Genomic DNA, 52997 nt, shown 5'->3' with positions numbered 1-52997 from the left:
GAGTACCCTGTCACTGGAGTATTCAAGCCCAGGCTAAAAGGTTACTTGTCACACTAAGTGGTTTTGCTTATGGTTTTGAAAACTCTGCTTACACTGGGCCCAACAACTCTGAAGTACACAGGCACACTATTGTCACAGCTTAGATCCCCAAGATTCTGGACTCTTCCAATTCTAGGCCCTTCCAAGATTCTTCTGTTCTCAGGGCTTCCGGTTCTAAGACTCCATCCTCCAAGATTCCAGACCCCCATGAGACTGCAGCCCGCCCACTTCCAGAGTTCTAGATCACAGCATGTAGATCCTAAAAGTACAGCACCGAGGATTCTAGGCTGATGGTCCAGATTAATTACACAGGCCTTTTTATTCCATCTGGAAAATACAAATATTCACAGGAGTCTATACAACCTTAGGGACACCAGCCCTGGCCATGACCTCATCACATGCTGCCCTAACACCCGCCCCCAGCCCCAGCCTCTTGCCCCAGGAACCCCAGCTCCTTGCTGTGCTCCAAGTGTCTTCTCCCAGGCAGGAAAGAGTCCTTGGTCAGTCGTAGCTGGGAAGAGAAAAACAAATCATGAAGAAGATACAATTCCCCACACAATGAAAGTAACAGCCCATATGCTTGGGCAATTTATTTAGTTTTTTTGTTTGTTTTGTTTGTTTTGTTTTTCCAAGGTAAGGTTTCCCTCTAGTCCGGGCTGACCTGGAATTCACTATGTAGTCTCAGAGTGGCCTTGAACTCAACAGTGATCCTCCTAAACTCATGTACCACCACGCCTGGCCCTGCCTTGGCAATTTAGATGGAACACTCAATGCCCAGCCCTTCCCTCCCCCAGCCCTCTATGGGCAACTGCGGTGCCAGCCTGCTGTGGGAGGACTCACCATCTCTTACAAGTGGATGTCAAACACTCCGTCCTCCACCGCCTGCACCTCTTCCTCTCGGATCTCTGTGGGGAGGGGAGAGGAGGGACAGTTGTCAGCAATACCCACTCCTGGGCCCTTAGGACCTCCACTGTCACTGTCACTGGAGGTTCCCATTCTTCTCTCCAACCCAGAAGCAGACCCATCCTCCAAAAAAATCAATTCTCCAAATGACCAAATGACCCCATTTTTTGAGGCTTTCTCTAAGTTTCTTTTTGCCGCAGCTTTTGCTGCAGCCACAGATTTGTCAGTGCAGTTTGCTTAAATGTCAATTTTGTGTATATTTCACATTTTAGACCCCAGCACTTCTGGAAGGCTCAATGAAAACGTTTTATCTTTTCTATTTCTGAGGACTTTATGTCCTGTGCCTGCCTCTATTTTTGAGGACTTGTGCCAACCCAAATGGTTGTGGTCAAATTGCCTTAGACCCCAGTTTAACTTAGCTGCTCAGACTGTTCTCAGCAAAGAATTATTTGAAGGATCGTCACTCAGCAAACTGATCAAAAGCCATCAGAGGCAGGGCATACTGGCACATGCCTTTAATCCTAGCACTTGGGAGGCAGAGGTAGGATGATCACCGTGAGCTTGAGGCCATCCTGAGACCAAGTCCTGAATTACAGGTCAGCCTGGACTACAGTGAGACCCTACCTTGAAAAGACAAAAACAAACAAAAAGAAAAAAAGCCATCAGAGAGATGGAGAGATGGCTTAGTGGTTAAGGTGTTTGCCTGCAAAGCCAAAGGATCCTGGTTCAATTCTCCAGGTCCCACGTAAGCCAAATGCACAATGGGGCTCATGCACCTGGAGTTAGTTTGCAGTGGCTAGAGGCCCTGGTGTGCCCATTCTCTCTCGCTCTCAAATAAATAAAATATATTTTTAAAAAGCCACCAGAGACCCTATGACAGCCCAAAGGTTATCAAGCCAAAAAGCAGAATGTAGGCAAATGGCTCAGATAACTCTTCTAGTCCCCATAATAAAATAAGAGTGCAACTGGGCCGGGTGTGGCGGTGCACACCTTTAATCCCAGCACTTGGGAGACAGAGATAGAGGATCACTGTGAGTTCAAGGCCACCCTGAGACTACATAGTGAATTACAGGTCAGCCTGGACTACAATGAGACCCTCCCTCAAAAAACAAAATAATGGGCTGGAGAAATTGCTTAGTGGTTAAGGTGCTTGCCTGCAAAGCCTAAGGACCCAGGTTCAATTTTCCAGAACCCATGTAAGCCAGATATACAACGTGGTGCGTGTGTCTGGAGTTTGTTTGCAGTGGCCAGAGGCCCTGGTACACCCAATCTCTCTTTCTCTCTCTCTCTCCCCCTCCCCTCGCTCAAATAAATAATTTTTTAAGCCAGAAGGAAAATAAGAGTGCAATTGGGATCTTGAAGCCTCTGTCACCATAAACTTTCTTTAAAAAAATTAGAGTCTGGGGGGAGGCTGGAGAGATGGCCACTTGCCTGCAAAGCCTAAGGACCCAGGTTCAATTCCCTAGAACCCACATAAACCAGATGCACACGGTGGCTCATGTGTCTGGAGTTTGTTTGTGGTGGCCAGAGGCCCTGGTGCACCCATTCTCTCTCTATCTATCTGCCTCTTTCTTTCTCTTTCTCTCTCTAATAAATAAGTAAATAAGAAAAAATATTGGAGTCTGCGGCTGGAGAGATGGCTCAGCAGTTACGGTGCTTGCCTGTAAACCCTAAGGACCCAGGCTCAATTCCCCAGAACCCACATAAGCCAGATGCACAAAGTGGCACATGAATATGAAATTCGTTTGCAGTGGCTAAAGGACCTGACATGCCCATATTCTCATTCTCTCTCTCTCTTTCTCCCTCTCTCTCTCTCTCCTCTCCCTTCTCTCTCTATATATCTCTCTGCTTGCAATAAATAAATAAAACATTTTTAAAAATAAGAGTCTGTGTCCTCGCATCCTCAGAAACACAAGGGCTCCCTGGCTACGTTCAGGCACCCTTACCAGTCCAACCCTTCTTGTGTGTGTGTGCCCAAGTGTATATATGTGTGTGTTCATTTGTGTTCAGGTATGCCTATGCGTGTATACAAGTGTGTGGGATGGGTGTGTGTAGGCCAGAGAACAACCTCTACTGTCATCTTCAGGAATGTCATCCACCTCTTTCTAAGACAGTGTCTCATTGGCCAGGAGCTCACCAATTAGACTGGACTGGCTGGCCAACAAGTCCCAGGATCCTCCTGTCTCTACTTCCCCAGCACTGGGATTACATGCCTTGCATTTTACATGGGACCTGGGGGTTAAACTCAGGTCTTTATGCTTGTACCATAGCACTTGACTGAGCCATCTTCCCTGGCTCCCAACCCTCCTTTATACGCCCATCAAAGAGAATCTAGTCGAGCATGGTAGCACACGCCTTTAATCCCAGCACTGGGGAGGCAGAGGTAGGAAGATCACCACGAGTTCAAGGCCAGCTTGAGACTACATAGTGAATTCCAGGGCGGCCTGAGCTAGAGTGAGACCCTACCTCGAAAAACCAAAAAGATAAAATAAGAGAATCTAGCTACCATCCTGGATAAGTTAACAGGCTGTCACGTGGCCCCGCCTTCCTCTTGCTACACAGTAAAGTTCCTCTTACCTGGGGGCCGGGAGCTGCGCCTGCCTGGGCGAGGCAGGGAGAAGCTGAAGGCCCGGTGGTGGGAGTGGGTAGGTGAAGGTGATGGAGCCGAGCCGTCCAGACTCACACTCTGGGCCCTGCGGCGACACTCCACAGACAGGCGGTCCTTGCACTGCTTGTGGCAGTTCACACCACAGGCTGGGGAGGCAAGAAGGATAGCCCACCTTGCGTCATGGATAAGAAAACCTTCCACCCCATCCTGCACACCTGTACTTCTTCCCAGGATCCTTTGCTCCTCAGAAGCCACCTCACCAAAATAAGAACTTCTTTCCTAAGTGCTCACTTCATCCTAATTTCCAGTCTATGTCCCCTCCAAAGTTATCTTTTCCTGGGCAGCTGCCTCCCCAAAATAAACACCCTCTTAGAGGATACTCCCAGGCTAGAGAGATGGCTTAGAGGTTAAGGTGCTTGCCTATGAAGCCTAAGGACCCAGGTTCCACTCCCCAAAACCCACATAAGCCAGATGCACACAGTGCCAATATATCAGGAGTTCATTTTCAGTGGCTAGAGGCCCTGATGTGTCCATTCTCTCTCTCTAATAAATAAATAAAATTAAATTTATAAAAAAGGATAATCCCTTCACTTCAATCAGCATGCCTCCCTGCTTCTAATACACTTCATTTTCTGGCAATTGCTCCATCAAAATAAAGATTCCTGGCCTGGAGAGATGGCTTAGCAGTTAAGGCATTTGCCTGAAAAGCCAAAGGACCCTGGTTTGATTCCCCAGGACCCACATAAGCCAGATGCACAGGGGATGTATGCACCTGGAATTCGTTTGCAGTGGCTGAAGGCCCTGGCACACCCATTCTCTCTCTGCCCCTCTCTTTCTCTCTCTGCCTTTTTCTTCTCTCTCTCAAATAAATAAATCAATTAAAATTTAAAAGATAAAAATTTAAAAAATAAAGATTCCCAACCAAAATAGTAACTTCCAAAAAGCTTCAGCCCAGCAGCTCTGCCATTCATTCCATCTTACCTCGGCATTTGAGGCCCTGCTTATAGATGCCCAGAATCTGCAAGAGAGGAGAGGGCCATGCGAGGGGTTAGGGTTTTAGAGGTGATGGGTAATTCTTCCTACCCGAGAACAGGGCTTGGGGCCTTTCAGCCCACTTCGGGTCTAGTAGCAGAAGAGCAGCAGAAGAGGCAGGTGGAGGGCTGGGAGATGGCTCAAAAGGTTACAGGTGCTTACTTACAAAGCCTGCTGACCTCTGTAAAACCAGGTGCACAAAGCGGCATGTGCATCTGGAGTTTGTTTGCAACGGCAAGGGGCCCTGGTGTGCCTATTCTCCCTCTCCCTCCCTCTCTTTCTCTCCACTCTCTCTGCTCGCAAATAAATAAATAAGTAATAAAATATTTTTAAAAAGCGATGTGTGGTGGTGCACACCTTTAATCCCAGCACTTGGGTGGCAGAGTTAGGAGGATCGCTGTGAGATCAAGGCCTGGCTGAGACTACACAGGCGATTCTAGATCGACCTGGGCTGGAGTGAAACCCTACCTCAAAAAACCAGTGGGTGGGGCTAGAGAAATGGCTTAGCGGTTAAGTGCTTGCCTATGAATCCTAAGGACTCCGGTTCGAGGCTCCATTCTCCAGGACCCACATAAACCAGATGCACAAGGTGGCACATGCATCTGAAGTTTGTTTGCAGTGGCTGGAGGCCACTTAGGTTTGCCTGGGTGGATAGGGGCTGGGCCCGCAGAAGAGTAGGGAATAGGTGAGCAGGTCAGAGCTTGAGGAGGTTTTTGAAGTTGGGGGAGCTCACCAGGGCTTTGCAGTGGCGGCATGCGACTGGGCGTAAGGAATTGCTCTCCTGGAAGTTGTGAAGGAACCCCATTCGGCCACCGAGCACCGAGCTGGAGCGTAGGAAGTAGGAGATCATCTCCTCCCGGCTGATGCAGCCATCCCTGTTGGGTGTGGGGGGGGGGGTGCCTCAGCTCAGGCCATCCCTCCCACAGCTATTGCTGACCTTCCCCTCCATAGTGCCCAGCCCCCACCCCACTGAGAAAAAGGTTTTCACTGAGCTCATGACTTTGAACATTCTGAGCAGCAAAGAGGGAAGAGCTAGGCTCAAAGCCAGAGCCATGTAGCACCACCTGCCACTAACTCGTGGGATCTATGCCCAAGTCAATTTCCTAGGATTCCCTACTTAGGGGTGTCAGCTGCAGAGGCTGGGTGCTTCTCCTTGGGGTCTTTAGTGTCGGGAGCCATACCTCCACCTCTGTCAGGGGTGCCCTGAGGATTGAGTCAGGATAAACTCTGGGGCCAGGTGAGATTGGGGGTGGCTACACCTGTGACCTGTGACCCTGAGTTTGCTCTGGAGCCAGGGCTTCCCTAGGGCCTCTGTGCATGTCAGGATGTATCTTAGAGCCGAAGGAACATGTGTTCTGGGCAAAGACCTCAATTCAAATCTACTTCCCAGCCATGTGACCTGGGGCTGGTTAATCTCTCTGTGCCTGTTTCCTTATCTCCATATATAATACTTCCTATGCCTTATATATTGTCATGAAGATTTACATCCAAGTGTCCATGTGGCTAGATAGATTCTCAACCACTTTTTCTTTCTTTCTTCCTTCCTTCCTTTTTTTTTTTTTTTCAAGGTCACACTCTAGCCCAGGCTGACTTAGAACTCTCTCTCTGTAGTCCTAGGCTGGCCTTGAACTCACTGCAATCCTCCTGCCTCTACCTCCCAAATGCTAGTAGAGACATGTGCCACCACACCCTCTCTTTCTTTCTTTTTATTTTAATTAATTTATTTATGTTATTTGAGAGAGGCAGAGAAAGAGAGAACAAGCCAGGTCCTCCAGCCACTACAAAGACACTCCAGCCAATGTGCCATGTTATGCATCTGGTTTACATGGGTAATGGGGAATTAAACCTGGGTCCTTAGATTTCACAGGCAATCGTCTTAACTGCGAAGCCACCTCTCCAGCCCTCTTTCTTTTTAAGACAGGGTTACATGCATATATCCCAGGCCACCAGGCTGATCCTAAACTTACTCAAGCCTTGGCCTCCTGATCTGCTTGCCTCCACCTTCCAAATGTTGGAATTACAGGAATGCACCTCCACACTCCCATTTTTGCAGCCATTTTTTCTTTCTTTCTTTCTTTTCTTTCTTTTTCTTTCTTCCTTTTTTTTTTTTTTTTTTGTTGCTGTTTGTTTGTTTGATACAGGGTCTCATGTATCAGGCTAGACTTCAACTCACTATGTAGCCAAGTCTGGCCTTGAACTGCTAATCCTCCTGCCTCCACCTCCCAATGGTGAGTATTTCCATCAGAGTTAGCCCTTGTTTGAAACCCCTACCTACTGTACTTGGAGTTCTATAATCTCACCTCAGTGAAACATGGGAACAACCGACTGTTTAAGGGGAAAAAAATAAAATAAAATATCTTAACTTTATACTGTGCATGAAAACTACATGGAATGGAATCAAGAACATTGATGAAAAATAAAATTGTAAAAATGTCTGCAAAAGTATGAGAATATTTTTAAATTCTTTTTAAAATTTTTTTGTCTTGTTTTGTTTTTCAAGGTAAGGTCTCACTCTGGTCCAGGCTGACCTGGAATTAACTATGTAGTCTCAGGGTGCCCTCAAGCTCTCGGCGATCCTCCTACCCCTGCCTCCCAAGTGCTGGGATTAAAGGCGTGTGCCATCACACCCAGCAAATTCTTTTTTTTTTTAATTTTTTTAACATTTATTTTTATTTATGTATGAGAGGGAGAGAGATATGAGTGAGAATGGGTGTGCCAGGGCCTCTAGCCACAGCAAACGAATTCCAGACACATGTACCACCATGTGCATCTGGCTTAGGTAGGACCTGGAGAATCAAACCTGGGTCCTTAGGCTTTGTAAGCAAGCACCTTAACTGTTAGGCTATCTCTCCAGCCCTATTTTTTTTTTTTTTTTTTTTGTAATTCTGAGGGGGCTAAGGATCTTTCTACACATTAACAAATACCCAAGAAGCCATAAAGGAAAAGACTGACATTGAACACACAAAACTTTTCAAAGATTTTATGTGAAAAAAATGACAACATGAATGACAGACAAGGAAAAAATATTTGCAAACACATTTCACAGTAAAGGGTTAATATCCATTAATGCAGATTCTGAAATTCAATGAGAAAAAGTCTAACAGCACCAGCAGAATAACAGGCAAAGAATAGGAGCCTTCACAGCAGAAATCCGTGGCCAATAAACATATGAATAGATAGTCTCGTTCTATTAAAGAACTGCACGCTGAACCAAGACACCACTTGCCAAGGAGACCGGCAGAACTGTCGAGCTTATTATAGCCTCCACTCTCGGCAAGGAGGATGAGACACAGGCACTTGGGTACTGCTGGCGGGGTGTGTAACCTGGCGCAACCTTGTCTGAGGTCAGTTTGGCAATCTCTCTCCTGCTATCCAATGTGCCTATCTTTTGATCCAGTCATTCCACTTCTAGGAATTTCTCCTCCAGAAATACTGGCCCGAGTGCAAAGATACAAAGATGTTCACAGCAGCAAGTTGGATAATTATAGTGCAACGCTGGACCAGTCCACACGTGCATGCACAAGAGGGTGTTAGGTAAATGGTGGTGGCCAGCCACAAAGGGCGGTCCTCTGCAGCTGCTCTAAGGAATGAAGTAGGGCAGGGATGCAGCTCAGAGGTAGGGTGTTTCCCTAACCCTGGGTTCAAGCCCCAACACAAAGTACATAAACAACCTGAATCCACATGGAAATACACATGATAACGGTTTAGTGAAAACAAAACTACAGGCAGACTCAATGGCAGGAAGCATGCACAAGACTCTGGGTTCAATCTCCAGCACCACAAGTGGGGGTACAGTAGGGGAAAGGTGAGTCGGGCGTGGTGGTAAACAGCTGTAAGCACTCCAGAGGCTGAGGCAGTGAGGCCAGAGGATTGCTGTTAGATTCAGACCAGCCTGAGATACAGAGTGAGACAGGAAAGAGGGCTAGAGAGATGGCTTAGTGGTTAAGGGGTTTGCCTGTACAGCCAAAGACCCAGGTTTGATCCCTCAGTACCCACCCACATAAGCCAGATGCACAAGGTGGCACATGCATCTGGAGTTTGTTTGCAGTGGCTAAAGGCTCTGGCACACTCATTCTCTCTCCCTCTCTCATAAATAAATAAATTAATTAATTTAAAAAAAGAGGGGCTGGAGAGATGGCTTAGTAGTTAAGGCACATGCCTACGAAGGCTAAGGACCCAGGTTTGATTCTCCAGGTCCCAGGTAAGCCAGATGCACATGGTGGCACATGCATCTGGAGTTCATTTGCAGTGGCTAGAGGCCCTGGCATGCCCATTCTCACTCACTCTCTCTGTCTCTGATAAATTACTAAATATAAAATCTTTAAAAAAAAATTTAAAAAGAGCCTAGAACAGCAGGCAGATCACCATGAGTTTAAGGCTCATGTCTGATCTACCTAGTGAGTTCAAGACAGCATGGGTTACACAGTGGGAACCTGTCTCAAAAAAAAAAAAAAAAAAAAAAAAAGGCCAGGCATGGTGGTGCACACCTTTAATCCCAGCATTCGGGAGGTAGAGGTAGGAAGATTGCTGTGAGTTTGAGGCCACCCTGAGACTCCATAGCGAATTCCAGGTCAGCCTGGGTTGGAGTGAGACCCTACCTCGAAAAAAAAAAAAAAAATGAAAAGAAAAAAAGGGGGCTGGAGAGATGGCTCAGCAGCTGAAATCACTTGCTTACAAAGCCTGATGGTACCATGTTTGATTCCCCAATATCCACAAGTGGCCCATATGTCTGGAGTTGATTTGTAGTGGCAAGAAGCCCTGGTGCACCCATACACACACAACTACCTCAACTACCCCCCCATCACAAATAAATTTTAAAAGTTATAAAGCAGAAAATAATTCCAGCACTGGGGAGCCTGAGGTAGGATCACTGTGAGTTCAAGGCCAGCCAGGGCTACAGAGTGAATGCCAAGTCAGCCTGGGCTAAAATAAAAAAAAAAAGGGCTGGAGAGATGGCTTAGCAGTTAAGATGCTTGCCTGCAAAGCCTAAGGGCCTAGGCTTGATTGCCCAGGACCCATGTAAGCCAGATGCACAAGGTGGCGCATGCATCTGGAGTTCATTTGCAGAGGTTAGAGGCCCTGATGTACTTATTCTCTCTACCTGCCTCTCTCTTTCTTTCTCTCTCTCAAATAAAATATTTTTAAATAAATAAATAAATTTAATTTTAAAAAATGGAAGGGCTGGGGCTGGAGAGATGGCTTAGTGGTGAAGGCACATGCCTGCGAAGCCTAAGGACCCTGGTTCAATTCTCCAGGTCTCACGTTAGCCAGATGCACAAGGGGGCTCATGTGTTCTGGAGTTCGATTGCAGTGGCTAGAGGCCCTGGAGCGCCCATTCTCACACTCTCTCTCTCTCCCTCTCTCTGTCTCTAATTAATAAATAAGATATTTTTAAGTAAAAAAAAAAAAAATGGAAGGGCTGGAGAGATTGCTTAGTAGTTAAGGTGCCTGCCTGCTAAAGCATAAAAACCCAGGTTCCATTCCCCAGATCCCATGTAAGCCAGATGCATAAAGTGGAACTTGCAATGGCTAGAGGCCCTGGAGCACCCCCTCTTTCTCTCTATCTGCCTTTTTCTCTCTCAAATAAATATTTATTAAAAAATAAATAAAAAGAAGAGAGAATAAGCAAGAGAGAAGAAGAGAGGCAAAGAAAGAAAAAAAGAAAAAAGACTGGAAGGATATATGCATTGCCCAACCATTAACATTGGTCAGAGAAGAAAATGAGAAAGTTCATTTCTTTTTTTTTTTTTTTTGGTTTTCTAAGGTAGGGTCTCACTCTAGCTCAGGCTGACCTGGAATTCACTATGTATTCTCAGGGTAGCCTCGAACTCTCGGCGATCCTCCTACCTCTGCCTCCCGAGTGCTGGGATTAAAGGCGTGCACCACCACGACTGGCTGAGAAAGTTCATTTCTTAAACATTTTGTTCACTAAGGATTTATTTTACTAACTGAATTTTGTTAGTTACAATATATTTTTGTAATTTGTAAATTTGTTTATATATAGATAAAGAGAAAGAGAGAGAGGAGGCTCCAGACTGGCCTCAAACTCCCTAGGTAGTCAAGGATGATCTTAAACTTCTGATCCTCCTACCCCTACTTCCCAAGCGCTGGAATTTCAGGGGCATGCCCACATGGTTTATGTGGTACTAGGAATTGAAACTAGGGCTTTGCGCATGCCAGGCAAGTACTGAGCCACGTCTCAACTTAAAGACAACAGAGTTTTGAAATACGGGTCACATTTTTAAAATAAATCAACCTGGGAAAGACTGGAAATTTTGATTGGGGTTTTGTCTGCTCAGCAAAAATGGGGCATAAACATGGCTGCAGGGGGCACATTTAACCTACTTCAGAGAGCCAGCTGCTTTTCCAAAGTGTCAGCATATGAATTGTGGATAAGCAAGTGGGTGCTGCTAATTACAGCCCTTTCTTATCTATTCATTAAAACTGGCTACCCAGGGGCTCCACTTGCCCACACTTTTGCCAGCTGTGAGCTCTACAAATAAAGTACCATTCCTGAAGCAATGGTTCCCAGGCCACAGCCTTTGCAAAGCTCCATGGAGGAGGCCCCCCATCTGTCAGAGCTAGTGAGGTAACACTGTGCCTCTACAGCTGGCAGCCTTCTCTCAACCCCGACACATGGCAGCCCCGTTCCGCGGGCAGCTTCCCTGGCAAGGCCTTGCCCCCTGCACACACAGGAACTGCAGCCCAGGGGCAAGTGGGTCGGTGCGTTGGCCCCTCTCCCCAAATCCCCATAACTCCTCACTGGTTCTGGTCCAGGTCCCCAAAGGCGCTGAGATAAGGGAAGTTGCCCCGTATGATCTGGAACTCTTCCTGTGAGATGTGGCCGTCCCCATCAACATCAAAGTTCCGGAACACAGACTGGGATGCACAGAGGAACATGAGGGGCAAGAAGAGAGGACAATTAAGGGAAACGTGGGGGCCTATCCCTTCTCCACAGGCCCAGTCTATGTTATGAAGGATGTCAGAGGTATTTCAGCCACCACACCCACTCCCCTGACCATAGCAATGCAGAGCCAGTCTGCTGTACCCTGTGCCTCCTGGAGACAGAGCGCTGGGCCGTGGATACGATGCCTGTGACGGCTGGCTCTCAGGGCAGTGCTCTGGCAAAACCAGCTTTACAGACCTCAAATTCTACCCGTGGGCACTTCCTCCACAGCCCAGCCTCCAGGGCGCTCACCTCCACCATCTTCTCGATGTGCTCTGCCACAATGGCCTGGTCCAGCTTGGGCTTGGCGGCTGAGGTCCACTCCTCCAGCACCAGGGGTCGGGGAGGTGGGGTACAGCTGGTTGGACTGGTTGGCTGTGGGAAGGGTCAGACCTGAGCTGGGGCCCGAGTTGGAAGGAGCACATGGTCCTAGAGAAAGAGGGGACCCTGCCCAAGGTCATTGTCTCCCCTCAGGCCTCTGTTGGACCAGCAGGTGGGGGTGGCAGTTTGGGAGATCTCTCGCTGTCCTGGCACTGATGTTCTCAGGCAAACAGAATGGGAGCATAGGGTCGCTCTCTCACCGAGGACTTGGAGCGTGGCTCCCGCTGCAGGGATAGCTGGTACAGTTCATCTTCCGTCTGATACTGATCCAGGGACACCTGGGACACACATGTCTGGTCATATCCTCTGACCCCTGACCCCTGACGCTCTTTCTCACAGAAGCCTCAAGCCCAGAACCTCAGGGCCACCTGAAGGCCACCATTCAACCCAGAGCCTGGTAAAGAAGCTGGGCTCAGGATAAAGGCCACCTTAGAAAACAAGCCAACAACTAGCACACAGAGCAGACCACAGCTCGGCCCCATCCAAACCTTAAACACAATGCACTCTGAAGATCTCAGACAAGATGCCATCGGAACCCAGACTCCAGCTCTGCAGCTCACCTGGAATCCAGCTCCCCTTTCAATCCCACCCCATCTAGAGCCGAGAGGCCACTGCATGTCCATGTCCAAGCACTCTACCTAAAGCCCAGCCCAGGGTTAAAACCAGGTCTAGCTCTAGCCTAGAACCCACTGCCTGTTCTAAACCTCCAGACCAAGTGTAAGGCCAAGGTCAGAACTCTGCTCAAAGCCAGTCATAGTGGCTCATGCTTGTAATCCCAGCACTCAGGTTCAGGCAATAAGACTGCCACGAGTTCAAGGCCAGCCTATGCTCCACAGTGAATTCAGGTCAGCCTGGGGGGAGGGGGCAGAGTAACACTGTATCTAAAGAAATAGCAAAATAAAAGAATATATTATATGTTAGATATTCCCAATGCCCACAGGATCTGGAGCTTAGTCCCAAACCCTAAAATACAACCCACTGGAATGGAGAGATGGCTTAGCAGTTAAGATGCTTGCCTGTAAAGTCAAAGGACCCAGGTTCAACTCCCCAGGACCCACGTAAACCAGATGCACAAGTGGGCACATGCGTCTGGAGTTTGTTTGCAGTGGCTGGAGGCCCTGGTGCACCCATTCTCTCCCTCTCTCTCTCTCTCTCCTCCCCCCTGCCTATTTCTGTATCTCTCAAATAATATATATAGAGAGAGATTTTAAAATACAACCCACTGCCAAGATCCAGGATCTAGGCTCAGCCTCAAACACACGGCAGTGTTGAGATCAAACCTAAGGCCACTGTCCTAGCCTGAACTTGGAACCATTACAGGGTTCTGGCCAAGCCCCAGAGCCTAGGCTGGACCTCAGTGCCTTGGTCAGACCCCAGGAAACCCACAGCTACAGCAGATGCAGCTGCCAACACGTGGTGGCCCGCTCCTTACCGTGAGCAGGCTCAGCAGGTCGGGGTTGGCCTGCACAGGTGGCCGCAGGCTGGTCACCATAGCCAGCTCCTCCAGGATACTGAAGAGCTGCTTCATCTTGGCCCCGTTGAGCCGAGTCCGGGCAGGGTCCAGCCAGTCAGGCAGGGCCAGCTGCAAGGCCACGAGGTCCTTGAGGTGCACACCCAGGATAGGGAAACGGAAGCCCACACAGGCTGCCAGCCGGCGCCGGTAGTTGCTGTAGTTGCCTGTGGCTGTCACTAGTTCTGTGAGACCTTCCCAGAGCTGAGGGACAAAGGACACAGCATCATACACACCACCCAGCCACCCTCCTTCCCTTCGCCCTGGGACTGTGGGAATGAAGAGACAAGGTCAGGAATGGGCAAGAAGGTAAAATCCTCCCCTAAACACTGACTCACTCAACTCTGGAGGGTCAGAGTCCAAGGAAACAGCTACTGCCTAGGATCACACCAGGCCTAGGCACAGGTTGTCAACATGGAACAGGAGAGGCCAGGAGACAGCTCAGTCAGTAAAGTGCTTGCCTCACAAACATGAGGACCCGAGTTTGATCTCTAAGAAGAAGCTGGGCATGGCAGCCAACACCTTTAATCCCAGCACTTGGTTGGCAGAGGTAGAAGGATCACCATGAGTCCAAGGCCAGCCTGAGACTGTATAATGAATTCCTGGTCAGCCTAGAGTGAGACCTTACCTGGAATTTTTTTAAAAAATTTAAAAAGGGCTGGACAGGTGGCTTAGCGGTTAAGTGTTTGCCTGTGAAGCCTAAAGACCCAGTTTGAGGCTCATTCCCCAGGATCCATGTTAGCCAGATGCACAAGAGGGCGCACGCATCTGGAGTTCGTTTGCAGTGGCTGGTGGCCCTGGTGTGCTCATTCCCCCCGCCCCTTTCTCTATGTCTGTCGCTCTCAAATAAATAAATAAATAAGTAATAAACAACAAAAACTAAATAAATAAATAAAGCCTGGCATGGTGGTATGAGTTTATAATCCCAGTGCTGAGAAGGTGGAGACAGAAAGATCTCTGGGGCTCAGAAAGAAGGCCCTCTGTGGCTCACTGGCTAGTAAGTCTAGCTGGCAAGAGACCCTATCTCAATAAAGATGGGCAGGGGCTGGGGAGATGCCACGGTGGTTAAAGGTGTTTCCTTGCAAAGAAGGCCTGCCTGGGCTCAATTCCCCAGCCACCCAAGTAAAGCTGGATGCGAAAACTGTATGGCATTCATTGGCAGTGGCAAGAGACCCTAGCACATGCAAGTGTGCGCACACGCACACACACACACATGCACGCACAAACAAATAAGTAAATATTTATGGACAGTACCTGAAGAGTGATACCTAAGGTTGTCCTCTGGCCTATGCCTGCGCATGCACACGTGTCCATGAACACCACATACCTGCGCACCCACAAACAAACATACGTGTACACACATACAAAAAAAAATAAGAAAAGGGCTAGAGAGATGGCTTAGCAGTCCAGGCATTTGCCTCTGAAGCCAAAGGTCCCAAGTTCGATACCCCAGGACCCACATAAGCCAGATGCACAAGGAGGCGCATGCATCTGGAGTTTGTTTGCAGTGGCTGGAAGCCCTGGTGCACCCATTCTCTCTCTGTCTCCTCTCTATCCCTCTCTCTCTCTCTCTCTCTGCTTGCAAATAACTTTTTAAAAAATAAGAAAAGACTGAGGCTTAGAGAGGCAATAATACAAGCCTAGTGACCTAGAATGATATTCTTAGCTGAGGTGTTGGCAGCATCAGGAACTGGGGGTGGGGGGAACAAGTGGTGACACACACCTGTAGTCCCAGCACTAGGGAGGCCTCCTGTACAGTCAAGGCCAGCGTGATCTGCATCATGAGTGTGAGTCGAGCCTGGGCTACAAAAAGACCACGAAGGGAGAAAGAAGCTCAACAATACAACAGATGCATAAATCCACATGGGCTTACACTACCATACAACAAGGACAGTGGGGGCTGGAGAGATGGCTTAGCTGTTAAGCACTTGCTTGCAAAGCCTAAGGATCCTGGTTCGAGGCTCAATTCCCCAGTACCCACATAAGCCAGATACACAAGGTGGTACACATGTGTCTGGAATTCGTTTGCAGCCGTTGAAGGCCCTGGTGCACCCATTCTCTCCCTCCCTCCCGACCCCCTCTCTGTCGCTCTCAAATAAATAAATAAATAAATAAATAAATAAATAGGGCTGAGGAAATGTTTTAACAGTTAAGGCATTTGCCTGCAAAGCCTAAGGACCCCAGTTCGATTCCCCAGGACCCATGTAAGTCAGATGCACAAGGGGGCGCTTGTGTCTGGAGTTCATTTGCAGCGCATCCATTCTCTCTTTCTCTCTGCCTCTTCCTCTCTCTTTCTCTCTCTCTCAAATAAATAAATAAATATTTAAAAGTAAATAAATAAACAATAACAAGGACAATGAAGGAGCTCTGTACAAAAGAAGAAAGGCTCTCCCAATCGGGCAGAATGGAAGGAGCCAGACATACAGTGACATGCGTATGAGTGCACTCAAGGGAAGCCCAAGCACAGGCAACAATCACAACAACAAAAATCCCAGCATTGTTTGGGGATGCACACCTACGGTAAAGCCATGGAGAAGAGCAAGTCACTGTCACAGAAGTGACCATGCTGACTAGTGCCGCAGGGAGTCGTCTGTAATCCTCAAAGGTGTTGGGGACAGCAGTGTTCTTTTTGCCTCTTGCTGTAGGGGTTGGAGCCCAAGGCCTTTCCACATGCTAAGCAATTGACCTGCTTCTGAGCCACACCCCTACCAATGGCAAAGGTTTTCTTTCTTGGCCTGGGATGTGGTTACACCGCCTTTGTTTTCTTTTTTGTTGTTATTGTTTTGTTGGTTTCGGGTCTTTTGGGGTTTTGGCTTTGGTTTTGGGTTTGTTCCTCTTTTTTTTTTTTTTTTTTTTTTTTTTTTTTGAGTTAGGATCTCACTCTAGCTCTCAGACTGACCTGGAGTTCACTATGTAGTCTCAGGGTGGCCTCAAACTCACGGTGATCCTCCTACTTCTGCCTCCTAAATGCTGGGATTAAAGTCATACACCACCACACTGGACCTGTTTTTGTTTTGAGCAAGAGGCTCACTATGTAGCCCAGGCTGGTCTCAAACTCAGGGTTCTTTTGTCTCGGTCTCCTTAGTATAGGAGCATAATTGTGAACCACTATGCCCACCTTACACTGATGTTTTCATAATTTTCCTTTAAACTATCTGAACATTTTACATACTTTTCTGTATTGCCCAATATGATAACTTTTGCACATGTGTATGGTGTGCATGTGTCTGCACGTGCATAAGTGTGGAGGTACAGGTTAACAGCAGGCGTCTTTTTTTTTTTTTTTTTTTTTTGAGGCAGGGTCTTATGCTAGCCCAGGTGTCCTGGGACTCTTCCAGGCTGGCCTTGAACTCACAGCAATCCTCCTACCTCAGCTTCCTGTGTGCTGGGATTATAGGCATTAGCCACACCTGGACAGGTGTCTTCCTTGATCTCTTTCCCTTTTATTTACAGAGGCAGGGTCTCTCACTTGAACCCAGAGCTCTCCCATTTGGCTGGTTCAGCTAGCCAGCTTACCCCAGGCATCCCATTCCAGGAAGACCACCATGTCTGCCCTGCATTTATATGGGGGCTGGGGGTCTTCATGCTTTGTGGAGCAAGCACTTTATCCACTGAACCATTCTCCAAGCCCCCTTTTATGATTTAAAAAGTGGGAGGCATAGGAACGCAGCTCAGTTGATGAGAGTACTTGTCCAGCATGCACAAAGCTGAGCTGGGTGTGGCGGCATACACCTGTAAAGCCTAGCTCAGAAGGTGGAGACAGGAGAGCCAGAAGTTCAAGGTCATCCTCAGGTACTAGCAAACTGGAGGCCGGCCCAAGATACATGAGACACTATCTTAAAAAGTGAGAAAGGGGCGAGAGAGTTGGCTTAGTAGTTAAGGCACTTGCCTTTGAAGGCTAAGGACCCAGGTTTGATCCCCAGTACCCACATAAACCAGCTGTACAAGGTACTCATGTGTCTGAGTTCATTGGCAGTGGCTAGAGGCCCTGGCATGCCCATTCTCTCTACCTCAAATATATATATATATATATATATATATATATATATATATATATATATATTTTTTTTTTTTTTTTTTTTTTTTTTAATGCGAGAAAGAAGAAATGTGTTTTTAGATGCGACAGACCTGGGAGTTCCCCACTGCCAACTGCATTGTGTAACCTGGAAAAGCCCTTAACCCCTCTAAGCCTCAGTTTCCTGAGCTGTCAAGTGAGGACAGTCATGCCCAGCCCCCAGCATGGCACCTGGGTAGGGCGCAGCTTGGAAAGAACAGTCCCCTCCCTGGCCCAGGCACCTTGATGGTCTCAGAGCTAACGTGGCTGTGGGTCTCCTTGAGGCGTGAGATGGAGCTGTGGCTCAGGCCGCCGACCACGGCCATCAGCGTGTTGAAGTTCTGCAGCTGCAGCAGCTTCTGGGGGGCAAATGGGGAAGGGGAGGCAGTGAATCACCTCAGCCTTTCTGGAGAGAGTGGGTAAGGACTGCTAGCTACAGGAGGGGGCTAGGGACATAGGAAAGGTGGGCACCTCTGCCACATGGACGAAGTGTGTGATGACCAGCGCCCGCTGTGGGGCTGTGGGCTTGCTAAGAATCATAAGTTGGACCCACTGCGAGACACTGTTGAAGAGGGAGATGAATCGCTCCAGGACGGGATTGTCCACTGTGCAGCCGTGCGTCACGAAGCTGTGATAATCCTGGAACTGGGGGCAGGTAGGGACAGTCTGAGTACCTTACTGGCCTTTCCCCTTGCCAATGGCCTTCAGCACACTCCAGCTGTGCTTTGCGGAAACCCCCAGCCCTCCATGGGACACAGCCTGTCCCACAGACCTTGCAATTGTTAGGACCTCCCTCCTAGCCCACACTGGACCCCACCCACAAGCCCTTGGGCCACACCAGGATCTTGCAGAAGGAGCGATACTCCAAGTAGGTGAGATGCTCCGCCAGCTCCAAGGGTTCCAGATGGTCAAACAACAGGGACATCTTGCGTTTTTTCTGTCCCACGGGGTTCCTCTGGGTCACCTGCCGCTTCCACTTGTAGGTGGGGCTGGGGGGGCAGGGGTAGTAAGCCCTGTGCTGGAAATACCTCCTGCCCCCTATAGTCCCACACTCACACAGACATGCCACTCAAACTGACTGGGGGCCTATACAATGGCAGCCACCATCTAGGAACCAAAGTCCCCGGTCCCAGCAAGTCTCCCCTGTCACGCACTCAACACACATTTGTGGACAACGTACTCTGTGCCAGGCACTGTGCTAGGCGCTGGGGTACAGAGATGAGCAAGACATGGTTCCTGCCCTCGAGGAGCTCACAGTCTACTGAGGGAGACAGACACAGAAACACAATCACCAAACAGTAGGACACATGTTCCCAGGCCTCCGGACAGGAGTCTGTACAAAGCGCCATGGGAAAACACAAGAGGAAATGACAAATTCTGCCCTGGAAGATTGCTATGGCCCCAACCTGCAGGGACTTTACCCTTGTGCCAAGTCTTGGTGGCATGGAGGAGGAGATAAGAACAATGACAAGAGTGAGCACCATGGACGGAAAGGATGCAGGGCTCAGACAATGGAGAGTGAACCTGCACAGCGCGCAGTATGAGGTGTGTGGGATGCGCGGTGGGCCATGGGAGATGAAGCAGGAATGCCAGACTAGCCTGACACCAAAAAGGGCCTGGACAGCCAGACAGGTGTTCTGAAGGTGACAGGGAGCCATGGAAGGTTTCAAAGCAAGAGAGTGACATGACCTTCACTCATTCAATTCAACAGACATTTATTAAGCGCAAAGGGTGTAGGCTCCCAAGGGCCCCCCCAGAGGTCCCCCCACGCACACGCTGTCAATGTCGATGAGGCTGCTGTGTCGGCGGTTCCCTTCTTGGTCTAGCAGAGCCTTAAGCTCCTTGATCTGCTCAGCCAGCTCAGGGTTCAAGTCGAACTCCGCTGGGAATGCTGAGATCCAGTACCTGGCAGAGGCGGGTGGGGTGGGGCGCAGAGTCATCCAAGGCAGCCTTTGCCTCACCATCCCAACTGGTCAGCCCAAGGAACTATTGGTACTATATATCCCTAAAGTGTGCCTCCCCCAGCTGTTATTCTCCCCAAGGTTATGGAAGCCCCTTGAGATACCCCTCCTGCACACATAGTAGACAGACAAGAACAGGAAAACCAAAAACAGGCAGGTGGAGGAAGAGTGTGGAGCAGCGTAGCCCACGTAGACAGTGCCAGGTGGCAAATCCACACGGCTGGTAGGTGCTCTATCCTCTCCTTCCTTCCACCTGAGGCCTGAGAGAGGGAAGTAAGAGAAGAGGCCAGGCCCCAAAGACTCACCTGACCAGGTGACATGTTTTCACCTGCAGGGAACTGGAGTTGTCCTTCCGGGATTGTTGGTAGGTGAAAGAGTTAAGGATAACAAGGAGCCTAACCCTAAGAAGGAAGGCAGGGGGCGGGCCCTGAGCACTGAGGGGGCAGGGGCGGGGCCTGGGCTCTGAGACGTGGGATGCTTTCTAACCCAGTGGAAACTGAGGACTGGGGGGTGGGGGAACGGTGGGGGCGAGGCACGAGCTTAGGGAGGGGGCGAGTATGAGGATAGGACCTGGATTCCAGCAGAGGCCTGGTACAGAGCAGGGGCAGATTCAAGACTTAGAGAGGGTGAGGGCAAGACCTAGTATCCAAGGCCTCAGGAGAGCAGACGGATGAGCCCAAGGTTTCGACAGAGACAGTGCCTGAAGTCTCGGAGATAGGAAGGGCCTGTGCTCCAGGACTCTGCGAGGGAGGGCTGGGCAGCAGGTCCAGCTCTGGGACCCGGACAACAAGGCCTGAGGGAAGCCCACCAAGGATATATTTGGAGCAGCTTGGCGGCCAGCTGAGAGGAGGGGATGTACCAGGGGTGCATCATGAGGAACATACGCACCAGCTGCGGGTCCCGCACCTTCCCCGAGTCATCTGCTCCCAAGTCAAAGAGAAGCCACTTGGCTGAACTTTGGTCCTGTGGCTTGGGTCCCTAAGCTCTGGCCGCAGCCTGCTGGGTGTCAGGTCCCTGTAGCTGCCCTCCTTGACCCCCCACCCCACCTCCTGCTCTCCCAGCATCCCGAATCCAGAAGTCAAATTGGAAAGAAAAGAGGGGTATGGAGGATCCAAGAACTGGAGGAGGGGAGCTCGAAGCTAGCCCATCGTCCAGAGGGGAACCAGCTGGGGCGGAAGGAGCCTGGGTTCCCCAGGGTCAAGAATCCAGAGGTCATTTCCTGAGTGCCTGGGGGAAGGGGCACCCCTTCACCAGATAAGCCGCCCCCCATCTGCCGGAAACAGCTCCCAGGCCAGATAGAGCTCCTCCGGATCCCCCAGGGAGACAGATAATGTCCTTTAGGTGTCAAGGTTGGGACCCTGACCCCTCCCCTTCTCTGCGAGCTCGGGAAGGCTAGGTGAGGGGAACATTTGCACACCTCGCTACCCTGCAATTAAGGAGGGTTAAGGAGCCTGCAGGACGGGAACCAGGGGTCTGCCCTGGCTCGCGAGTGGTTCGAGCTCGGTGTGCCCTGTCACACTTGGACTCACCGAAGGCTTCGATGCAGCCGCGGAGCAGCTCCTCCACAGTGCAGCCCTTGTCCAGGTCCAAGGTGCTTGCCATGGCCGTCGGCGCCGGCGGGCTGGACTCGAGCTACGTTCCCGTAGGAGGCTCCCCGACCGACCCCTGTCCCGGGAGAGGCAGAGTGGGGATCTGCGGAGGCGCGGGCCGGGAGGGGGGAGTGTCCCCGCGCAAGGGGACGGGGCGGGGCGGGCACGCCCCCTGCTGGGCAGGGGCGGAGTTGTCCGCCGCTGCCACTCCCGGGGTGAAACGGTCCTGCCCCGGGATGGTGCAACCCGCTAGTTGGGAAATGGACCGGTCGGCAGGCTTCCGGCCCTCCCTCGGAGTTAGGGTAGAGCAGGAGGACTCTGGGAGGATAAAGGGACGAGCCAGGACTCCAGGGGTTGGCTGGTGCCTCAGCCACCCCGCAGGCCCTCCTCTCCTCGCGCCTGCTCCCCACAGGCACCTGCAGCACCCCGCAGCTCGGCTCTGCGCCCCTCCCGCTTCCCCTCCCTCCACAGCCTCCCTTCCCCCGCAGGGTTATTTTAGGAACCCAGAGCCTGAGGGGACCTCGGAGGAATTTCTCCCTGGGACGGGAGGAGGGAGGAGAGAACCCAGGCGTCCTGCCCACATCGCCCCCTCCTGGGCGCCCAGCGAGGGGAAGGCGGGGCTGTGGCGTCCCCCAGGGGCCTGCCTTTGGGGAGTCGAGCTGGAGTGGAGAAGAACATTCCTGGGGCGGGGGTAGCCCACTGTGGCCGGGAGGCCTCAGCGAGAAGCCTGAGCCTGGGAACCGCGCGCGCTCCCAAGCCACCTCCACGAAGGTCCATGTGGGAAGGGGTGTCCTATCTCAGCCCTTATAACAAGGACTATTTTCCTCTCCAGCCTGGGCGCCTGACACACAAAACCTACCCTACTCCCCCGCTAGGCACAAGCGAACAGTAAGCACACAGAGCAGGGTGCTCAGAAGGGGACACTAACGCCATAGGGGTGGCCATGGCCTGCATGACACCACCAGTAATCCTGGTCACACTGTCAGAGCTATAATCACCCATGCAAGGGCAGACACCTATTTTCTACTCAAGTTAGCTATCTGCTGAAGGCCAGGCACCTACTTTAAGTGCAAGAAGACCCCTCCCATGCCATAATCACGGGCACTCACCTCCCAGCCTCTGTCACATACACAATGGCACCCACACCCATGCACACCTGCACTGAGGAATTCTCAGGCACACATACCCAGGTCCCCGACTTCAGAATGCAAACCCGCAGACGAGGTCGCCTTCCGGACCTGTTCACTTAACGCCAGCACAGCCTGAGGTCCCTCGGTCACAGTGGCGCTGACATCCGCACACGTGTGCACACACGCAAGACAGCGCATCTCCACGCATGTACACCCTCCCACACACATGAACACACACCCCTGTGGGTGCGCACACGCCCATTCGGCAACCCCTCCCCCTTCATCCGCAGCCCCAGCATCCTGACTTCCCTCATTCCCAGACACTGACAGAGCCTTGTACCCAAAAGAACGGTACCCCACCTCTACACAAACCAACCCCACGCTTGGGTTAGGCGATCTCTACGGAGTTCTCAGCAAGACTTTTCCTCACAGCCTCCAGAGCTGTCCCCACCTGACTCTCTGCTGCTTCCTTGCTGTGTGACCTTGAGGATCAATTGGCCTCGGAGCCTCAATTTTCCCATCTGTCAAATGGAGCTTTGCAGGGGAGGGCCCAGTTGAGGTGGCTGGGGAGAGCCCGGTACGCCACGGTTGCGCCCCTCCCGCGGGTAGCTTCAGAGCGTCTCAGCCCTCCGCAGATCTGTCCTATTTCGGAGCTTGACCGCAGTCTCCCCACCCACCCGCTGCCCCTACCCGCCTGCGCAGCCCTGGGGGACCCCCCTAGAGGCCGCGCCCTCCTCTGCCCCGCGCCCCGCCCGCTCGCGCTCGCTCACTCACTCTTGGGACCCCCACAGCCCAGAGCCGGTTCCCGGCCCGGCCGGCTCCACCCCCTGGCACTCCCGCCCGCCGGTTTCGTTGCGGCGGCAGCGGCGGCTCCCGCCCGCTCCCCGCCCCCGCTCGCCCGCCCCTGCGCCCCGCTCCGTACTGCCGGTTGCATCTTCTCCACCGGGGCTCCCCCTCGCCCCGCACGCGGCGCACCCTGCCGCAGCTTGAATCCACCCCTCCATCCCGGGTCTTGCCGCCCCGGAGGCCAGGGCCGCGGGCGGGGGGCGCTGCGCCACGGGCCGAGCGGAGGACGGCGATCGGTGGGGGGGGGGTATACGGGGGGGGCGGGAAGAACTCTTGTCACGGCCCCCTCCCCCACCCCGGACGCCCCTGGGCCCTCCGCCCCGCCTGGGTGTCGGACGGAGGAAGCCGGGAGGGGCAGGAAGCGGACTGCGGTGGGGAAGGGGCGCCCCGCCCAGCCCCCCGGCCCGGGTTCCTGTTTTCGAGACAAACCGTTCCCATGGGGCTAACCCGGCCCGGGCCCGGGCGTCTTCCTGCGGGCAGCGGAGGCCCAGGCCTGGTGGCTGGAGGTTGGGGGCGTGGGGGCCGCCGCGGGTCCTCGGGATAGGCTGGGGGAGGGGCCGAGCCCGAGTGGGGCGAAGGATGAAAACGCGGCTCCCTGGAGACCCAGGTTCGATGTCCTGGGATGGGGCTAGGGGCTTCGTTCACACCCGGGAGGCCGAGCCTCACGGGAAAGGACTTTCAGACCGGAGGCCTGGATGTCAGGGACGCGGCCACGAGGAACTTGGGCGGGGCAGCCACAGGCAGTTGGGGCTCCCAAAAGATGGGCCTATGGGGGACCCTAGCAGCTTCCGGCCGTTTGGGTTCACTCACTGTGAAACCATGGGCCCCAAATCCCCCTTTTGAGGCTTGTCTCTCTCTCTCTCTCTCTCTCTCTCTCTCTCTCTCTTCCTCCCTCCCTCCCTCCCTGGGGCGAGGAGGCTGAACCTCCCCAGCACAACAGCCCCGGAGATGTGAGACCCAGAAACGCGCCCTTTCTTTCAGGTCTCCCTGTGAGCAGGGAGATGACACCGTCTTCGCCACACCAGCCTGTGAGTGCTCGGTGCGCCACCACTCCCCTGACTTTGAATGGAACGTAGCCACCTGCTCAGAGACCCGAAAACGCCGCAGTGGGGCGGGGCCGGGGGCGGGGCCAAGAAGGCACCCAGGGCCCGCCCCCTCCTGGTCCCGCCCCCACAGTGTAGATCCTCGGTAATCCCGGAGGCTTCTCAAATCCTAGATACAAGGGGCCCCACCCAGGCGGATGCCCCGCCCCGGCCAGCCAGGCTGGTCACTGACCTAGTATGGACACAGCACTGGGAAGAGAGGCGTGGAGGGTGACTCCAGAAAAAAGACTGAGCCCCAAGCCCCGCCCCATGGACGCCCCACCTCATGCCCCCCCCTCCTCCCAGAGGACGCACCTGCTGGGATGGGGGGATAACGAGGTGATTGCGCAGCAGCTGTTAAGCTAGCCAACAGCTAAAAATATTGCCCACCGGAGAGGAGAGTAAGGAAGCTCACAAGGAGAATCCATTTATTGGGGAGATGCGGTTAGTCAGACCCCATACATAAATCAAAGAGGCAAGGAGCTGCAAGACAAGAGGAGGGCAGTGTCCTCAGTCACACTGGACACTGGGACCTAGAGCCTGGGAAGGTGAGGGTTCCAGAAGGGGGCGTAGAGATGTAACTCCAATGGCCCACCCTCTGAATAAGGAGTGGGGCTGGCCCAGGGGACTGCACAGACTCGGGGGCGGGTGTGGGGTCTGGAGTGCAGGCTCAGAGCTTCTCATCTGGGGCTGGCAGGCGCTGGTAAGAAGGCTCTACGCCCCAGATCTCCCGGGCATACTGGGCAATGGTGCGGTCACTGGAAAACTTGCCAGAGGTGGCTATGTTCCTGATCACCATCCGTGTCCACTCTCTTGGGTTCTGTAGGCCAGAGGAGAGCTCTAGATTTACACTGCCAGCAGGCTCCCCACCCTTTGCTTTGTCCTAGCCAAGGTCCTGCCAAGTCCCGGCCAAGGAACTCTCACCTTGTACAACGCACTGACTCTCTCCTGGCATTTAATGTATTCTTCATAATCTGCAAAGACTTTAAACCTAAAAGGGAAAGAGAAGCAGGAAGATTTGTGAGGTCAAAGGCCAAGACTGTCCCGTCTCAGTGGGCAGCTGGGGTCCTAGAGAAGGAAGCTGTTATCCAAGGAGCCTGGTTTCAACTGCCCAGGACTCCTGGCCAGCCTCCCCATCCAGCCTGAGCCCTTTTCACCCCACAGGGCACCTGCGTGGTGGCCTGGCCAGTCTGCTCACCGGTCATGGTGCATGAGCATGTTGACAATGTCCTTGAACAGGTCAGGCTGTTTGGGGGAGAAGAAGCCACTGCTCAGCTGCTCAATGATCTGGCGGAGCTCAGGGATGCGATCGTAGTACTCCTGGGCATTGTATCTGTCAGGGCAGACTTGTGGTCAGCTCCCTAAAGCCATTCCCTGCTTCCCAGAGAAGACCTGAGAAGTTCTGAGGCTCAGGGCCAAAAACAACTAGCAGCCTGCTGCTGCCCTCCACAACTGCCACTCCACTCTGGGGGACCTGCCCTGGGAGTCACTCCCCCTTCTTCACTCAGCTTTTCTTCACCCACTTTGAGAATGAGGAAACAAGTCCGGAGGCAACAGAAAGGAAATTTTAAAGACCAAGGCTCCAAACAAGGACACTTCTTCCCACATACGGCCAGGCTGGAGAGGTGGCTTAGTGGCTAAGGCACGTGCCTGTGAAGCCTAAAAACCCAGGTTCCATTTCCCAGTACCTACATAAGCCATATGCACAAGGTGGTACATGTGTTTGGAGTTTGTTTGCAGTGGCTAGAGGCCCTGGCATGCTTATTCTCTCTGTGTGTCTGCCTCTTCCTCTCTTTCTCTCCCTCTCTCAAATAAATAAATAATTTTTTTTAAGGAACTCTTCTACATGGAAGAAAGAATGTAAGAGCCAAAGGAAGTGTGGGACTCCTTACGACATGCTCTCCCCAGACACAAAATGGCCTGGATGTTCATGACCACACAGCACCTGACACTACCTACACAAGACCACGCATGTATGTACTGTGTACATGCATGCATGCATTTATATATGTGTGAGTGTGCATGTGATTGCAGGTACATGTGCGAATGTGGATGCCATAGGGATAACCTCAGATACTGGCCATCCATATCTTTTTTTTTTTGAGACAAGCTCAACAGACTGGTCATTTTTACGAGCAAGGGAGAAAATTGGCATGCCAGTGCCTCCAGCTACTGTAATTGAACTCCAGCTGCATGTACCACATTGTGCACATGTGCACCCTTGCACACGCGTCTCCTTGTACATGGGTCCTTAGGCTGCGCAGGCAAGTGCCTTAACTGCTGAGCCGTCTTTCCATCCCTATCCATGTCTTTTTCAGACAGGGTCTCTCACTGGCCTGAAGCCAATGAGGCCTTACCAACTGGTCAGTGAGCTTCAGGGAACCACCTGTCTCCACCTCAATGCTGGGATTGTAGGTGCACACTCAGTGTTTTATGTGGATGCTGGGAATTGAATGAGGTCCTTGTTCTGAGAGACAAGTACTCTACTGACCTAGCCATCTCCCCAGCCCAGAACTCTTACTTTTCAACCCCCGAAAATCCCTTTTCTGTTATGTTTTTGGAGGTAGGGTCTCACATTACTGACCTGGAATTCACTCTGTATTCCCAGGGTGGTCTCGAATTTATGGTGGTCCTCCTACCTCTGCCTCCCAAGTGCTGGGATTAAAGGCGTGCGCCATCATGCCCAGTCCATTTAATCAGATCCCCCCCTCTTTTTTTTTCCAATTCCCAGGATGACCTGGAATTCACTCTGTAGTCTCAGGGTGACCTCGAACTCAGTGATCCTCCTATCTAGCCTCCCTGAGTACTGGCATTAAAAGCATACACACTATACCCAGCTTTAGAATTTTTTTTAATTGTATTTATTTATTTATTTGACAGAGAGAGAGCGAGAGAGAGAGAGAATGGGAATTCCAGCCACTGAAAATGAACTCCAGACGCCTGTGCCCCCTTGTGCATCTGGTTAACGTGGGTCCTGGGGAATCGAACCAGGGTCCTATGGCTTTGCAGGCAAATGCCTTAACCGCTAAGCCATCCCTCCAGCCCTAGAATATTTTCTTAAACCAAGGTATGTGCATGTCAATCTAGTGCTAGGAAGGCAGAGACAGGAGGATCCCTAGGGCTTGCAGCTAGCTTAGCCAAGTTGGAGAGACCCTGTCACAAAACATAAAGGGAGGAGGCTGATGAGATGACTCAATGGTTAAGGTACTTGCCTGAAAAATTTAAGACCTGGGTTCAGCTCCCCAGTACCCACATAAAACCAAATGCAACAGGGTGGCATCTTAAGTTTGTATTCAGTGGCTAGAGGCCCTATTACACCCATTCTCTCTCTCTCTCTCCCTCCCTCCATCCCTCCCTGTTTCTCTCACTATCTGCCTCTTCTTCTTCCCCCTTTTCTCTCTCCCACAAATAAATAAAATATTTAAAATAAAATAAATAATCAGAGGGAGGGCCTGGGGATATGGCTCAGTAGTTAAAGGTACTTGCAAAGCCTGCTGTCCCCTATTCAATTCCCCTGCCACCCACCATATAAAGCCAGATGAAAAAAGTAGCACAAGCATCTGGCATTCCAAAAAGAAAAAAGAAGATAACACACATGCATCTGGCATTTGTTTGCAGCAACACGAGACCCTAATGTGCCCATACAGACACACACACGTGCACACATAAAAGAATTTTTTTTAAAGGGAACTGGCTTTAAACCTGGGTGTTAAGTTATGGATGACAGTGTCTATTGTTTTATGTTTTTGCAAGTAATGAATAAAATATTTATTTTATAGCAAAAAAAATAATATTGAAAGCTTAATTTTAAGGGTGGACATGGTGACACACACAATACTCCAGAGGCAAAAGCAGAATAGCTGCAAGTTCAAGGCCAGTCTGATCTATATAGTTCCAGGCTAGGCAAGAGTACATGAGACACTGTCTCAAAAAAAAAAAAAAAAAAAAGTAGCCAGGCATGGCGGCGCACGCCTATAATCCCAGCACTCGGGAGGCAGAGGTAGGAGGATCGCTGTGAGTTCGAGGCCACCCTGAGACTACATAGTGAATTCCAGGTCAGCCTGGGCTAGAGTGAGACCCTACCTTGAAAAAAAAAAAAGTAACACAGATTGTAATCCTAGCTACTTGGGAGGTTGAGGCTGGAGGATTTTAAATTCAAGGCCAGATTGGACAAGTTAGTAAGGCCTTCTCTCAAATTAAAAAATAAAAAGAGGGGGTTGGAGAGATGGCTTAGCAATTAAAGCACTTTCTTGCAAAGTCAAAGAACCCAGGTTTGATTCCCTAGGACCCACATAAGCCAGATACACAAGGTAGTACATGCTTGTAGAATTTGTTTGCAGGGCTAGAGGCCCTGGTGTGTCCAGACCTGGAATTCACTATGTAGTCTCAGAGTAGCCCCGAAACATGGCATCTTCCTACCTCTGCCTCCCAAGTGCTGTTTTAAAGATGTATGCCACCATGCCTGGCTTAAAATAAAATATTAATAAATAAATAAAAGTAAGGGCTAGAGAAATGGTTTAGCGGTCAAGGCACTTGCCTGCCAAGCCTACGGACCCAGGTTCGACTGCCCAAAACCCATGTAAGCCATATGCACAAGGAGGCACATGCATCTGGAGTTCATTTGCAGTGGGTGCAGGCCCTGGGGTGTCCATTCAAAATATTGTTAAAATATTTTTAAAATAAACAAATAAAACAAAAATAAAAAGAGGGGTTGGAGAGATGGCTTAGCATTTAAGGCACTTGCCTGCAAAGTCTAAGTACCCAGGTTCTACTCTCCAAATCCCACATTAGTCAGAGGCATAAAGATGAGACAAGTGCAAGGTCGCAGATAATACCAAACACAGTGGTGGTGGGTGACTTTAACACCCAACTTTCATCAATTGACAGGTCATCCCAGGAAAAAATAAAAAGAGAGGCATCTGGACTAAATGAGGTCATAGAAGGAATGGACCTAACAGATATATATAGGACATTTCATCCAAATGCTGCAGAATATACATTCTTTTCAGCAGCATATGGAACATTCTCTAAAATAGATCATATATTAGGACTCAAAGCAAATCTTAACAAATTCAGGAAAATTGAAATAATTCCTTGCATTCTATCTGACCACAATGGAATTAAACTACAAATCAGTAGCAAGAAAGGCTATAGAGCATACCCAAAATCATGGAAACTAAACAATACACTACTAAATGATGAATGGGTCAATGAAGAAATCAAGAAAGAAATCAAAAAAGTTATAGAGTCAAACGATAATGAGAACACAACATACCAAAATCTCTGGACACAATGAAATTAGAAAGGTCGCAAGTAAACAACCTAATGCTTCACCTTAAAGCCTTGGAAAAAGAAGAACAAGGCAAATCAAAAATCAGTAGACGGGAAGAAATAATAAAGATTAGGGCAGAAATTAATGAAATAGAAGCAAAAAAAATCAAAAAATTAATGAAACAAAGAGTTGGTTCTTTGAAAGGATACACAAGATTGATAAACCCTTAGCAAAACTGACCAAAAGAAAGAGAGAAGAGACACAAATTAATAAAATTATAGATTAAAAAGGTATCATCACAACAGATTTCAGAGAAATTCAAAATATCAAAGGGACATACTATAAAAGCATATACTCCACAAAGTATGAAAATCTGAAAGAAATGGATGATTTCCTTGATTTATATGGCCTACCTAAATTAAATCAAGATGAGATTAATCACTTAAATAGACCTATAACAAACATGGATATCCCAACAGTTATCAATAATCTCCCAGCTAAAAAAAGCCCAGGCCCAGATGGATTCACTGCTGAATTTTACCAGACCTTTAAGGAAGAGCTAACACCATTGCTTCGTAAGCTTTTCCAGGAAATAGAAAACGAAGGAATTCTACCACACTCCTTCTGTGAGGCCAGCATCACCCTGATACCAAAACCAGGCAAAGATAGAACAAAAAAAGAAAATTACAGACCAATCTCCCTCATGGACATAGATGCAAAAATTCTCAACAAAATATTGGCAAACAGAATACAGAATATATAAGAAAGATCATTCACCCTGACCAAGTAGGCTTTATTCTAGAGATGCAGGGATGGTTCAACATACGCAAATCTATAAATGTAATACATTATATAAATGGATTGAAGGACAAAAATCACATGATCATCTCATTAGACGCAGAGAAAGCATTTGACAAAATCCAACATCTCTTCATGATAAAAGTCCTACAGAGACTGGGAATAGAAGGAACATATCTCAATATAATAAGAGCTATTTATGACAAGCCTACAGCAAACATATTACTAAATGGGGAAAAACTGGAAGCTTTTCCATTAAAATCAGGAATAAGACAAGGGTGTCCAGTGTCCCCACTTTTATTTAATATAGTTTTGGAAGTCTTAGCCATAGCAATAAGGCAAGAGACACACATAAAAGGGATACAAATTGGAAAGGAAGAAATCAAGCCATCATTATTTGCAGATGACAAGATTCTACACATAAAGGACCCTAAAGACTCTACTAGCAAACTGTTAGAGCTGATCAAAACCTACAGCCATGTAGCAGGATACAAAATAAATACACAGAAATCAGTAGCCTTCATATATGCTAACAACAAACACACAGAGGATGAAATCAGAGAATCATGCCCATTCACAATTGCATCAAAAAAAAAATAAAGTACCTTGGAATAAACCTAAACAAGGAAGTAAAGAATCTCTACAATGAGAACTTTAAAACTCTCAAGCAAGAAATTGCAGAAGACACTAGAAAGTGTAAAAACATCCCTTGTTCCTAGATTGGAAAAATCAAGAGTGTGAAAATGGCAATCTTACCAAAAGCAATCTACACATTTAATGCAATCTCTATCAAAATTCCAAATACATTCTTCATGGAAATAGAAAAAACAATCCAAAAATTCATTTGGAATCACAAAAAACCTCAAATATCTAAAATAATACTGAGCAACAAAAATAAGGCTGGTGGTATCACCATACCTGATTTTAACCTATACTACAGAGCCATAGTAACAAAAACAGTGTGGTACTGGCACAAAAACAGACATGTAGATCAGTGGAACAGAATAGAGGACCCAGATGTAAGTCTGGGTAGCTATTGACACCTGATATTTGATAAAAATGCCAAAAACACTCATTGGAGAAAAGACAGCCTCTTCAGCAAATGGTGTTGGGAAAACTGGATATGTATCTGTAGAAGGATGAAAATAGATTCTTCTCTTTCTCCATGCACAAGAATTAAGTCCAAATGGATAAAAGACCTTTACATCAGACCTGAAACTCTGAAACTGCTAGAGGAAAAAGTAGGGGAAACCCTTCAACATATTGGTCTTGGCAAAGACTTTCTGAATACAACCCCAATTGCTCAGGCAATAAAACCACAGATTAATCTCTGGGACCTCATGAAATTACAGAGATTTTGCACTGCAAAGGACACAGTGAATAAAGCAAAGAAGCAACCTACAGAATGGGAAAAAAATCTTTGCCAGCTATATATCCGATAGAGGATTAATATCTAGGATATACAAAGAACTCAAAAAGTTAAATAATAAGGAATCAAATAAGCCAATCAATAAATGGGCTATGGAGCTAAATAGAGCATTCTCAAAGGAAGAAATACGAATGGCATATAAGCATCTAACATAATGTTCTATGTCACTAGTCATCAGGGAAATGCAGATTAAAACTACATTGAGGCTCCATCTCACTCCCGTCAGATTGGCCACCATCATGAAAACAAATGATCATAAATGCTGGTGGGGATGTGGAAAAAGAGGAACCCTTCTACGCTGCCGGTGGGAATGCAATCTGGTCCAGCCATTGTGGAAATCAGTGTGAAGGTTCCTAAGACAGCTAAAGATTGATCTACCATATGACCCAGCTATAGCACTCCTAGGCATATATCCTAAGGACTCATCTCATTTCCTTAGAAGTACTTGCTCAACCATGTTTATTGCTGCTCAATTTATAATAGCTGGGAAATGGAACCAGCCTAGATGTCCCTCAACTGATGAGTGGATAATGAAGATGTGGCACATTTATACAATGGAGTTCTACTCAGAGGTAAAGAAAAAAGAAGTTATAAAATTTGCAGAAAAATGGATGGATCTGGAAAGGATTATACTAAGTGAGGTAAACCAGGCCCAGAAAGCCAAGTGCCACATGTTCTTTCTCATATGTGGATCCTAGCTACAGATGATTGGGCTTCTCTGTGTGAAAAGGAAAATACTTGGTAGCAGAGGCCAGTAATTTAAAAAGGAAACATAAAAGGAAGAGAAAGGAATGGAGGAGGGTACTTAATAGGTTGGTATTGTATATATGTAAGTAGAATGACTGAGATGGGGAGGTAATATGATGGAGAATGGAATTTCAAAGGGGAAAGTGTGGGGGGAGGGAGGGAATTACCATGGGATAATTTTTATAATCATGAAAAATGTTAATAAAAATTGTGAAAAGATAAAAAAATAAATAAATAAATAAAACAAAAATAAAAAGAGGGGTTGGAGAGATGGCTTAGCATTTAAGGCACTTGCCTGAAAAGCCTAAGTACCCAGGTTCTACTCTCCAAATCCCACGTTAGTCAGAGGCACAAAGATGAGGCAAGTGCAAGGTCACATATGCCCACTAGATGGTGCAAGATCTGGACTTCGATAGCAGTGGTGGAGGCCCTGGTGCACCAATTTTCTCTCTTTCTCTCTAAAATAAATAAATAAAGGACTGAGGATACAGCTCAGTGGCACAGTACTTGCCTAGCATGTGTGAGGCCCTGGATTCAATCTTTAGTACTGAAAACAGTAAATAAAATATAATGCCAAGCATAATGGCACAGATCTATAATGCCAGCACTTGGACATACTGAGTCAGGAGGATTTCTACAAGATCAAGGGCAGCTTGGTTTACATAATGAGTTCAAGAGCAGCCTTCACTGCCTAGAAAAATCTTGTCTTTAAAAAAATGGTGGGGGGGGACCCAGGTGGGATTCTCCAGGTCCCACATAAACCAGATGCACATGGTGGTACATGCATCTGGAGTTCATTTGCAGTGGCTAGAGGCCCTGGTGTGCCCATTCTCACTCTACCTCCCCCCATATAAGTAAATAAAAAAAAATTTTAAATGGGGGGACTGAAGAGATGGCTTAGTAATTAAGGTATTTGCCTGCAAAAGGACCCAGGTTCAATTCTCCAGGACACAAGTAAGCCAGATGCACAAGGTGGCACATGCATCTGGAGTTCATTTGCAGCTGCCTCTCTCTCTCAAATAAAATCAAAATAAATCAAAAATGTTAAAAACCAGGCATGGTGGAACACACCTTTAATCCCAGCACTTGGAAGGCACAGGTAGGAGGATTGCCATGAGTTCAAGGCCACACTGAGACTGCACAGTGAATTCCAGGTCAGCCTGGGCTACAGTGAAACCCTACCCCATAATAAAAAAAATGAAATGAAAAAAGATCTGCAGATAGAACTGGGGAGATACTCAGTGGGTAAAGTGCTTGCTACACAAACATGAGAATCTGAGTTCAGATTCCTTTTGCCCACATAAAATGGCAGGCATGGTGGAATATACTTGCAATCCTGTACTGAAAAGGAGTGATATGGGTGGATTCCTAGAGCTTGTTGGCTAGCTAGTCTGACCAAATTGATGAGTTCCAAGTTCAGTAGGAAACTACACACACACACACACACACACACACACACACACACACACACACACACAGATAGATAGAGAGATACTGAGTACATACCTGTAGTGAAAAGCAGTTGGGAGGCTAAAGTGGAAAGGCTGCTTGAGCCCAGTTCCAAGACTAGCCTGAGCCACAAAGTGAAACCCCTTCTCAAACAATAAATTAGTTATAGGGCTGGGGAGATGGCTCAGTGGAGAAAGCACTTGCCACACAAGCATGAAAACCAGGGTGTGGGTCCCAACACATAAAAGTTGGATACAGTAGCACACATGGGTATGTAACCCCAGCGAGCTTACAAGAAGAAAGGACGTGGAGACAGAAAAATCGAAAGCTCATAGGCCAATTAGCCTGGTAAACACACTGAGGAATAGACACTGCCTCAAGCAAAGTGGAGGTAAGGGCCACTACCTGAAGTTGTCCGCCAACCTCCACAGAAGCACGTGTGTGCACGCACATACACACACACACACACACACACACACACACACACACACACGAGATTTTCTTCTTCTTTTGGTTCTTCCAGGTAGGGTCTTGCTGTAGCCCAGGCTGACCTGGAATTCACTATGATGTCTCAGGGTGGCCTTGAATTCATGGCGATCCTCCTACCTGTGCCTCCTGAGTGATGAGATTAAAGGCTTTTGCCGCCATGTCTTGCACAAGATTTTTTTTTAAGTTATTAATTAAATAAAAGGTTTAAATTGAAGCCAGATATGGTTTAATCCCAGCACTCGGGAGGCAGAGGTAGGAGGATTGCCATGATTTTGAGGTCACCTTGAGACTACATAGCCAATTCCAGGGCAGCCTGAACTAGAGCAAGACACTACCTCTAAAAACCAAAAATAAGGGCTGGAGAGATGGCTTAGCAGTTAAGCGCTTGCCTGTGAAGCCTAAGGACCCTGGGTCGAGGCTACATTCCTCAGGACCCACGTAAGCCAAATGCACAAGGTGGTGCATGCATTTGGAGTACATCTGTAGTGGCTAGAGGCCTTGGCATGCCCATTCTCTCTCTCTCTTTCTGCCTCTTTCTCTCTCTGTCACTCTCAAATAAATAAATAAAAATAAACAACAAAAAAGTCTAAAAAATAAATGAAATAAAATAAAATGTAACACTGCGAAAATGTCTCCTCTGAAGAACTGTGTTTCTGATCACAGGCCGAGTTGTGGCCACTACGCTCTTTTATCCCTTTACGCCACGGTATCTGAGGAGCTAATGATTCAATTTTATTTCCAATTTCAGAACATTATCTCTTATGTAGTTTCCCCTTTCTTTTCCTCTGTTTCTGTGTTGCAGCTCTCTCATTTGCCAGGGCTGCTTCTTTACTTTCCCAGAACCCTGTGGCTATGCTAACACCTTGCACAGCCTGGTCAGCCTTTCCAGGAAGACCTCTGGCTCCCAGCCTCACCCTCCAACAGCCACACCTGCCACCTCCTGCCCACGACCCTTTGGAGCTCTCGACCCCCATACCCTCTCTGGTCCAGCCTTTCCACGTCCTCCACGCGCATGCCAAAGATGAAGAAGTTCTCCTCTCCTGCTTCCTCTGCCATTTCCACGTTGGCCCCATCCATGGTGCCGATGGTCAGAGCCCCGTTCAGCATGAACTTCATGTTACCAGTGCCCGAGGCCTCAGTGCCCGCGGTAGAGATCTGCTCAGAGAGGTCAGCAGCTGGGATCACTGTAGGGTGGCAGAAGGAACACAAGATCGCTTTGAGGAGCAGAACCATCTAGCAGGATCAGGAGCTAGCTAGATTCAGAGTCTCCTCCTTGCTAACCTCCAGGACTTACCCTCCAAGTCTCCTCTCGCTTCCAACACTCCACCTCCTATTGATTCCAGCCTGGTTCTACCCATCCTTTGTGTGATTATCTTATTCTTTTTTAAAATATTTTTTGTTGTCATTCATTTTTATTTATTTAGTTGAGAGCAACAGAGAGAGAAATAGGCAGAGAGAGAGAGAGACAATGGGTGCGCCAGGGTCTCCAGCCACTGTAAACGAACTCCAGATGTGTGCGCCCCCTTGTGCATCTGGCTAACTTGAGTCCTGGGGAATTAAGCCTTGAACCAGGGTCCTTAGGCTTCACAGGCAAGTGCTTAACCACTAAGCCATTTCTCCAGCCCCTTTGTGTGATTTTTGTTTTGTTGTGTGGGTGTGTGGGATATGTGTGTATATGTGTTTGCATGTGTGTGTGTGTGTGTGTGTGTGTGTGCATGTGGGATTGCCAGGGCTTTGAAATTTATTGAGCCAGGGTCTCCCTTGAATCCATAATTCACTGATTCCACTAGTCTAGCAAACCAACTGGCCCCAGGAAACCCGTCTCTGTCTCTCCACTCTTGGGATGGCAGGAGGGCTGTCACACCCACCTGGGTCATGTTTGTTTGTTTGTTTGTTCTGTTTTGTTTTTGGATTGTTTGGTTGGATTTTTGAGGCAGGGTCTCACTCTAGACCAGGCTGATCTGGAATTCACTATGTAGTCTCAGGGTGGCCTGCAACTCAAAGCAACCCTCCTACCTCTGCCTCCTGAGTGCTGGGATTAAAGGCATGTGTCATCACACCCAGCCTGTTTTTTGTTTGTTTGTTTGTTTGTTTTTCCTAATATGGAATGCTTCACAAATTTTGTATGTCATCCTTGTGCAGGGCCATGCTAATCTCTGTATTGTTCCAATTTTAGTGTATGTACTACCAAAGTAAGCGCTTGGCTTTTTGTTTTGTTTTGTTTTGTTTTGTGTGTGTATGTCTCTCTGTGTGTTTTGAGGCAGTTTCATGTAGCCTAGGCTGGCCTCAAACTCACTAAACCAAGGATGCCCTTGAACCTCTGATCCTCTTGCCTCTGCCTCCTCAGTACTGACAGTACAAGTGTGTACCACCACTGTGTGGTTCCCATTAATGTCACCCTGTACTGCCTGAAATGCCACTACTAGAGGGATAACCTTGTGGTAACAGCCTGCCCCTCCCTGATTTCCTTTCAGTCATGCACACCCTGGGAAAAGACAGCTAGTTCCTCCCTCCCCTGGGATGAAGCTAGTCAGAGCACCCACCTTTCTCCGCCAGTGAGACGCGATAGTTCTCCAGGAAGATCACACGGAGGCGGTCTCCCACCACTGGGTCATGGTTGACCACATCTCCAATGGCAGTGATGAGTTTGATGATCATCTTGGCCATGTGGTACCCGGGAGCAGCCTGTGGAGCAGTCAGGTCAGTGCCTTGGCCCTTCCCCCAATACTTACATCCTACGACACAACCAGGTGGATGTCCAAGATCCAGAGCCAGTTTGTGCCCAATCTCTCACCTTGCCTCCAATCATCACAGTCCGTGGCACCATGAACTTGTTAGGTTCCTTCTTTATGCCTGTGGAAAAGGATGGTATCAAGGGGGCCAGCTCTGCCCGTCCAGGTGATCGATATCTCCTGACAGCAGTAAGGCTGGTAGGCCTGGCATGGGTGGCTCACTTGCTCTGTGCTTGTCACTTCTGTGAAGTGGGGATAACTCCACTTCCTAAGTGTGGTCACCAAGCCCAAGGGGGTACTGATCAGGCACTGGGCAGTGTACTAGAAGGTGCCCAGAGGGGAAAGACTGCCAGCCACTCACGGTTGTACAGGGTAATGATATGAAGGCAGTTGAGGAGCTGACGCTTATATTCATGAATCCGCTTCACCTGGACGTCGAAGAGTGAATTGGGGTTGATGTGGACTTTGTATTCCCTCTCAAGGTATGTGGAGAACTTCAACTTGTTTTCCTGCAGACAGAGAAAAGCAGAGAGCTCAAAAATTGCTTTCCACCATGCCCACGAAGGCCGGCCAATAGCAGGAGGCTCACTTGCTACCTTCTTCCACCCCTGTGCCAGGGCAGACACTACTAATCAATGTCAGCACTTTCCCAGTGTGGGCTGATTGCTACCTTCCACCACCAACTCCAGGCAGCATCTACTAACGGCTGAGTTTGAAGGAGAATGTGCTCTAGCTGCCATTCTCTGCCCAGACATTGGGCCCCTTGCTGAAGTCTCCACATGCCAGCCCTGGCACAGGAGTTCCAGGTTGCAGCTCTCCCCACCTGCTTCACTTTGGCCACATCTCGGATAAAGGCTTCATCATCCACGTAGGAGAGAAGTTTGCGCAGCTGGTCCAGATCTGAGATGTACTCCTCCCCAATGCGCTGTGGGAAGACAGCTCTCAGGCAAGCCCATCCCTTCCTGGCCTCCTCCAGGACAGCCTGGCCCTCTACCTCAGACTGCTCCTCTGGCAGCCGCCCAGCCAGGGCACAGTGCCTGCATCCATCTCCCTCCCTTCCCAATGTCCTCTGGTGGCTGAGTCCACCAGATCCCAGCAGGCCTCCTGGCCTCTGCTCTTTCCTCATTTTGGTGTGACCTTGGGCCTTCCCACCCGACAGCAGCCCCTTTGCAGTCTTACTTCAGATGTGACCCACAGATGATGACCTCCATTAAACTGTGAACCCCAGCAGGCTGGCCTCTGTAGCCAGGGCCTCCATTAGGCTCTAGGGCACACTCATTCAGGTAAGAAAATTCAGTTGCCAGGCTTGGGAACACGAGTCACTTCACTGACTATATGGGTTTTAGCCCTCAGCTACAGACCTTTGTACAGGGAGCCAACCATTCAACTGTACCTGGCTGATCCCTGCAATGACCTGTGTGGGTCCTACTGTCCATATAATGATCTCTCACCTCAGCAATGACCTCTGCCAGCCCGGGGTTACACAGAACCAGCCAGCGCCGAGGAGTGATGCCATTGGTCTTGTTCTGGAATTTATGAGGCTCCAGCTCATAGAAGTCCTTAAAACTGCAGGGTGAAGTTGGGTCAGGTTACCATTCACCCCTGCAGAGCTCTCCTGCTTGGGCCCCTACTCTAATTTGTTCCTGAAAAGGATCTAGGATGGGGGTATAGGCCCTGGGCAGGTAGGGTGCTCTGTATAAGAGGAGGGTCATCTGGGGGCAGGGCTGCACTGGATGGGGCAAGAGTGCTCTAAGAACATGCCAGCTGTGGGAGGGGCCAGGCATGTCAGGTGGTGAAGGGCAGAGCCTATATGAGAAGGACGCATGGTAGACAGGACTTAGAGAGCCCGAAGGGCTTGCAAGCGGACTCACATGGTCTTTTTGAGAATCTCAGAGTGGATGCGAGCCACGCCATTGACTGCATGAGAGCCGGCGATGCACAGGTGCGCCATGTTGATGCGCTTCACGGCGCCCTCTTCCACCAGCGACATGCGCCTCAGCCGGTCTACATCCCCAGGGAATGTGGCCGCCACCCGCTGTGCCCAGAGAGTCCAAAGCTAGCAGCAGGATCCCAGCCTCCAGCCCCATACCCCCAGATTCTGCCCATAGCCCTTCTCATGCCCAAGGCCTTCTGCCTGAACACGTGCCCGCTCCGGAGCCCATTGCCAGTTCCCAGCCTCCCTTGCTCACATTGAGGAAGCGCTGATTGATCTCATATATGATCTGCAGATGTCGAGGCAGCAGCGTCTCCATGAGGTGCACAGGCCAGCGCTCCAGGGCCTCAGGAAGCACCGTGTGGTTGGTGTAGGCACAGGTCTTCACTGTCACCTCCCAGGCCTGGCACGGGGGAGTGAGGAGTCAGGATGGAAACCTGACTGGCTCTCATACCTGTGTAGCCCACCACAGCCCACCCTGCGTCCTCTAACCCCATGTTCACTCTACTGCCATCCTTCCTCCTTCACACTCGGAGGCAGGGCCGCTGAAACCCACCTTGTCCCAGTCCAGCCGCTCCAGGTCCACCAGAATCCTCATCAGCTCTGGGATGGCCAAAGATGGGTGGGTATCATTGAGCTGAATGGCCACCTATGGGATGAGGGGCTGGGAATCACTGTGGGCTCCAGACCAAGTGATCGAGTAACTGTCCTTTGACTCTTCAGGGTTTCCCAGAAGGTCAAGCATGGTTCTAAGCTGGGGGTGGCAGATGGAGAAGGAAAGCTGGGAGAGTGTACCTGTTGACTAAGGATCCTGGGCAAGTCACCCCCCACGCACACTCCCAGGATCCACTTCTCATGTGCAAGGTGAGGTTGGAGGGAGAGGCCATGAGACACAAAGAGACAGGGTAGACATGGGCACCTTATCTGGGAAGGCGTCAAAGTTCGTGCGCACAGGATCACGGCTCCCAAACTTAGAGGACTTGAAGCGGCGGATGATGTCCTGGAGGGTGGCAGCTACTACAAAGTACTCCTGCTTCAGCCGCAGCTCCTTCCCCTCAAAGAACTAGGAACAGTGCAAGGCAGAGTAGAGTCAGGGTGACAGGAGTGTGGCCAAAGCGGCTCTGGGTGTGGCCAGGAGATACTCTACCCACAGCGTGCCCCAGAGCCCTAAACTGAGCTGACCTCCAGAACCCAGGAGTCAAGGCCCCACCCACCAAATAGTAGTGGTGGTGGATGGGGTCAGGAACCCAGATATACAAGGCCTGGGAATATCAGGAGGGTCACCAGGAATAGCTCCTTGCTTTGTTGTTGTTGTTTGTGGGGGTTTTTGGTTTTTTTTGTTTTGTTTTGTTTTTCTTTTGGTTTTTCGAGGCAGGGTCTCACTGTAGCCCACGCTGACCTGGAATTCACTATGTAGTCTCAGGGTGGCCTCAAACTCATGGCAATCCTCCTACCTCTGTCTCCCGAGTGCTGGGATTAAAGGCGTGCGCCACCACGCCCGGCTTTTTTTTTTTTTTTTTTTTTTTGAGGTAGGGTCTCACTCTAGCCCCGGCTGAACTGGAATTTACTATGTAGTCTCAGGGTGGCCTCAAACTCACGGCGATCCTCCTACCTCTGCCTCCCAAGTGCTGGGATTAAAGGCATGCGCCACCACGCCCAGCAGGAATAGCTCCTTGTAAATGTCCCACCACAACTTGCTTCTCTCAAGACCAAGGCATCTTCCCAACAGACTTGGGGTAGAGGAATGATAGCCCAGGGCTAGCAACATGGTGGGAAGAAAGCTGTCACAAGGGTTCCCCCAGCCCCTCTGAGCCTCTCTCTCAAGGATTCTCGCTTCCAGACCCCAGCTTAAAGGGCAACTCACATTGTCATTAGGGTACAGGACTCGTGAGATGTTCTCAGCCAGGTTTCGGTCCAGCACAGCCTGGATGTAGCCACCGACATTGACTGAGGGAGAAAGAAAGTGGGGACAGGGTCAGGCTGACCTGGGCATGAATCAAGCGGAGTTGACAGGTGCATCTGATTACCAGTGGAGGAACTCACAGTCCTTGAGGTTGAAGTCATTGGGTGCCTTGGCTGACCAAAGACGCATAGTGTTGACCACGTTGTTGCGATAGCCGGGCACGGGTGTGTCATAGGGCATGGCCAACACCACCTGCAGGGGGTACCTATGTCAGGGGCCAGGCAGGCTTCCAGGGGATCAGCCCTGGGCATTGCGTGTGTCTGGCTCAGAGGGCCACATTCACTGAGGGCTGGAGCTCAAGGCAATGTCCCTGGATCTGCCAGCACCCAAACCGGGCTCCAGTGCCAGTGATGGCATCCACTGGTTGGAGAACTAGAACAACTTGCATAACTTCTCTGAACTTCATCTATAAAAAGAGGTGACCATTGTAGAAATCAGTGTGGAGGTTCCTAAAACAGCTAAAGATTGATCTACCATATGACCCAGCTATAGCACTCCTAGGCATATATCCTAAGGACCCATCTCATTGCCTTAGAAGTACATGCTCAACCATGTTTATTGCTGCTCAATTTATAATAGCTGGGAAATGGAACCAGCCTAGATGTCCCTCAACTGATGAGTGGATAATGAAGATGTGGCACATTTATACAATGGAGTTCTACTCAGCGGTAAAGAAAAAAGAAGTTATGAAATTTGCAGAAAAATGGATGGACCTGAAAAGGATTATACTAAGTGAGGTAACCCAGGCTCAGAAAGCCAAGCACCACATGTTCTCTCTCATATGTGGATCCTAGCTACAGATGACTGTGCTTCTGCGTGAGAATGAAAATACTTAGTAGCAGAGGCCAGTAAGTTAAAAAGGAGACATAAACGGAAGAGAAAGGAAGGGAGGAGGGTACTTAATAGGTTGATATTGTATATATGTAAGTACAATGATTGTGATGGGGAGGTAATATGATAGAGAATGGAATTTCAAAGGGGAAAGTGGGGGGGGAGGGAGGGAATTAATATGGGATTTTTTTTATAATCATGGAAAATGCTAATAAAAATTTTTTAAAAAAAGAGGCAAGCATCTGGAGTTTGTTTATAGTGGCTGGAGGCTCTAGCACACCCATTCTCTCCCTCCCTCCCACCCTTCCTTGTGTTTCTTTCTGTCTCTCTCAAATAAATAAATAAAAATAAAAATATTTTAAAAAAAGAGGTGAGGGCCAGGAAAGATGGCTTAGCAGTTAAGTTGCTTTCCTACAAAGCCAAAGGACCCAGGTTTAATTCTCCAAGACCCACATAAGCCAAATGTACAAGGTAGTACAGGCATTGAAGTTTGTTTGCAGTGGCTGGAGGCCCCGGTGAACCCATTCTATCTCTCTCTCTCTCAAATAAAAAATAAAAAAATAAAGCTGGGCATGGTGGTACACGCCTTTAATCCCAGCACTCAGGAGGCAGAGATAGGAGGATCGCCATGAGTTCGAGGCCACCCTGAGACTACATTGTAAATTCCAGATCAGCCTGGACTAGAGTGAGACTCTATCTGGAAAAAAATAAATAAATAAAAATAAATAAATAAAATAATAGCACTCAGGAGGCAGAGGTAAGAGGATTGCCGTGAGTTCGAGGCCACCCTGAGACAACATAATGAATTCCAGGTCAGCCTGAGTTAGAGAGAGACCCTACCTCAAAAAACTTAAAAAATTAAAAATTAAAAAGTGGCAAGGCCAGACCAGTTAGCACAGGCCTAGTATGCTAGCTACTAGGAGGCTGAGTCAGGATGAATACAAATTCAGTGCCTTCCTAGGCTACAGAGAAAATTCAAAGCTAGTCTGGCCAATCCAGTGAGATTCTGTCTCAAAGCAAAAAGAGGGTTGAGGGTACAGATCAGTGGCAGAGCACCTTAACATGTGTAAGGGCCTAGGTTCAATCCACAATATGGGTGGGGGGGGGGGTTGTCAGGAAAGGAAGGAAGCAAAGAGGAGTGAGGAAGGGAAGAGAGGGAAGGGAAGAATGGCACTCCAACATCAACCCTTGTACCCCCACCACCTGCCTTGGCAGACTCTCCTGAGGGTTATGGGAAGGGGTCGAATGACAAACCCAGAAGTTGCCACTCTGTGGCCTGGCCTGAGCAAGTGAGAAGACATTTTAGACCTAGGAGAGGGCTAAGGGAGCCTTGGGTCAAGCCGAAAGGGCCCAGAGGTGAGTCTTTTCAAAGGTTTTGTGTCAGCCGGGCGTGGTGGTGCACCCCTTTAATCCCAGCACTCGGGGGGGGGGGCAGAGGTAGGAGGCTCACCACAAATTTGAGGCCACCCTGAGACTACATAGTGAATTCCAGGTCACCTGAGCTAGAGTGAAATCCTACATTGAGGGGAGGGAGTAAGGTCATGTGTCTAGTTGACCACAGAGCTAACTAGCCAGCCCCACAATCCACTAATATATTATATTGGTTTTTCAAGGTAGGTTTTGCTCTAGCCCAGGCTGACCTGGAATTCACTATGTAGTCTCAGGGTGGCCTTGAATTCATGGCAATCCATCTACCTGTGCATGCCACCATGCCAGGTAGTAGCAATGTTACTTCAATGAGCCTCCTGCTCTCACAGTGCTGGGGCCATCTCCCAAGGAAGCCCTATAGGGACCTCACCCCACTCCTCAGCACTAACACCCCTGATGGAGCAGAGGGGACAAGCATGTGAGAACTGGAAATGTCAAAGAACAGACAGTAGGCTGCAGAGCCGGTGGGAGCCAAGGGCACATGACAGGTGTGGGCAGGAGCCCTGTCTGGGGTGCCCAGTTCTGAAGGCGTAGGGGTCTCGAGCACGCATCCTGTCTGAGTACAGCTACCGTAGGAGGAGCCACGGAAGAGGGACTGAGATGCCTGAGTGAGCTTTAGGCCCTCTTGCTGTGTGACCTTGATCAAGGCAGTTCATTCCAGAAACCTTCCTTTTCTGGGCTGTTACTTTTGCTTCCACTAATTAGGTCCCCAGTTCAGGTGTGCAGGGGAGTCAAGACCCTGGCAGTCCTTTGGTGAGTCTTGTGGTAAGCAGAGGAGCAGGTCAAGGTGAGCGGGGTGCTAGTAAAGCAGGGATAGCCCTCTCTTTCAGGGGTTCACAGTTATCCCCACCAACACCATGACCCTGACTTGAGCCTCCATAAGCTCTGGCTGGGGGACTTGAAGTAAACCTCTCTAAGTCTCATAGTTCTCAGTTGTCAAACAGCACTGGGTTCAATGGCCTTCAGGCTCTTTTTTCAGTTTTCTGCTTCCTCTTCCTCCCTGCCCTCTTTCTGGGTCCCCCAGAACCCGCATCCCTCTTCATCTTCACCTGTGTGTCCACCCACTTGGCTCCCTGGCTGGTGTGCTCCACTCGGCCATAGAAGTGCACTGGCAGCATGAACTCGGGGCGGGCCTTCTCCCAGGCGTTGCCATACCGAAGCCAATCATCAGCCTCCTCCATCTAGAAGGTCAGGGAAAAGTGGGTAACGTGAGGTCCAGGTACTCACACACCGTGGTGGGGATGCTGGCAGGAGCAATTGGGTTATCCAGAGGGACAGGTGTGTCCCAAGCAATCCACAAGTGTAGACCGCCTTACCAGCTGGCTTTGGGGTCAGGGGGAAGGAACAAGGATGCCTTCATGGGGGACTTGGACAGGTTCTGGACCTATGCAGAGATGGGTAACCAAATAGGGAACCTCTTCTTCATGTCTGGGCCTCACAAGATCAGGGTCCAGACTGCTCACCTGCCAGCCCCCACAGATTTTCTGGTTAAAAATCCCAAACTCATAGCGGATCCCGTAGCCATAGGCAGCCAGTCCCAGTGTGGCCATGGAGTCCAGGAAGCACGCTAGAGGGTTACAGGGAAGTGGGCATTAGGGACCTAGCATGAGGGAACCGTCTTCTCCCATGCCCTGCAAACCACCTATTCACCTGCCAGCCGGCCCAGGCCTCCATTGCCCAGCCCTGCATCCTCCTCGATTTCTTCCAGTTCTTCCATGTCCAGGCCCAGCTGGAGGAGGAATGGCAGTGGTCAGGCCCAAGTGCCAGCAGGGGAACCCTCTCATCCTCAGTGCTCCCCCTACCTGGTAGGTTGCCTCATCACAGGCATTCTCCAAGGCCAGGTTCACCATGGTGTTCTGTAGCGTCCGTCCCATGTAGAACTCCAGTGACAGGTAGTAGATCCTCTACCCACAGACAGACAGGAAAGAAGGGTCAGGCTACACACTGACATTTAACCAGCCCCACTTGCCCCTGGACTTCTCATCCTTCTGCCCTACTGCCAAGCCCCAACATGTCTCATCTTCGTGCTCATGTTTTTAAAATATTTTTATTTATTTGCAAGGGGAGAGAGAGAGAGAGAGAAGGGGTGTACCAGGGCCCTCTGGTAGCTGCAAACTCCAGATCACATTGGCCACTTTGTGCATCTGGCTTTACATGGGAGCTGAGGAATCAAACCCAGGCTATCAGGCTTAGCAGACAAACACCTTAACTACTGAGCCATCGCTCCAGCCCATGTCCTCAATTATTTATTTATTTTGTTTTTTTTTTTTTATTATTTTACTGATTTGAGAGAAAAGAGGCACAAAGAGAGAGAGAGGGAGAGAGAATGGGAATGCCAGGACCTTCAATCACTGCAAACTGTAGATGCACATGCCACATTGTGTATCTGGCTTATTGTGGGTCCTGGGTAATCGAACCTGGGTCATTTGGCTTTGCAGGCAAATGCCTTAACAATTAAGCCATATCTGCAGCCTCCACCCCCCCCTTTTTTTTTGGTTTCTTGAGGTAGGGTTTTGCTCTTGCCCAGGCTAACCTGGATTTACTATGTAGTCTCAGGGTGGCCTCAAACTCCTCTACCCCTGCCTCCTGAGTATTAGGATTAAAGGCGTGCACCAACATGCCCGGCTCCCCTGATTTTTTTAAATGCTTTTTTAAAAATATTAATTTATTTATGAGACAGAAAGAGTGAGAATGGGCGTGCCAGGGCCTCTAACCACTGCAAACAAACTCTAGACACATGTATCACCATGTGCATCTGGCTTACGTGGGACCTGGAGAATAGAACCTGGGTCCTTAGGTTTCAAAGGCAAGCACCTTAACTGTTAAGCCACCACTCCAGCCCTTTTATTTTGTTGTTGTTGTTGTTGTTTTTGTGAGGGAAGAGTCTCACTTTAGCCCAGGCTGACCTGGAATCCACTATGGAGTCTCAGGGTGGCCTTGAACTCACAGTGATCCTCCTACCTCTGCCTCCCGAGTGCTGGGATTAAAGGCGTGCGCCACCATGCCTGGCCCAATTTTTAAAAATGCTATTAGTATGTATGCAGTGTGTTTTTGTGTGCACATGTAGTGTATGTCTATGCATAGATGCATGAACACAGTGTGCACTCATGTAAGTGGAGGTCAGAGGAAGATGTTGGGTGACCTCTTGTGTCACTCTTTGGCCTTATTTCCCTAAGACAGGGTCTCTCACTGAACCTGGAGCGTTTGACTAGACTGGATGACCAGCAAGCCCCAGTGACTGTCCTGTTTCCCCACTTCCCCAGTACTGAGTTTAGAGCCATCTGTGGGGAGGTCACACGCAGATCCTCAGTACATGCTCTTACCTGCCGAGCCAGCTCCCTAGTTCCTGTGTCCTTTTTTTTTTTTTTTCTTTTCTACCCATTTAGCGGGGTCCAATAGGTAAGTCCTTGATCTCAGCATTCCTCTGACTTTGGACCAGGGCACTCCCAATGGCCTCAGTTTTCTTTTTTTTTTTTTTTTTTTTTTTGTTTCTCGAGGTAGGGTTTCACTCTAGCCCAGGCTGACCTGGAATTCACTATGGAGTCTCAGGATGGCCTCGAACTCACGGTGATCCTCCTACCTCTGCCTCCTGAGTGCTATGATTAAAGGCGTGCGCCACCACGCCCGACAATGGCCTCAGTTTTCTTATCTAGAGAATGGAGCTGGTCAGATGTACCTCAGGGATTAATGTGCTAAGGAGAAGTGGGGACCCCCTTTAGTGGTGCACACATTCTCAACAGCCCACCAGGGGATCAGGACACAGAGAGACATCTCCAAGGGCTTCTCCAATAGGCAAAGCCAAGGCCAAGAGGGAAAAAAAGTCCTTTGCTCAAGGTCACAGGGTGACTCAGGGCTAGGGACTGCCACCTCCCGTCCATACAGTGCGGCATTCTCTTTTGCCCTCAAGCCTCAGTCCCAAGATGGACGGCAGACTCGAGGATGCTGAGAGTGCCCCGTCTCATTTCCTGGGTCCCTCCCCCCACCCATTATGGGGTGTTAGGTTGCTGACATTTACCAGTGACCCCACCAGATACTTGATCCCTGCCACCGCAGCTGCTCCTGCCTTGCCCCACCTGTGGCTCAGGCATACCATGCCCTGCGTACACATTTGATGAAATGTTCCTCTATCCCAGCTCCAAACTGGCCCACAGGCACATATTTTCCTGTCCACCAGCAGCCCCTCCGACCTTCTCTGCATGTATACAAGCAGCCCGCCTTTCATGAGCCTCTCCACAACCTGCCCGACCCAGGTCTCCACCCACCCATGTTAGCCCGACTTTTTGCCCAGCCGCCCTGAATCTTTTAACCCCAAACTACTGAAGCAAACCTTTATTTTGCTACAGAAGACCTAGGCCCAGTAAGGGGTTTTCCACTTGCTTGAGAGGGCCTAACTCCCTGGCAGGCCCTCCAATACATTCCCTACCCAGGGTGTCCCCCCCCCGTAGCACCTTGGGGTCCTTTTCGTAGTAATGTTGCTGTGTGCGGAGCCAGCGTCCCACGAGGTGGTCGCGCACGGTGTGAGCCAGGGCAAAGTAGTAGTCTCTCGGCGTGGCCACATTGCGGTCCTTGACCAGTGTAAAATGCAGGTGACGATTGAAGTTCTTTTTTAACTCTGTCACATTTTCCACACCAGCCAGGCCACGAACACTGATTTGCTTTCTTCTATCCTGATCTGACAGGGGCCGGGACATGGCTGCAGGAGGGTGGGCTGGACTGATGGAAAAGCGGATGCTCGGATGGCCTCAGTGCCTCCAGCCAGGGAGTGGAGCTGCCCAGCTTCGAGGGGATTTAAAGCCTGGCTCCAGGCAGCTTGCTCCGCCTCCCCTGCCGTGGGAGGGTCTTGGCCAAGCAGCCCAGGGAGCTATTTTGGGGGCAAGAGGAGAGGGAAGGGGAGGGAGAGAGGGACAAGATCCACACAGGCCAGGCCAGGGCTTGTTCACAGCCTGTGCTGACCCACTTCCTTCAGGCTTCGAACACAGTGTCTGTCTTCTGTCCCCTGCCTTTTGGAGGATTAGAGACAAGACACTGCCAACAGAATGCTGAACTAAGAGACCTGAGGCTTGACTGGAGCCAATTGGCTGTGACTTTGGCTAAGCATTCTACACTCTGGGCCCTTTTCCTGGGCTATAGCTGAAGGATGGCACTGGATTGTGGACCCACCAAGTCTCTTTGGAGGGACAAAGGGTCTATCACAGGGGCAAGGGGTGGACATGTTTCAGCAGGCCCGGTCCTAGCATGCTGGACACACACTTCCTTTCCCAGGACAACAGGACTTGCTTTTGACATTTTCCCAGAATGTGCAAACCACAAGGCAGATGAGCACTGGTCAAGCTCATGGTGGCCTCCCTCATTTGGGCTGGAGCATTGTGGGTAGCTGCACTCAACTCAGATGTGGAGGTGGTATGTGTGGGCAAGAGGTCAGTGTGCTCTGAAGAGATGTGCCACTAGTACAGAAGATAGAGGGCCACTGGGAAACGAGGAAGCAGGACCCTGAGTCCCAGGGAGTGGTGTAGGAGAGGTTGCCTAAAGCAGAGACACTGCCCTCACCCCACCCCCATCAGAGCAGTGGCTGAGCTTTGCCCCTGTTGCTGTCCCTCAAGAAGGTTTGACATGACCTTTTCCAGAGGGGTGGTCAGATTACAGGTCTACTTTGGTTGGGCTCCAGCCTGGAGTAGAGGACACTGGGAACTGTAGTCCTGTGGTTCATAGGGCTGAGAAAAACAAGCATTTCCTACCCATTCGTAATACTGTGTCTGGTTAGAAATGTCTTAACAGTTAAGAGCACTTCCATGCCAAACCTGAGGGCCCGAGGAGACCCAAGACTGCTGGAGTTTGATCCCCAAGACCCACATAAACAACTGAGTTTGGCCACACCCATCCTACTGGGGAGCAGTTATCAGAGAATCATGAGTTTGCTTAAAAGCAAAACATGGGGCTGGAGCTGGGCATGCTGGTGCACACCTTTAATCCCAGCACTCGGAGGCAGAGGTAGGAGGATAGCCATGAGTTCGAGGCCACCCTGAGACTACATAGTGAATTCCAGGTCAGCCCGAGTTAGAGTGAGACACTACGTCAAAAAAATCAAAAAGAAAAAAAAAAAAAAACTACTGGGCAAGGTGGAACATGCTTTTAATCCCAACACTTGGGAGGCATAGCTAGGAGGTTCACTGTGAGTTTCAGGCCAGCCTTAGACTACATAGTAAATTCCAGATCAGCCTGGGATAGAGTGAGACTCTACCTCAAAAAACAAAAAAAGTACTGTGGATGAGCCAGGCCTATATCTCAGATACTTGAGGTTGAGGCAGAATCATATGTTCAAGTCATGTTGGGCTACAAAGCAAATCCAAGGCCAGCCTAGTCAACTTTGTGAGATACTGTCTCAAAATGGGAAACAGAAAAATGGCTAGGGAAATAGCTCAGTAGTAGAGCACTTGTCTAGTATATGTATAGCCCTGGGTTAAGTCCCCAATAAATAGCCAACCGGGTAATGGCACCGAGGTCCCTCTGTGACCCACCTGCTATGTAGCAAGTGACTGGAGGCTTTCTCTTACACTCCTCCAGCCTGGGCCACACACTGAGCAGGGACTTAGTGCACCTAGCTTACTAGTTCTGACATCTACAAAGTTTATTCTAACCCTTTTCACCATTCACCTGTGGGGCTGGGCACTTCAGTTCCTTCCTTCCAAAACTTCAGCTGTCTTTCTTCACTGCTCATATCCTGGCCTGAGCACTGTCCTCATTATTAGGCCTTACATCCTTTATCAAATTTATACTCTCAAATGAGAATAAAAGCCCTGTTGCATTAGGCACCTGTTGCCACTGATCTTGTGGGGACAAACTTTGATTGCTGCTTTATTCCTTGAGGGAGCACAATGCAGGTACTTAGGCTATTCCAAAGGCTGATTAAGGGGAAGAACTGGGTGTTCTGCCCCGAGGACTAAGGAAGCATGTCAGAGGACTGGACAGGTGCAGGATGCTATGGAGTCTGGGTCGGCTAAGTTATTTCTGAGCACTCTGACCCATAGCAGATCCAGTCCTGCAATCCGCAGCAGCTCAGAGCGGCTCTGCAAACCCTCAGGACTTCTCATCCCATGCTGTGGCTCTCCTACCCACAGACACAATGCCCTACACCTGTTTCACGAAGCCAGGTTGTGGAGAGATCAGAAAACACTAAAAGATGCTTATAGAGATGTAAAAAGGCAATACAAAATGGACATATTTCTCTTTTCTAGTGCTGGGCAAGGAAATTAACACCTCATACACACAAGGAAGTACACCACTGATACACTCAGCCAAACCTTTGATTTTATTTTGATGTTTTTTTTGTTTTTTGGTTTTTGGATCTCACTCTAGCCCAGGCTGACCTGGAATTCACTATGTAATCTCAGGGTGGCCTTGAACTCACAGCGATCTTTCTCCTACCTCTGCCTCCTGAGTGCTTGGATTAAAAGCATTTGCCAACACACCCAGCATGTTTTAATTTTATTTTTAAAATATATTTTATTTATTTGAAAGAGAATGGGTGCTCCAGCCACTGCAAACAAATTCCAGACACATGCACCCCCTTGTGCATCTAGCTTATGTGGGTCCTGGGGAATTGAACCTGGGTACTTGGGCTTCCAAGGCAAATGCTGCTAAGCCATTTCCCCAGCCCATTTTTACTTTTAAAATATATTTCAACCAAGCTCCTACACCACTGAGATCTCCTCAAACCCCTAAAATAAAAGTCACTCTATTTTTTTAAAATATTTTTATTTGTTAAGAATGGGTACGCTAGGGCCTCCAGCTGCTGCATATGAACTCCAGACACATGTGCCCTTTGTGGATACTGGAGAATGAAACCAGGGTCATTTGGCTTTGAAGGCAAGCGCTTTAACCATGGAACCATCTCTCCAGTCTCAATTTTTTTTTGTTTTGTTATTTTTTTTTTTAGCCCAGGATAACACAGAACTCACTGTGGAATTCCAGGTGGCCTCAAACTCACAGATCATCCTATCTCTGCTTCCAGAGTGCTGGGTTTTAGGCCTGTACCACCACACCCAGGTTAAAAAAAACAAACAGAAAGTTATTTGAGGGAGAATGTGAGGTATGGGTATACCAGGGCCTCCTGACACAGGTGCACATTGCACCTGGTTTTACATGGATACTGGAAAACTGAACCAACACCCTTAGGCTTTGCAAGAAAGTGCCTTTAACCACAGAGCCATCTCTCTACCCTCATATCTCACTTTTTAACATTTTTATTTATTTGAGAGAGAAAGAGGCAGATAGAATGGGCACACCAGGCCTTCAGCTGCTGTAAACAAACTCCAGATGCATGCAGCACCTTGTGTGTCTGGCTTACATGGGTCCTGGGATGTTAAACCTGGGTCCTTTGGCTTCACAGGCAAACACCTTAACTGCTTAGCCATCTCTCTGGCCTGCGTATTTTAATTTAAAAAAATATATATTCAAGCCGGGGATGGTGGCACACGCCTTTAATCTCAGCACTCAGGAGGCAGAGGTAGGAGGATTGCTGTGTGTTCAAGACCAGCCTGAGACTATAGAGTGAGTTCTGGGTCAGCCTGGACTAAAGTGAGACCCTACCTCAAAAAAACATATATATTCAGAAACTGGAAGTGGTGGCGCATGCCTGTAATCCCGGCACTTGAGGCAGAGGTAAGAGTATTGCCATAAATTCAAGGCCAATCTGATACTACATAGTGAATTCCAGGTCAGCCTGAGCTGGAACAAGAGCCTACCTCCAAAAATCAGGAAAAAAATAAAATTTGAGGGCTGGAGAGATGGCTTAGCAGTTAAGTGCTGGCCTGTGAAGCCTAAGGACCCCGGTTCGAGGCTCGGTTCCCCAGGTCCCACGTTAGCCAGATGCACAAGGGGGCGCATGCGTCTGGAGTTCGTTTGCAGAGGCTGGAAGCCCTGGCGCGCCCATTCTCTCTCTCTCCCTCTATCTGTCTTTCTCTCTGTGTCTGTCGCTCTCAAATAAATAAATAAATAAAAACTTTAAAAAAAATAAAAAATAAAACAATAAAATTTGAGGGGCCATAGAGATGGCTCAGTAGATAAAGGGGCTTGCTTACAAAGTTTGAAGGCCCAAGTTCAATTCCCCAGTACCCACATGTAGAGCCAGATGCACAATGACACCTGCATCTGGAGTTCGCTTGCAGTGGCCGAAGACCTTGGCATACCCATTCTCTTAAATGAATGTATGTGTGGGTAGTGTGTATGTATGCACACGCCAGTGCCTCTTGCTGCTGCAAACAATCTCCAGATGTATCTGGCTTTGCATGAGAATGGAACCTGGCCTGGTAGATTTGGATAGCCAAAGCCTTTAATAAAGACAAGAGAACCATCCCCCCAGTTCTATTTTACTTTTTGTTGTTATTTATTTTTGGTTTTTCAAGGTAGGGTTTCACTCTGGCCCAGACTGACCTGGAATTCACCAGGTAATCTCAGGGTAGCCTTGAACTCATAGCTATCCTCCTACCTCTGCCTTCCAAGTGCTGGGCTTAAAGATGTGTGCCACCACACCCGGCTCTATTTATTTTGAGGTGGGGTATTGCTGTGGCCCAGTCTGGCCTTGAACTCACTATGTAGTCTCAGGCTGGCCTTGAACTCACAGTAATTCTCCTACTTCTGCCTCCTGATTAAAACTGTGTGTCACCACACCCTGCTGTTTCTAATTATTTTATTTGCAAGCAGAGATAGGAGAAACAGAGGATGAGCTCACTAGGGCCTCCAGCCACTGCAAACCAATTCCGGGTGCATGTGCCACTTTGTGCAACTGCCTTTATGTGGGTAATGGGGAAATCAAACTCAGGTCAGGCTTTGCAGGTAAGCACCTTAAG

General features: G+C 49.4%; 2 protein-coding genes and 1 pseudogene across 8 annotated transcripts; all 3 read right to left on the bottom strand.

Moving 5' to 3' along the window:
* Positions 1 to 418: 418 nt before the first annotated feature.
* On the bottom strand, positions 419 to 23475 carry Rasgrp2 (RAS guanyl releasing protein 2). 7 transcript variants are annotated; one of them, XM_004656628.3, is made up of 17 exons: positions 23429 to 23475; positions 20964 to 21099; positions 20252 to 20354; positions 19740 to 19802; positions 19247 to 19378; positions 18312 to 18462; positions 17945 to 18118; positions 17716 to 17832; positions 13342 to 13623; positions 12110 to 12187; positions 11781 to 11903; positions 11346 to 11461; positions 5316 to 5457; positions 4532 to 4568; positions 3520 to 3696; positions 880 to 944; positions 419 to 550 (listed from the first exon to the last, which is right to left on the bottom strand). In XM_004656628.3, exons 2-16 carry the CDS (start codon positions 21034 to 21036, stop codon positions 886 to 888), a joined length of 1827 nt encoding a protein of 608 aa, XP_004656685.1. In that variant the 5' UTR covers positions 21037 to 21099; positions 23429 to 23475; the 3' UTR covers positions 419 to 550; positions 880 to 885. The 7 variants fall into 7 exon arrangements, with proteins under 7 accessions (XP_004656685.1, XP_044998369.1, XP_044998367.1 ...); XM_045142434.1 differs by lacking the exon at positions 23429 to 23475 and adding an exon at positions 23134 to 23209; XM_045142432.1 differs by lacking the exon at positions 23429 to 23475 and adding an exon at positions 23076 to 23157.
* A 1008-nt stretch (positions 23476 to 24483) lies between these two features.
* Positions 24484 to 47912, bottom strand: Pygm (glycogen phosphorylase, muscle associated). Its single transcript, XM_004656630.2, has 20 exons — positions 47601 to 47912; positions 44955 to 45056; positions 44803 to 44881; positions 44616 to 44719; positions 44202 to 44333; positions 40974 to 41085; positions 40795 to 40877; positions 39850 to 39993; positions 39487 to 39579; positions 39187 to 39333; positions 38869 to 39032; positions 38449 to 38563; positions 37821 to 37922; positions 37359 to 37506; positions 37060 to 37118; positions 36809 to 36950; positions 35242 to 35449; positions 25280 to 25414; positions 25006 to 25072; positions 24484 to 24901 (listed from the first exon to the last, which is right to left on the bottom strand). The coding sequence occupies exons 1-20, from the start codon at positions 47841 to 47843 to the stop codon at positions 24752 to 24754; spliced, it is 2529 nt and encodes an 842-aa protein (XP_004656687.1). The 5' UTR covers positions 47844 to 47912; the 3' UTR covers positions 24484 to 24751.
* Positions 36362 to 36461, bottom strand: LOC123458274 (annotated as a pseudogene).
* Positions 47913 to 52997: the final 5085 nt, after the last annotated feature.

Source organism: Jaculus jaculus, chromosome 1 (assembly GCF_020740685.1).
Source record: "Jaculus jaculus isolate mJacJac1 chromosome 1, mJacJac1.mat.Y.cur, whole genome shotgun sequence".
In the NCBI taxonomy this organism is placed as follows: Eukaryota; Metazoa; Chordata; class Mammalia; order Rodentia; family Dipodidae; genus Jaculus; species Jaculus jaculus.
Note: the sequence above shows the minus strand (reverse complement) of the source record. Positions and strands in the feature narration are given on the sequence as shown.

Bases quoted from the DNA above. Each gene is read 5' to 3' on its own strand.
- Pygm (XM_004656630.2), bottom strand. From the start codon at position 47,843: ATGTCCCGGCCCCTGTCAGATCAGGATAGAAGAAAGCAAATCAGTGTT. The intron at 37,923-38,448 runs GTGAGAGATCAT...GTCTTCCCACAG, and splicing joins TGGCAGAGGTCATTGCTGAG to CGCATTGGGGAGGAGTACAT. The intron at 37,119-37,358 runs GTGAGTGGCTGG...CCTTTTCCACAG, and splicing joins TATCATTACCCTGTACAACC to GCATAAAGAAGGAACCTAAC.
- Rasgrp2 (XM_004656628.3), bottom strand. From the start codon at position 21,036: ATGGCAAGCACCTTGGACCTGGACAAGGGCTGCACTGTGGAGGAGCTG. The intron at 20,355-20,963 runs GTGAGTCCAAGT...ACTTGGGAGCAG, and splicing joins CGGCTGCATCGAAGCCTTCG to ATGACTCGGGGAAGGTGCGG. The intron at 3,697-4,531 runs GTAAGATGGAAT...TTGCCTCCCCAG, and splicing joins GCAGGGCCTCAAATGCCGAG to CCTGTGGTGTGAACTGCCAC.